This window comes from Lottia gigantea (assembly GCF_000327385.1).
Source record: "Lottia gigantea unplaced genomic scaffold LOTGIsca_57, whole genome shotgun sequence".
Classification (NCBI taxonomy): domain Eukaryota; kingdom Metazoa; phylum Mollusca; class Gastropoda; family Lottiidae; genus Lottia; species Lottia gigantea.
In genome coordinates this window covers 729,833-801,921 of record NW_008709945.1, presented here as the reverse complement: position 1 = coordinate 801,921, position 72,089 = coordinate 729,833, and the positions used below count along the sequence as shown (strand labels likewise).

The window sequence follows — 72,089 nt, the reverse complement described above, 5'->3', positions numbered from 1 at the left end:
AAGTCACAAAATCAGCATGAAAATTAGAAATCAATATAAAGAATATATGAATAAATGACGGACAAAGAAAATAGGCTGCTCTACATCATTTAGAGCGTAACTGCATACACATTGTAAAATCATTTTCCGCAGATTGAACTTTGTGTATCTTTCTAGAAGGGTTCTTTTTTCTTGTGTTTCACACTATTTGACTATGAAAATCGACTAACAGTAATCCAATAGTGAAGACTTTATAATTCAACTTTTAAATAATATACAAGAAATATCTATCTTGATTGTCGTCAGCAAACCCAATTTTAACGACAATTTTTTTTTATGGGAAATACACATTGAATATATACTTCACAGGTCTTTAATACTTTTAGAACTTATATAATCAACAAAAATAATTCTAATTCTATATAGATATAAGAAAGTGGCACAGCAATACTTACCAAAAGCGACGAGCACTGCAAAGTAAAACCAAAATTGGAAAGAACCCATTATAACCTATTCCACAATCCAAGAGTTTAAATGTTGAAAGTTTGTAAAAAATCAATTGTTAAGGAACAAGAATTCAAATTTTAGTTCAAAGAATGAATAGGAGATACTCTGCTACTCCTGATATACTTCAATTGAATATGGAATGTAATCACGAGCAGTTTTACTATTCCAGCACGTGAAGTAATATTTATCAATAGACTATAATAAAAGACACTGGAATGCTTCTGTAACGAGTCCAATAGTTCCTGGCAATTAACTGAGTGTGTTCGAGGCTTGGCGTGCAGTAAAACACATTGAACGGGAGTCACGGCGTATAAGCACAGGACGGTTGGTGTGATTCAATCTTACACAACTGCACCATTGACCACGTGTTAAAATTCCTCTTGATATACACTTTGATAGTCTTCAAACTTTTCCTTTGTATATTACATTCAAACTAAAGTTTATACGGGAATTTTTTCAAAAACCTGGCATAGATTGAAAAAATACTTTGGTATTGTGATGAATAGGTCATTCCACACCAGCCGATAGCCGATAGCCGATATAAAAGTTCCTCACTCCACAATGGCAATTAATCCAGATATTCTAATTAGTATAATTATCACCTTTAATGTATAACTAAACTTGTGAAACATCTAATGAACGTCTGTCATTTCATCTGGACATTATCAACTTTAAGAATAAGCGTCCTTTGAACTGGATTCACGGAAAATTAGAACTTTAGAGTAGTAAATAATGTGCTCAAGAAGAAGCGATGAAATATAGCATGAGCTGTATCATAGAACTGTCCCTATGGCTGTATTCACAGATAACCAGAACGTCGGACGATAACTTCCAAAAAGTCATCTTTGCCTTCACAGGTATACAGGTCACAAGCTGAGAGAATTTGAGAGGACCTCGTAATACAAAGGCAACATAATTATACCTATGCAGCACATTTTGGTATTTCATTTTTTGGCACATCTATAGGCTAAGCAGAAACTTGGATGGTTTGAAAGCGCATTTGTAAAATTTGGCTTATTTTTTGTTGCCTGTCATAGTCTGTAACGATTGGATTAATGGGCCCAATTTTGATTCAGAAAAGCAACTTTGCAAATTCTATTCACGAATCCGACACCCCCAAAAAGGCTCTACTTTCTGTGATTAGGAGAACGAAAACATTTATTGAAGTTCTGCCTTCTGCGCTTGACAGGAAGAAAACAGCTGTTTTGAGTTGTATAAGATTTGATATGCATATTGATTAAATGGCAACTGAAATAAACAAAGGTTTATTACAGTGTTTAATTAATTACCTGTACTATACAATCTCATTATAAATAAATCTTTAACCAATACAACATTATTCTAATCAAAATATGTTGCTATGGAAAATAATCAGTCGTTGTATGTCAGTCGTGACATAATCCATAACGCTAATATGATTTGTATGTGGTAAAAATAACAAACGTTAATTCGAGACCGACTAAATCTAGAACCTGAGTTTTAAAATCCGAAAAAAAGTTAATCTCGGGTTTAATATTGCATTATATTGATCGTCTCTATGATTCTACAAAATTTTCCAATTATGTAATATATCACGTTGCAGTAACAATTGGTATGTTAATATATCACTCAATTCAAACGATTTCTGTCCCATATTCCATATCATCTTCACAATGTCAAGCTATTAAGAACTATGTCTTTTGTAAATGCGGTGATTTGATTTGATTGCACGTTAGAGAATAAGGCCAGAGTCCTGTGGCTTACAGTGGAATATGATTGGCTGTATTCACTGGCCAACCATATCGCTGCATTCCGCTATTCCGCTATTGCAGTCAAGGTATAAGACGAAGTTCGTAATAGCTTGACATTGTGAGGACGATTCCATATAAACTTATATAGGTTAACATCGATCCCTTACAAAAATACCGAAACGTATAGTCATGAATGATCAATTGGATATCGTAAATAATCAATCACAAATTGTGATTCTACATGTTCATGATAATATGACATTTCATGAAACACCTATTAAACAAGCATATCATTAATTGTATTACATGAAGAATTGGTTGTATTGCCATGAAGAATTGGTGGTATTGTCATGAAGACTTGGTGGTATTGTTATGAAGAATTAATGATATTGTCATGAAGAATTGGTGGTATTGTCATGAAGAATTGGTGGTATCGCCATGAAGAATTTTTGGTATTGTCATGAAGAATTGGTGGTATTGTCATGAAGAATTGGTGGTATTGTCATGAAGAATTGGTGGTATTGCGAAGAAGAATAGATGGTATTGTCATGAAGAATTGGTTGTATTGTCATGAAGAATTGGTAGTATTGTCATGAAGAATTAGTGGTATTGTCATGAAGAATTAGTGGTATTGTCATGAAGAGTTTTTGGTATTGTCATGAAGAATTCGTTGTATTATCATGAGCTTGGAGAACTGGTGGTATTACAATTGGCGGTATTATCATTGTCGTGGACAATTGGTGGTTTTGTCATGAAGAATTCGTTGTATTGTCATGAAGAATTTGTTGTATTGTCGTGAAGAATTGGTGGTATTGTCATGAAGAATTGGTGGTATTGTCATGAAGACTTGGTGGTATTGTCATGAAGAATTAATGATATTGTCATGAAGAATTGGTGGTATTGTCATGAAGAAGTGGTGGTATTGTCATGAAGAATTTTTGGTATTGTCATGAAGAATTCGTGGTATTGTCATGAAGAATTGGTGGTATTACAATTGGCGGTATTATCATTGTCATGAAGAATTGGTGGTTTTGTCATGAAGAATTGGTTGTATTGCCATGAAGAATTTGTGGTTTTGTCACGAAGAATAAAGAATAAAGAGTATTGCTATGAAGAATTGGTAGTTTTGTCACGAAGAATAAAGAATAAAGAGTATTGCTATGAAGAATTTGTAGTTTTGTCACGAAGAATAAAGAATAAAGAGTATTGCTATGAAGAATTGGTAGTTTTGTAACGAAGAATAAAGAATAAAGAGTATTGCTATGAAGAATTGGTAGTTTTGTCACGAAGAATAAAGAATAAAGAGTATTGCTATGAAGAATTTGTAGTTTTGTCACGAAGAATAAAGAGTATTGCTATGAAGAATTGGTAGTTTTGTCACGAAGAATAAAGAATAAAGAGTATTGCTATGAAGAATTGGTAGTTTTGTAACGAAGAATAAAGAATAAAGAGTATTGCTATGAAGAATTGGTAGTTTTGTAACGAAGAATAAAGAATAAAGAGTATTGCTATGAAGAATTGGTAGTTTTGTAACGAAGAATAAAGAATAAAGAGTATTGCTATGAAGAATTGGTAGTTTTGTAACGAAGAATAAAGAATAAAGAGTATTGCTATGAAGAATTGGTAGTTTTGTAACGAAGAATAAAGAATAAAGAGTATTGCTATGAAGAATTTGTAGTTTTATAATGAAGAATAAAGAGTATTGCTATGAAGAATTGGTGGTATTGCTATGAAGAATTGGTGGTATTAAGAAGGATTGGTGGTATTGCTGTGAATAATAAAGAATATGAAGAATTGGTGGTATTGTCGTGAAGAATTAGTGGTATTGTCATGAAGAATTGGTGGTATTGTCATGAAGAATTGGTGGTATTAAGAAGAATTGGTGGTATTGCTATGAAGAATAAAGAATATGAAGAATTGGTGGTATCATCGTGAAGAATTGGTGGTATTGTCATGAAGAAGTGATGGTACTGTCATGAAGAATTGGTTGTATTGCGAAGAAGAATAGATGGTATTATCATGAGCTTGGAGAACTGGTGGTATTACCATTGGCGGTATTATCATGGTCGTGAAGAATGTTGGTTTTGTCACGAAGAATAAAGAATAAGGATTATTGCTATGAAGAATTTGTGATATTGTCACGAAGAATAAAGAATATGAAGAATTGGTGGTATTGTCGTGAAAAATTGGTGGAATAAAGAATAAGGATTATTGCTGTAAAGAATTGTTAAAACAATATTAATGTTTTTATCGTGTATTACACTGCCTGCAATTGATGTAGGTACTTACTTATTTTATCAAGTGAAGTATCTTGAATGATGAAGTTTCTCTCCATTTTCAGCTGCAATAATTCATTACAATTAGTAAGAACAAAGCAGCCATTTTTTTATATAACAACTGAATCTCACAGGGATCCTGTCTTCCACAAGATGCATGTTTTATTTTATCACAAGTGGCCAGAAGCTTTCTAATTGAATTTTACAGTGAATAATGTTGTAGTAAAGGATAATAAACAAATACAAATAAATGACTAGCAAGAGTCTATTCTATGGAACGGTGCAGTTAACACAATGCCAAGTCCACTGCATTATGACAGCTCACATCAAATATACATGCATACTAATTAATGCATTAGATTGAGGTAGAACATACGTGACAAGCTATTCCTATAATGCATATTGCTACCTGGTGGTAAATTGTAATCAGTGGAAGAGAATAATATATTTCATTCAGGCCCGTAATTATTACATCATTCTACACGTGCTACTAAACTCATGCTCCCTATCGCACCTGTTACACCTATCACACCTGGTATGGGTTGTTCATTTCTTATCTCAGACCAACTGGTAGTCGCTGGACCATGAATGAGCTGGGATGGGGATCACCCTGGATTTGGTCTAGATGACCTAGAGCTGGTCAGTGGTGTACCTTAGACCAGCTGGTAGTCGCGAGTTGAAATTATTACATCATTCTACACGTGCTATTAAACTCATGTACAGCTGGCTCCCTATCACACCTGTCAAACCCAGGCCCGTAGCAAAGGGGAGGCGTGGGGGGACTTTGCCGACGTTTAATCGTTTGTCAGGAGTACTGGTCAGGCTACGGGCCTGATTTCATTCCATATTTAATAAGACAAAGCTTTGAATATTGATCCCGTAATAATGGGACCTTTTCTGGATACATGCACGGTCAAGGTAATTGGGCACTGAAAAAGTACAATCCAAAGACTGCATACTATGTCTTCATTAGGTCAATGTGTGTTACCATTGTGAAGATGGCATGACACTAAAGAGGTGACATATGACATTGAGTATTGAATGTGACATTGAATATTCGTATTCATTGGATATCAGTTGTGACATAAATATGACTTATGTCATCCAGTGATCAACCTATAGAGTGCAGGACTTATAACTGAATGTTATGGTGAGATAATCTCAATCCCCCAATCTAATAAGTTGAAAAATAAAAGAATGAAAACAACTCAGGATTGTATAACCAAATATATTTTTTTTTTGTCATAATACAAATATTTGAGTAGTAATAATAATAATAATAACTATGAATGGAATAATAACATAAAACACAGTCACATAATATCATAGCATAATAATAATAATAATAATAATAATAATAATGTTTAGAAATTCAAATTTAATTTTGAGATGAAGTCAATTCATCTATTTGTAATTTTTAATCTATCCAGATTCTATCTTGAACATAAGATCGATCTGTTTGTCAATCAAATCCCATGCAACTTTTCAGCAACAAAGCAACAGTCTGGATAGATCAAAACTATATATAAATAACGTCCAGTCATCTATGGAATGAAATTTCAATTTTCTATTCAAATAAAGAAGTTATTTAAAATGAAAACTAACACAACCTGGTTAACGATGTCATAAACCACTACCCAAGAGTTACGGTTCCTTTATATATTACCTGTAAAGTGGACTTCTAATTTTATCTGAATATTTTCAATATGATTCTGAATGCCTTGACTAAAACAGAAATGAATTTCTCACCAACTTAAATATACAATCCAAAATATCAATCATTACTTTTTGTTGTTTATGACAAGAGTCCACTAAGGGAAAGTTTCTTTCCATAATTGTTGATAAATGTAATAAAATAAAATCATATAAGATAAGGCACCACCTTTGACAAGGTAAATATAAAAATTTTGAAAAATAAAACCAATATCATAGAAGTGAAAGGCCAAAAGGCAACTGGCTGTTTTTAATTCAGTATTTTTTGATGATCAGGATTGAATATTCACTTTGTACTTTCAATAAACTAAAGGAAATGTTTTGTTCTCCTAGGTAGTGTTGTGTCTATTCTAAGATACAAAAAATAAAATCAAACAAATGTGCAGAAACACAAAATTATGCAGAAGAGATTCAAATTCACAGATCATAAATAAAGAGTTGCAGGGGTCCGATCTGTTACATTCAACAGAGTTACTTCCCATACTACAATTTTCCTTCATTTCATTGACTTAGTATCGAGTCACTAGCTTCCTTAATCAAAATGGAGCAAGGATGCTAAGAAGGCTAGCTACAACATACATGAAGTAAAGCTGATGATATAACAGAGTTTCCCCCTTGAAAAAAAAAAAAAGCAAACCAAGGAACTCCTTTAGAACGAAAAACAACAACTTAAAAAATAACGAAAAACTAAAAATAACCACAAATCAAAATAGAATAAGAATATTGTGTAGTATTTTTAAATAAAAAACAGAAATAAGGAGTTCCTCAAAAATACCCAACCCCTGGCTCTCGTTATGAGTGACCAATCAAAACCTTGTAATAATACCTCATGGTGAACACAGGGACAAGATACTCTAAATCAAGATCAAGTCCCTGTAATAAAACAATACAATAATAAAAGGCTTTACAAAATCTTTGGCACTTTGAAAATGAAAATAAATTCAAAATAATAAAATGTCTATTTACACATTTATTTACAATTACAAGTTTAGGTGAAAAAATTCTGACTAATTTGAACACTGAAATTAAGAACCAAATTTTAATTTGTGGTGGATTATCTGATTTTGCTTAAAGTTCTTTGGTAACAATTAAAGCTTCTAAATCTATCAGTTGAAAGTTTTATAAAAATAAATGCAATATAAACATAGGGTTATATACAAAACTCTATGAATATAAATATCATCATTAGGTGATTGAATAAGAGTGAGCAGTATATGACTATAATATCATATTGGTTAGGAAATGACTAGATTATAGGCAATATATAGTAATTTAAAAGTTCCTATGGAAGCATGAAGTAGAAGATTTTATTGACCTCTATAGACATGTTGAAACAGTTTAACATTTTTTCTCCAAGACACAGAAAATAAACTTTTTTGTTTAACAATACCTTTCTATTGAGCAGAATGATAAAAAAAAATTGAAGTAAAAATTAGGTCAGATAAAGCTTTCATTGCTTTTCAGATTTCCATTTTACAATTTTTATTGAAAAACATTACCAGTTTTCATCCAAATTTCTTGAAAATAATTTATGTATAAATTTTGGGATTTCATTTAGAACCTGGGATATTTGTAAAGCCCGAAATTAAAGCTATGTTACCATGGATACAATATTACATAATAACTTTACAAATACTTCCTCATCTAAAAATCAATCTCCTTTTAAATTGTTTGTTTCTAAAATAAAGAAATATTTGTAACGTCATTGACTTTCAAAACTTAAAACACTATTTGTTGGGCAGGCAAAATAAATAACACAGTGCAATAAAACCAAGATAGATCAGTAAAAAACACTTTGATATCAACTGTTTCAGAAAATCTGCATTGAAGGATCTTACAGGGATACCCCCTGACATATTTGAATTTACGATCAACTTGAAAAAGATCATCTTCCAACCACAGATTATCTGAGTAGGTCAACCTTACACATATCTCATTACAAACTATGTATCCTCAATCATTGATATTCACACACATCCAGCAACATTCAAAATTACTTTATATGAAATCAAATAAGTTGTAAAGCACTCAATATGAGTTTGGCTTTTTAAATATTCCAATGCAACTTGATCTAAGATGTTTAAAATGATTCAGGATGTGAATAAATATCACTGACTGACTATACACCATTTGTATGATTGAGAAATTCAGGATGTATAGGGATCCTACGGATCATCTAACTGAGCTAGAGCATATATAAACATCGTTGTTCAAATGATTTGATAGGTTCAAAACTCTGATTGACAAATAGTTTAACCGATCAAAACAATTGTACCAATAATTTTTATAGAACAGTCTCATGACCCTTCAGTGAGTTGTAACCCAACAGTTGTCAAACAGTAAAATAGGATAGGATAAATAAAATAGAAATATAAAGTTACAAAGATGATAAAATATAGAATATTATTAAAATAGAAATATTAATTATTTAGAAATATTGTCAACTATTTTATTATGATCAGAGGGGTGTCATTTCTTCATTGAAATTGATATTGACATATTTGATCCTGAGCTTTGAATTTTAGAACCAAAAAAACTTTTAAACTTAAAATAGACACCCCTCTATTATGATAAAAACTATTAAATTTAATACAAGTTCACAAGAATTTTCATTATCATCAATAAATATTCATTATGCAATATTGCTCATAACATCCAAAATACGCCTAAAAAAAGTATTAAAAATAAATTCAATATATTTTCTTAATTTGTATGAAATATATAACAGTTTCAATTTTGGATAACACACACAAATATTTATTTTTTAAAGAAATTTGTTCATAACATTCCATGTTATCATAATATTTTGATCTAAAAAAATATTAGAAATAAACTTATAATTATAATAATATAATAACTTTAAATATAATTTCTTCAATCCTTACCCTTGAAAAATAAACATAATACACCTAATTATTATTCACAAGTTATGCAAATTATACACAAGTTATGCAATTTTTATGCAAATTATCAAAAATGTAGTGAAAAATGATAACAAAATTTCATACCATGAAATTAAAGAAATGATTTTTTCAACATAAACATGAAAACACTTGATCAAATGGGTAAAGAAATTAAGTGATATATGCCTAATTTTGACAAACAAGAATAACAATTTTTACTTGCAATAACAATAATTGCGTCTGGAAAAGCAAAGACATTTTCTAAGTTATTGCACAATATCATAAAATTTAACAATAAATTCAAAAGAAATATTGCGATATGTTTTCTTTTTTCTCTTAAGATCACTAATTTATTGCTGTTTTTACTATAGATCTACTATAATTTCAGTTTTCAAAATTGAAAATTCATTTCTTCACTGATTTTTCTTAAATTCAAAGCTAACAACTACTGAGTGTCTAGTTATAGGAATAACATTTCTTCTTTCAAAATGGAAGCAGAAAATTAATAAATGATATAATACATAATGCATGAAGAATTATTTCCTATATGTATGAGTCACAGTGTAAATAACAAAATTCTAAGTCCTGATATAACTATTATGTAAGTTAACAGGTATATTTCAAACTTAACAAATTTAATACAAGTTTATACTCATATACATATATCAATCAGAAATTATGACCTTGATAAACCAAATACAAATTCTTAACCATTAGAAAAACTTCCAAAAGTTTAATTCAAACCTCAAATTTGAAAAGATTTGACTCTTCACTGCCTTAAAAAGGTAAGTAAATTAACAATTACAAATAACTATCATAACTGCAAAGAAAAAGAAATTAGGCAAAACCAGATTTTGATACAAGAAAATTACAAAAATATAAAGACATAATTTGGTTTCGAAATTATTACACAAAAGTTCAAATATTAAATTATATTATGTATAAGACTCAATATATAAGTGTTCATCAAATATTTGAGAAGCCTAATAGAAAAGCAGTTTTTCTCAAATTACCTTTGTTTGTCGAAAGCAGGAACTTTACAAAGCAATTCATCAAAAGATTATTTCAGAATAGAGAACCAAAGAACTATGATTTTTAAGAAGAAATTGAAATAATTGAGGTATTGCACTGGTATTTCAGATTTGACAAGTTTCAATATGACATGAGTTATTTCAATAAACATACTGATAAAGGTAGGAACTGGAATATATTCATTTAAGAGAATGACTCTTTACTGTCAAGTTTTGCTGTTTGAAATTCAATGCTACAGCGACAGAAAATTTCTCTCAAAACCATGAAAATTCAGTAGTGAATGCATTAAATTAAAAAAAAAAATGAGGTATTTATTGCGGATTATTTTGACCAGAAACACATATGATGGAACTGACTGCAATTTTTGGTATAATAAATGTACATTATGAAGTAGAAATTTGGGACAATTAAAGAAAATGTTAACAATCGTTAAATTTTGAGCGATTGATTGCTATGAATTCTGAGATATTTACAAGAAATATTATGCTTTACTTTAAATCTCATTTTTAACAACAATGGAAAACAAATATCACAGGAACATTTCCTTCTTTTAAAAAAATCTATCATATTATCTTTACTCAAAATCAACATTTCTTTCAGAACAGAATATCTCAATATTCACAATTCTACCTTCTATAATATATTCATTAAAACACACACATTAAAGATCAAAACTTTTTCGATAAAATTTCAATTTCTGTTTTAAAATGCAGAATCAAAATCTAATAAATACAATATTCCTCAACATTTCAATTAATTCATAGATATTGTAGCATATTTTCATAGAAATTTTAGCCATAAATTCGAAAGATATCAAGAAAATATAACACTGGCTTAGAGTTAAAAAATTTCAATGTACACTAGACTTAACTAATCCAAAACGTAATCTTCATTACACATCTAATATCCTACTTGAAATCGAATTTTTCTTCCTTTCTCTATAAATCTGTATGTCTGTTAGCACTAAATTCATCAGGAGTACGAAATTCCACCATTTTATCCAAAATATATGAATCTTGAGACACGAAACATTTCACATAAAAATATAAACACTTTAAATCACAATATCATAATATGGAATAAACCTTGTCAAATCTGCATCAAATCAGTTAATTTGACAACAAAATATCTTTGACAAACACGATACATATCAACATATATGAGAGTTATTTGCCCTTTACAATATATTAATATCATTATGTAATTATGTTAGTTTCTATGGCGATATTTTCACCAATATTTAAATTTGTTCAATTATATACAATCTTAACACCAAACACAAGTTAACTTCCAGTGGACTAATAAACTAATTTTCACTGGCCTATTTTGGCCAAAACACTTTACTTCAAGCATGTTCATGAATATGTTTAGATGCTTAAAGCAAAAGTTCAATCCATGAAAGAAAATTGAAAATCTCAAACTCACATCACTTAGCAATAACTGCATCATAGATACGATGTTGAGCTGTGTCCAAAAATGAAATGATACATGAATTTTGATTATCTGAACACATTTCAAAAGTCTTTTAATTTGATTTTAATTCTTATTTTTTCTATCTTCAAGTCATGCCATACCAAACGTTTCCTTTAGAGTTTTTATGTTAACATCATCTGCCTTGTTATGACCTCCACTATTCAATTTTGCTGGTATCATATGCTGATTGGTTAAAATATCGGAAGGATATTTCTCTGTAGATCCTTTGAAGTCAGTGCTAGATGTCACTGCATTAGTCCAAGTTGGGGGTGGGGGACTTGATTGCCCGTAAAGATTTTGAGGGACACTTTGATGATTTTGGAAATTATTTGAGAATAAGTAACCATGGTTGGCTTGTATCTGAGAGTCTAAATCGAAATGCTCGCTATGCCAACTTTTGGGTCTGATTGAAGGTATGGTTACCATGGTACCAGAGTCACAAGCTGACCATCGCCGGGAATCTAAATCAACGGAACTTCCAGAGAGTCGGGAGTTATTCGACCTCATTGTGGATGTATCGTAAGATCCTGTGGATGAGCTATTGGTATGCATGAGAGTTGTGTCGTTGCATAAGGCAGTAATTAAAGGAAATGATTGGGCGTGGCTACGAATATTCAATAATTCAGGATGTAATTTTTCAGTTACGTGGTTCTTCTTGCTGATATGATGATGTTGACTGGGCTGTTTCTTCTTGATATATGTTCCATCTTTCTCTTCTTTTTTCCTCTACAACAAAAGTCAAGAATAATGCAGTCAAAAATTATTCTACATAAGGTATGCAATAACATAGTCATGGTGCTCTGTTGAATGTTTCTTTTCAACCACTCCAATCTCTACATAATAAGGTAAGCAGTCAAAATTTGGTTGTGAACACATATTCTTCCTTGGTCTAAAACAATGCACTTCCATTTTGTCATAAAAAAAGAGCTACAAATTGGTGAAAGCTACCAGCCGATAAATTATAGCAAGTATTTGTGTTGTGTAAATCCTTCAGGAGTTGAAAACTTCATCTGGCAAATGTTTTCCCTTTGGCAATACTGTTAACTTGTAAATAAGCCGAGCAATACAACCACTTAATTGTTTAAGATTTTCATTTACTTACCTCCTTTTTTGTTCCATCTTCTCTTTGTCCGTCTGCTCCATCAGTCACCATGACACTCTGGGCTGTCTGAATTCTATTATTAGGTATTTCAGTCACTACTCCAGGATCAGCAAATGCTAAGGGAGGGGAGTAAATTTCCTGGGGGTCAGTTTTCACCGGTTGATAGCTTGAGTCAGATAGAGGTGTAATACCAGGGCTGAACTTCGGAGGGTTGGGATTCTTAGGAACCAAGTTGAATCCTTCCAAGTTGGTTCCTGGTGAAGGCATTTTCTCCGAAGCTAATTGAGACATTGCTGTACTGTAAGGTGGGGGATCAGGAAGATTGATATAGGTAGGTGTAGGGTTCTGTGTTACAAAGCCAACATTATGATAGATAGGTGTGGCCTCCACTGTGGGTATATTTGTACTTGTTGTGGGGAAACTCAGATGGTAAGGAGGGGGAGACTGGGGAGGTATTGGGTTTGTGTAGTTCGGGTTGTATGCTCCATTGGTTGAATCAACCGATGCCATGCCAGAACTTGGGGCTGAAAAACTTAAGTTGTACACAGCATGAGCTTCTTGGGGTGTCAATCCAGTTGGGTGTTGGTAACCAATGGCATAAGGTGATGCGTCTTTTGGTGAGATTCCACCAGTGGCAATGGGTAATCCATGAATATTGTTGATCGGTATTGGCTCAGTGGGAGACTTTCCAGAGATGGTTTTCGGAAGTCCTAAATTGTATCCAGGAAGCACTGAGTCTGGCAGTCCATGGCTTTGTCTTGTATTTTGATTTCCAATATTGTAAACAGCTTTTGTTTCTGATCCAGGCAGTACAGGGATATTGGAACTGGAATATCCTATTGGATAAGATGGTAAACTGGAATCGATACCTGGTGCTCCGATTGGATAAGATTGTAAACTAGAATCGACAACAGGTGTTCCAATTGGGTAAAGATTCAAACTAGCTTCACTATTTGGTGTTCCAACAGAATACATAGGTAAACTTATTTCACTGCCTGGAGTCAATCCTATTCCAGAGCTGGAACTGGGAGATGGCGTTGTGTCTGATGCTTTATGGGTAGCTATTGGTAAAAAGGGTTGAGTGAATGATGTAGGTGCTGAAGAAACGAATGGTGGACATGTTGGCTTGTTGGGTAATACACTAATACCCAGACTCAAGGCTTTAGATTCAGCAGATGGTGAAGCAGGAGTTGCATCTGTACGATTCTCAACATTTTGGGATGCTAATTGATTCTTTAAACTTTCTTTACGACTAACATTGCGACTGACGGGACGTGATTTTGATTCTCGGTCGGACTTAATGAGTGGTGGTGAGTGTAACGAAAAACCTGGATTACGGGAACCATATACTGGTACTGATCTGTATGATCCGGGACTGGTAACAGGTGACATTGGCTGTGTTGGGGTGATACCAGGTGATCGAGGCTTGTACAGCTCTAGTGATCTTGGTGAAGATGCTGGACTTTGACCGCTTGATTTCTTATAATCTGGAAATAAGGTTCAGAATTTGTTTAACCATTCGGAGCTTGGTCTCAGAAATTTGGCTTACCTATACCTTTAATACACATACACCACAGTAGCGTTAGCAAATCTAATTTGTAATTAATTAAAGAGTAACAGACACACACAAACTGATATCCTTCATATGTCCATAGGAAAAAAATTGATAACATTAAGTTATTGGTCAAACAACAGGCAAAGCAATATACAATGCATTCCATGACGATTTCACTAAATTCACCTATTAACTGACAATGTACAGTCTGTCTAGAGTGTTTTACATCATCAACATGCTGTTTGTAACAAAAGCTTGCTATCTTTTTATTTTACATATCAAGATAAGAAAAAAATCCTTGAAAAAAAAAACTTACTATGAAAACTGTTAATAATATGTGAGAGTTTTGATCGTGGGGTACTAGGTGTTGTTGAACTGCCTGAACCTGGTGGGGTATCTATTAATATCTCTTTGTGGTCTACAAATAATAAGAAAGTTTTCAGACAAGAAATACAAGCTAGACCTGCAGCTTTACATCAATAAACTTCTTGAATTTTGTTCTTTTGAAGCCATTAGATCTTGATATCTTAGTTTTATATTTCAACAACAAAATCAGTGAAATATCAGTCAGTATATGATCATCTCTGCAAATCAAATTTGAAAGGATGTGTTCCATTGGTATGTAATAATTCAAAAGCCTTATGTTTATAAATATCTAGAAACTACGACTTCAGTCACCGTGACACTCTGGGCAGTTTGAATTCTATCTTAAGGTATTTCAGTAACTTCTCAACTCTTATGACCTCATGGGTAGTAAGAGAGTTAAGTCATATATTGGAAATCTGTGATATTATTAATTACCACCAAGGTAAGGTCATGAGGTAATAAGGTTTAGCAATAAAACAGAAGACCACTACTTACCATCACTTTCATCAAAACTAATAGTCATTTTATCACTGACTATACCAGACGTTGTATTAGAACTGACGTCACTGACAACAGAGTACCGCTGATTACCTCCTCCACTAGATCCTGATTTACTTGGTGATAGTTTGACGGGACGATGTTGGATCCAGTTACCATTAGTAACTAGGTCTCTAGCATCACTATATATATACGACTCACGATATCGCCTTTTATCTGTAATAAAATGGAATGATAATTATGTTAATGTTCGGGGTTGAAAGCTGACAAACTGGACTCAAGGAAGCTCTGTCAATCGCAACAATCCAACTCACTATAGACTAAGCTATTCCACTGCTGACTCTGTAGGACTATATAACCTTTTAGGCTGATCCTCAATGAATTGCATGGTTTCATAGCTATATTGGCAAGAAATATATATAATCAAGTTATACACTATCAAACTTACTGCCATCTGAACTTTGTGAAATGACTAAATGATCTATCTGGCATGAAAGTATAATTTCATATATCTCTAGAGCAAAAACTTCATGATGATTTTGAATATTCACTAAAAAGGGCATAAATATTGGGGCTGGTTTTAATTCACCTCAGACAACAATCAATAGAGAAGATATCAGGACTAGTTAGAAAACCAAACCCTACCTTCAGCATCAAGATGTCGTATTTCTCTCAGTTTAGGTTCTATTTCCAGTTGAAACATGTGAGTGGCGCGACAGATTGTCAAGAGGTATTTAGATGTAACATCACTATCAGTATAATAGGTAAACTTTCTTCCATCAGGACAACCTTCAGATCGTATCTCAAACTTCTTTTTCTGTGTTAGAAGTAAAGAAATTGTGAACAATTGAACTGTTTAATTTTCATTAAATGGATAGTTAAGCTGCTCTTATACAATCGTATGAGTTGTCTTTCTAAGATATTGAATATCGGATCCGAAATTGCAAAGGTGCAAATCAACACTATCAGAGTCCACCTGACACATAAAAAGTTTAGAAATGCTTGTTGCAATCGCTTTTACGTGTTTAGGATGCAATAATTATACATGAGTGATTTAAATATCTTCAGGAAAATAGAATGTACACTAATACTAATATTACTTACATCAAAATAAAGTCTTCCAATGTCAAGCCACAGAAATGTTGAGATTAAATTTTTAAAACCATTTGTTTCTTCCTGTAAGATAATCAAGACAAAATTATGCATTGATATTTTGGCTATAACTCACAGAACAAGATTTCTTCAATGAAAAGATAATGCGAAAAAGCCATATTAGGTCTAGGTTATACACTTCTAGTTCACTGTATATGTTGAAGGATAAGGGGGAATGGAAGAAACTCGGGTGATGGTCAACCTTACCCTTAGCTATACTGTATTAAATAGCTATTAAAATACAAAAAACAACTTCCAAACCTACCTCATAAACTTCAATTCCTCTGGGACAAATTCCTAACCATGTGTTTAAAACTTTATCTGTTTTTTTCTTACGGACTCGATAAAAATGAAGATTATGAGCTGAGGGTGATATTGATGCTTCTTTTATATATTTTAATTCTGCGTCAGGTCGTGTCAAATTTCGATTTTCTTGATGAATTTTGGGTGCATTTTGTAATATATAGTCCATTCCTCTTTTAGCAACAATCTAAAACACAAACAATACAATTATGTTGTTAAATTTATTTGTCTGAATTCAATAAAATATTTCATCAAATTATTTGATAATTGCTAATTGACAAATGCCAAATTTTACAAAGTTATACTTTGCTTCAAAAATGTCAATAAAAAAATCCATTAATCAATAAATAATTTATTGAATCCTATACTTATGTATCAAAAATATCATGCCTGACAAAGAATAAAGATCAGCATTGTCTTACCCAGGCAGGGAAATATACTCTGGGATCAAAATAGCCATCCTGGTGTTTATCTGGTGTATAGGAACCGAAATCTGCCTGCAGAGCATTACCAACCATCTGAAAACATTTCTCTTCACTTGTTATATTATTATATTGTAACACATTCTCTTTTAGTTGTAGATAGAATAGATGACGTGTCACTTTTTCTCTGTAAAATACAACATATTTTCAATAAATATACTTCATTTATATGATATACATCAATGACACACATCACAAAGGCAAAGACAAAATAACAATCATAATCATCAGACTTTTATTAACAAGAAAAGAAAAGTATGATGTAAGATAGTCAAAGCATGAGAGCCAATAGTTGACACACTGCAGTATATTCCATTTTAACGCAGATCTCTTACATATTCATAGGTCCTATTTAATATTCATGATATTGGATTAAGAAAAATACCATAATCTAATACCTACCTCAAGAGAACAACCTGATCAACATAAAATTGTACACGAAACCAAACTTTTACTATTGCTTCATTTTGACTATCATAACCCTGGAAAAAAAATTTGAATAAAAAAGATGGCAAAAATTCATAATGCATAATGACAAAATATTTCATCATTTATTGCTGTTTATAAATTTAAAATTCTCACCTCAAAATGTAATAAGAAATCTGATGCATTACATAAAAAAAATTCTAATTCAAATATATCTAACTTACCTCCCCTTGGCCGTTTTTCCACTTTTTCGGAACTTGTTTGTGAATTTTTTCATCGAGTGCAACAAATTGATACTCATTTTCTGTAATATAAAAATCAATGAAATTCATCAAAATAAACCAAGCTACACATGATATGCCCTTTTAAAAGCATGTGTCTGATATTCCGTAGCTCATTTTTCATAAATGAAGGATTTCCGTCAGATACCTGTAAAAGATACCTGTCAATTTTCATGAGGATATAAATGAATCGACTCATTTAGCTACGCCAATATTGTGATGATATAATCCAAAGCTGCTTATGCCATTTTCTGAAAATCAATTATGGCAATTAGTCCACTTTTAAATGTTTGCAATTCCTTAAATTTTGGTAGATTCTCCGAAATATAACAAATCGGGATCAATGAATACCAGAATAAGTGGTATAGGGGGTATATTACGTACCTTTCTTAAAAGCAAGACCGAAATATTCAACTTCTCGTAAACTTAAATTCCCAGCTACTTGATTAAATACTTCTTGAAATTTAGATTTAATCTGAAAATATATGACAGATAGAATGGGTATATTTTTCATTCCTTACTCTTAAAAGAAAAAGTAATTTTTCTGACCCTTGCGACAATGTGCACAACCAAAAAATCCAATGTGTTTCAGATTTTATCAGTAATATTGTTTTAGAAAAAACAGAACATGGAAATTCTGACTTATAACAATGTTATGTTAATGTTCTATCATCTGATAATGCAACAAAACAAACTAGTAATTGAATTAGATATGGAGAATTAAAGAGATATTTTTTGTTATCGAAGGGAGATAACTCATCTGTAAGGAATGTTAAGAATTCACAAATAAAATATTGATGGAACTCTATCATGATTCATTCAGTCTCACATTTGGTATATTTTACAACAAAACAAAGATAAGAATAGAAAATAATTAATTTCATAGAGAAGAATAACTAATCAATATTCCAACAATCAAAAATAACTTCTGACATTCTTTAGATATCATCAACATTCACTAATTGCTTTTTCATTGTACTATCTGTTTAGAAATCTAAGAAAAAATCCTAGAGGTATTTGATGTATCTCTGCCAAATTGACAACATATTAACCATGTATTTGTTTACAACACTGTAGCATATTTGTCTTGCATAAATGTTATTAATGTGAATGTTATTAAACTACAGAGGCATTTACTGTATTTGAATCATTTTTGATATTTTTTCCCCAGTAAATGTGGAGCACTTTTTCTAAATGCAAGACAGCATAGAAATTCCACATTTAATTATCAATAAGCCATTATGTGCAAAGTGCATGCATCTTAATTTTCCAAGATGTGTAGGCCCTGCCGAGTACAGACAGGCCAAGTGGTAATTACTCCTTCTCAGAAGGAAACTTCCCACTTCCCAAATAACCAGTAATACAGTAATACTTACATCAACATGGACAATTGTATCTTCTCCCGTCAATAAAATAACTTGAACAACTTTTCGCTTTTTACCACTGGTTGTAACTTGTGTTGACGAGTTAGATTTAAACATATTTTAATACAAACAACAGCGATAAGAAATCTCACTCCTAGGCTGTTACTTTTAACCCCCTACATTGCAACCCACTTTTGTTTATTTTCGCTTTACGTTTCCATACCATTCTGAAAGATAAGAATTCAAACATTTAAATGATTTATCACAATTTAAATAGTAACACATCATGATGGCTCTACTGGCATGGATTAAAGGGATTGCAAAGGGGTTCTATTTCCAATCAGGCATCTGTGCTTCCTGTAATTCCACTTAAACTAAGTGTTAAATGAGATCACTAATCAAAAGAATCACAGACATATGACTGAAAATTAAAATTCCACATAATACAAGAAATGAACTTTATATTATGTAATGCATTCTTGGTATGGCAAGCCCATTGGGACAAGCATTAGTTTTAATCATCTGTAAAGGAATGTGTGACATGAAGAAGAGCATCAACACTGAAAAAGTGATGTTTGCAAATACAGTGTATCCTGCTCACGCGACCACCTTTATTAAGCAATCACCTTCAATATGCGACCACAATAAAATGTAATTAACGACTGATAAGCGACCACCTTCATTACGCGACCAGCGACCAAGTATTTACACTCCCATGTAATCATATTGAGTCAATTAAGCGACCATGACAATTATTAACTCCCTCAATTTAACATCCCGTTGTTTAATTTTATAGCTTGTTAATGATTAATGTCAGTCTATTATGGATATAAAAAGGCAGCTAAGCAAGAGCCATTCATTTTCAAAATGTCGAAGCCTACACGTAAAGTTTTAACATTAAATGAAAAGGTCAAGGTGTTGGTAAGACCCAAATTCAGGGAATTCTGAAGCGTAAAGCAGAAATTATGGAGGATTTTGAAAGCAATGTTTCTCCCGATCGGAAACGTGTGAAGCGGTTCACCGGCAATGAAGAAATCAACAAAATAACTTGGGAGTTTCTTAAAGATTTACTTAAAGAAAGTAAATGGACCATTGTTAAAGGCCAAGGCTAATTATGGATTTAAAAGATATGACAGTTAATAATAAAAAATGTAAAATATTTCTATAATGTTATATTGTTATTTTGTATTGTCTAATATCTAGAATAAAATAAAGGAAATTAATGAAACTGTTTCAGCCTACTCAATTCTCTCATAAGAGACCACCTCCAGTAAGAGACCATTTTTGAATTTTTCCCTGCGTGGTCTCTTAATACAGTTTTTACTGTATTTTATGAGAAATACCATTCATAACAGTCAATTTCATATTAAATCTGAGATTAATCAAAGGGAATATCTAATTGGCAAAATATTCAACAACAGTAAACAGACAATACAATACAGTGGAAGCTTCTGATAAATAGCTAGCGAAAGACATGCAGTTAGCCTAATTAATAGCTCTTTCGAAAAACAGAAAAAAAATCAAATCTTATATTATTATAGATATCATGGCAAAGCAACATAAATTCTTCTTACAATCATTAAAGACTACAATCCTAAAGCTAACCTACATGTATTGAAAGTCAATATGATTCAGTACTGTGCTAGAGTAGGTAGACCTAATTGGTTGTTTGTTAATGAAACTCATCTCATAAACATTCACAAGGATGACACAAATTGATCATAATCCAATTAAAATACTGTATCGTCTTGTTAATTAGACTCTTGATGTATCAGTTAATGAGAGCAATTAGTCAGCCATTGTAATAATTTGTTGCAAAAACTACACAAATCTGATGTGCAGTCAAGCGAAAGATAACAAAATCTTGGATAATTCATTTTGCCCTTCCCTCACCATCAACAAAAATGACCAATTTTTTTCAAAGTTTGTGAAAACAACAGAAATGTCAGAGGCACCAACCTTTCTAGAAACCATTCAGAAGTAAATCCTTAAAACTGCTACACATTCCATTATGCTTATTTTTGAGTAATTTTTAGTTGAAAAGGAGAAATTCTTCACATTCCTTCTTTCTTTTGTAGATTATTGGCAGCCTTCATTGAGAATAGTCTCCAACACAAATTGGCCCGGTTCGACCTACATTTCATAATAAGTTCAAAAATGATTTTATTCATTCTTATTTGAAAATATTACCTTACAATTTAATATTTAGTTGCAATTTAGCCATTTAAGTAATTTTCTCTATTTGTATGGAATTGTTTTTATTTTCAAGATTTTAGTTTAGAGATCAAAAATATTTAGTTTTGATTTTCAAGCCGCGTCGTTGATTCAGATTAATGAAATTACGTCTGGTTAATCGAAGTAGCTAACTGCGGGAATTATTGAGCTGATATTGCGCTCACGACTGACATAGTTACATAGCGAACACGTGAATTGCAGAGTGTCAGCTTTATTGGAGTTCAGAGGGTGAGCTCCAGACCCCGGTATATTAAATATCAGTGACATAATATGTTATATTTAAACAGTTTCTTTTGCCAAGTACCTTAAAACGACCTAAAGACGTAATAGTCCGAAACATCAGCCTTTATTCCAACCCCAGATTCCAGATATCTATTTGAAAGTAACGTTATTATCTGCTGTAGTAGGGTCAGAAAAAGTAGCCAATGTATTAAGAAATTTTCCGCACCTCTGAAGTTGCAGGATTTCTTAAACACAATTTTATATAAAAATCATCCACTAATTTGGATATCAGCCCTATTTTTGTTTTGTATCATATGACCCTTAATCCTTTAAATATGCGCACTCCGTCTTTGAAGGTAGGCCTTACTTATGGCCGAGGATATTTGCCACCCGGGTGGCAAACAATTATTCGCCACCCTCAATTTTTATTTGCCACCCGTTTTTAAAACTTTAATTTCTCTAGAGACTGACATTATTAGCTGTGAAGGCTATAGCCTTACTTACTTTGAACTGTGAACAAAATTAAACCTAGTTTATTGCATTAAACAAAAGAATGACATAAATAGTATAGAGAATAATGGTTTGATTGAACTAGTGAATTAAAAAAAATATCAATCTTTTCAAATATATCTAGCTTTGTGAACAGGTACATTTAAAAATGCCACAACTAAGACTAAGAAGGTGGATACTCCAGCTGACAAATGTCAAAATAATTATCAGAGGCCAGAATAGAGGCAGATGTTTCAGACCCACCAAATTTAAGGCTGATTAGCATTTCATATATACTTTGTAGCAATTTAAAATGTTCCAGTTGAAAGATCTGAAGGTATTTACCCTAGACTTTCAGCTTAGAAAGCAATTGGGTGATCCTTTAAAACATTTATCAAGGAAAATAAGACTAGATTTTGACTAATATTTTTCTTTCTTTTTTTTGGATACTAAGGATTAATAGACAATTTAGATCAAAATGTCAGATATTAAGAAGAGGAGAATTATTTCTAAAACGTTTTCTGTGGAAGAAGATGACCTACTGGTTAAAATAATGACCAACACATGTGATATGTAAGTATGAAAATATCTATATAATTATATAAGTTTATAATTATATAAGAATTATTCGCAGAATGTTAGACAGGACCATAAGACTTCGATGACATTTTAGTAAGTCATAAGAAAGTAAAATTCTTTGTAAATGTAGAAATTTACATTGAGAAATATTATACTATCGAAATTTACAATAAGATATTTAGAGAAAGTTCAAGATCCATACTTGTATTATTACTGACTGATGTTTAACTTTCAGTCTAGCCATAGTAAGTAAAATAGAAAGATTAATTAAAGGTCAACCATGGAAAAAGATAGATTCAATGGAAGATTTAATGGTCTTGATAAAATATTTTGTTAATTGTTATATTGCCGGTTCATACGATGTTAAACTTCTTAGAATTTTGTCCAAGGTATGTTACTACTTTTCCTATCATTCAAAATTGATTTTTTCAAACAGAAAATAAAAGGAATAAAAGATGCTTGATCATGGAATAAGGTATCTGTTGATTTTGCGTGCTGTTTGAATAGCTATTATCCGGTACCTTCCTTTGTATGACCCAATAATCTTATTTGAATTTTGATGTTGAATTCTTATTAAATACAATCTTTCGCTTCATTGACCATCAACGATCAATTAGAAAATGGCAGATTCTCAATATTCATAAGAACCTCTAATGAAAACCTCAGAATTGTTTGTCATTGTAAATAATGGGCACCTCCAGTTTGGCAAGCAGTTTCTATAAAAAAAAAACTATGCACACAAATACACAGTTAATATATTTTATAATTTGTTGTATTTCAGTTATTGAATTTGTTAAGAAAAGAGAAAGAGAATGTAGTTGATGAAGAATTGCTCAATGCTGTAGTTATACTGATTAAACAAACAACAAAATCAAGAGATATTCAAGACATCAGAAAAGGTAAATAACTGAAGAAATATAGCACAGGGATAGTTTGTTTGAATCATGTATTAGTTTAAAGTAATGAATTTCAAATTATAAAAACAAAATTGATGATAAGTAGTCACATCACCTCTGGCATGATGCTCACTAAACTTGGGGTAGGGGGTTGATTGCAACCTACAGATATTGTTACCAATGTCCTTTTTCCAACCTCTATTTCTTACCTGGGGGTCTGAAATCTCAATCTTAACTTCTTTCCTGACAAGATTTTCAACATTACAAAAACTCAACTTCAGCATCTTAAGTGACTTTTTAGCACAAAAAAGTCAAAATACTAAATGATGTAATAATGAACTTGTAATTATAGTGAGTAATATCATAGATATTGATATAAAGATACGAACTCTGCTACAGACTGATGTTATGCCGTATTTTAACATGCTTGTGTCTCTATTAGCCAGTACTGAACAAGATATAGATTATACACATCTTATAACTAAGGTAGGTTGATAGTTAACTCAAAATCATATTAGATTTTTTTATACTTGCAAAAGACGTTCATGATGGAAAATGTGTGAAATTTACGACCTGTTAAACTGTAAACCCTGTTTCTTCTTTTTGACTCCTTGTACAGTTCTCTATGTTTAGACCAAGGGTCTTTGATGGGAACCAGGGCACTAATCAATCAAAACAAAACATAAATCAAACAGTTGACTTTCTTTTGATTTAGCATGTTTATCTTGCTTCGATTATGAATGAAAGTCCTGTTTGAAATAGCAGCTAGTTTACTTGAATCTAAATATTGTGTTACATTTCAGTTATATCTACAAGGTTTTCTACTCACCCCAAACTTTCCTGATTTGATATGTCAAACACTATCTGTACAGAATCATGAAAACAGCAAGGATCTGAAACTAATTCTTCAAAGATTGATAGATGTATTGTTTTTAAAGGTATTATTCTAATTCTTATTTAAATTTTTGTTTTCTTGAATTTTGCCAAAAATATAGTTATTTTGAGTGATGTTAATACATCATTGTTTATAAATACAAAATGCCTCATGATTCTTGTATTTCCTTATCCCTTACATTCTGGAATGTTTTTGTTATAGACAATAATAGAATAGTCCAGCAAGAGCTCCTGGGTAATTCTATTTTTATGCAGCTGGTAGATGACAAGATAATTTCAGCTTCAAGCTAACTGATATATATGTAATCCATTTTTGTTATTCCTTTTACATTGTAGGACATATCTATAGAAACAGCATCTCTGGCAGGAACTTGTGTTGTCATGGTAATTAATACAATAACTAATCCTGAATTAGTTACAAGGATATTGACATCTCTTCTTACAGCACTTGATTCAGGTATAGTTATTGTTTTCTTATGTAATTTTGAATACATACATTGTTTATAACTCAAAACCACTTTTGGCTAACCTTCAGTTTGGGGTCAGTTTTAGCAAATCTTATTAATATTTAATATCAGTGTATTTTCATGATTTTCATTTCATAATATACATCATTGTTTAACATGTTGTACTTTATGATGCATATATGGCCGATTTTACTCCCTAATTGAAGTCTTTTATTAGGAATTGTTTTCATTTTCAGACAGTATTAGTAGAGTGGAAATAGGAGAGACATCTATAGATATGCCAGAAATAAAGCCAAATGGTACAGTTGTGAAGTTAGTCTTTCTGAAAGCAATAGTTACCAGTTCCAGAACTGAAGTGTTATCAAATACTTCACAACTCAGGGGAGATAACCCGGAAGCCTTTATTCTAGAGTTAATTTCCTTTATACATAAATTGTGTGGGTGCAATGAACAACTGTATTTAAGCTTTCAACTCTATTCTCTGTGGTTTAAAAAACTTAATCAATTGTGGTCTGAAATAATAATCCAAGAAAAATCAGATTTCATTTCTACTTTGGTTTGTGACACTATTGATTGCGTCTGGATTAATCTTGAAAATCCAGTAGACGATGTCTCCAAGTATTGTGTTGATATTCTCCAGTCATTATTAGTGCTGAATTTAGACAGTGTAAAGCAGCAAGAACTACAGAATGAACTGCTATCAAGATGTCTGAATATACAGTGGAATGTGAGATCCAGATATAAACCATTACAGATTGTTTTACCTTATTTACAACAACACAAGGTAGACATTTTAGTAATGAATTACAATTACTTTTTTTGAGTCCATATAAATTTCTTGATTTGACAAAACTGAAAAGCAAATTAATTCGTCAGACAACATTTGTTATACCTGTGATATGGTCTATTTGTGAAGCAGTTCAAACCCAATTTTACCAATGTTTGTTAAATAAGCATATTTACAGGGAGTAATCTCTTCCTTATTAACATATTTAAAGCGTAATATAATTATGTTCTTTATATTTTTTGAACATCATAATTGTTTGACACCATATTACTGTTTGGCAATAATATGCTTGCCGTTAATTTATTTTAAGGGGACAAAATTCAGACATGTCAAAAGATATGTTGTAAGGTTAAGTTGTCAAAAGATAATTCCTATTCTGAGTTTATTTATGTTGTAGATTGATGAAATTCTTCCAGGATTACAGACTGATTTATTAAAATGTATGAATATAAATCATTTGATACCACATTCTTCTGATGTTTATAAAACTTGTCTTCAAATTATTGTGTATGTATTCAATTTGTAATTAAATTTCACCCATACATGACAAATTCTGGCCATCGTTTTGCAGATATCTATTGTTAATATTAAAAAAGTTTGCTTGTTGATATCAGTCATTGCTATTGATTGTGCTTTATGTAGTATACTGTGTTTTATGGATTTTCAGAAATTCAACCACTGATAAAGAAAAACAGTTGAATATTTGGATTGAAACATGGAAAGATTTACTGATTAGAGGTGTAACTCATTCTGACAGGTCAGTAAAGATTTTAGAGTAAATTTGATTAAGATACTGGAAAAACAGCTGATATTTGCTGATAGCTACGTACAATCATTGAGCTATCTACTGAGCTCCCAAATTTGAGCTTATAGATTGTGGCATATTTAGAAGTTCATCAGAAAAAAAGCCTGTCTGATATAAAGTCATTTGCAATAAGTAAACCTCATTCCCATTTATTCAATAAAAAGAGTGCATGATTTATGCTAGCCAATTGTTTGCAAGATTTGAACATATTTTTATTGTTTTTCAGTTTAACATGTACTAAGATAAATACATACTGGATACCGATTACTTTAAAACTACTGCCCTCCAGTGGTGAATATTTACAGACATATTTAAATGAATTGTTAACCAAGGGCAATAATCGAGAGGAGATTCTATTAACTTGGTGCATCATAGTTAAAACTATTAGAATTACTAGTGGCATCGATGTTGATTTGTTGGTAAGAAAAAAGATTCTTAAGACAAGAGTTCTCTTCCATGTGAGAGATATAGTTAGATCTAAATAGAGAAGTTTGGTGAACATTCTGCAGTGTTTTTTTAAGATCTGAAACTGAATCTGTTGAAACATCACAATGCTAAAGTAATTGTAATGATATTTAATGTCTAATTTTCTTTAGTTGACATCTTTTTTTAAGTATTTACAAAACCAATGATTCATCTTGTTATTTAAAAAAGCTGTGTTTATATCTCTATAACAATAACATGATGCATATTCATTCCTTAATTGAATAATAGTCTTGGTATATAGTTGAAATTAATCCTGACTAAAATTGTAATAAAATGTATCTATAATATAAGTTCTCTATGTTTTCAGGATAAAGAATTGTTAAAGGAGGTATTAGTTAGTGAAAATGAAGATATCAGAATAGAAGGGTTAGCTTTAATCACAAATTCAAATAAAAAATCAGGTATAATTTGGTATTGTAAATAAGCTTAATAATTTGACAAATATCACGTTATATTGCCTTAAAAATAAAGTCTCCGACTCAGTAATTTACTTGTCCATTTGAACAAATCTAGAAGGTTATAAGCAATTTGAATCACATTTAAATAACTATAAAAAAGTACCTCTTTACTTTTATTTTGAAATAGTGTTAACTTTTAACTGTGATGGTCACTGCAAGACAACATCATTCTATTACAGAGGCTCTGTCAGAAATTGAAATCAGATTATTCAAAGACTTTTTACCATTAAATCTAAGAGTTGACTCAGCACCATTTCGACAGTTACTAACAACTAATATACAGAGACTCTTAGTACGTATCAGAGATAGCTGTGTTAGTTTAGTTAAGAAAAATAAAGAGTCCCAACAACTAGGTAGGCTTGTGTATATTCATAGTAAACCTCATCATGTCTTTTGTGATTGGGTTCATCAACTCTATATCCCTGTCAGAAAGTATAGTACTTCTTCATTGCTTTAGTCAATTTCAAAGTTCATAACATTTAAATTAGTTATGTGTAGTTTCTTAAAGTATTAACTGTTTTTTAAAATCAAATTTCAATCGGTTTGGCTAAACATGTTATACTGACTATTTGTCTGTTGGTATTTGGCATGAATTCTAGTTTATATTAATTTAGATTTGTACAACCTTAGCAAATGCATTGTTATTTAGCTCATTACTTATTACAATTGTATTTTCTAGTCGAAAGCATCCAGTTTGTAGATTGGCTACATAACTTATTTATGCATAATTTAGTACCAGGTGTCAGTTATCAACGAAGAAAATCTTGTCTCGATAACCTTGACTCAATGTATCAGGTGTTCTCGTCTACTGACAAACAGAAGAAGGGATCTTCAGGTGGGTCACAATGTTTCAAAATTACTGATTTGACTTAATGAATCACTGAAGCTATCATGGAAATTAAGGAAAAATCTTATCAGAAGAACTGAATGTTTTGTTTTTTTATTGCAGATTCTAATGATGTTTTGATGGATTATGCCAGGAATAAAGGATTGTTGGATTTCTATAACCATGACAACGCTAACAGTTTAATGCACTGTATACTAGATGGAGCAGATGAGGTAAACACATCAGTTTTTTTAACTTTGATGATAAATCTTTGATGGAAAACTCTAATTTTTTACTTTATTTAAAGCGAAATTTGTAGATTTTATTTACGTCTTTAATCTTATTTTGCTCGTCAGGAATGTTTTACAACATGTGACAGCAAATTCATACCTCAAATTTCCAAATAAGATCTGTTTTATAACATAAATGTGAAATAAACAGGAAACATGTTGATTTCTGGTTTAGTTCCGTTACCAGTCATACATTTATTAGCAATGCCTGGAGATTATCTACTTTGTTGTAGTTGAAGACCTTTAGCTTATAGAATCAAGAAATAAAGATTGTTGACTATATGTTTTATCTTTGTCTTATAGATTCGTGAATTATCCTATATAGTACTAAATACAAGGTTTATATGGGATACAAAAGATGATAGGCGATTGGATGATATTAAGAAGTTATCTTGTCATCTATTGGTTAAATCTATAACACTATGTAATAAACCTAAAGCAAGTGATAGTCATGGTGGAGCTTTGTTAACTAGATTGGTATACAATAAGTAAGTGCAAACTGGGAGTAAATCTATCTGATTGAAATGAGATGACAAGTTCGTTTCTTATTATTTCTGTATTTGTTTATCTTCATGGAAACAACCACAGTCCAGTTTTAATGACATTATTTTTAACCAAACAAAACGTCTCATGTAGTTATATTTCTTGATGAAAATGATGGCTAGTGAAAACCCAGAGTAATTCACAAATATAACGTGCCAGCACTAGTTCTAGCTTGGATTTATTTCAATATTTTAGGTTTGCATGTATTGGTTTAGAATTCAATATCATGACAGTAGCTAATAAACTGAAGGTAAACTGCATGAAAGGGTCACCAGACAGCAGCAAAATAAAGTTTTTAGAATTATTATTGGTGGAATTAGAGATATCTATAAAAACAGCTGAAACGAATCCAGTTTTAGCATCTCAATCAGCTCCCATACATGGTTAGTGGATTAAATTTAATCTAAATAGATTGTTAAGACCTTTTTGATTCTTGTTGGTGTTGTAGCGTTTAAAAACATTTAAATAAAACTTCATATTACAATGCTCATCTTTAATAAGATTTAATAGGTCAGAGAAATCAAATCTTATATTATTTGAAATAGGGCATCATCCATAACAATTTCATATCTGAATGAAATTGGTTTCCACTTTCAGGAATTCTTCAAGCCATTACATTCTGTGTAAACGATATAAGCTCACTCGATCAGAAAGCTGATAATTCATTGGTTGATATAATTAAACAAGTGGTGACCTCTAGTGTTAAGATAGTTAATCTTATGTTATTGGTGATGTCAGGTGGAAAAAAATCAGGTGAGCATAAGTATTTCTGTACCTTTTTTTATAAGCAGTCTGTTAGATATCCATGGAACCCTATAATAACTGTAATGATGTTGGATTGTTGTCAGCTAGGCATTCGAAGAGACTTACTATATTTTAACATGCTTATATCATGTTTTTAGAAACTTGTCTATCATTTGCTGAACTGGGTTCTGCTATAGAAACCATGGTAACAGATGGACAGTGTGAGAATGTTGCTTTGTCTCCAGAATTCCAATGTCTCCTATCGTGGTGTTGGGTCAATTTAAAGGTATGATTTAATGGATTTTAAAGATCTGATATTATTAAATTACTTAATAACATACTTTCACACAAGTTTTGTTTTAGATAAACATTCTTAATAAGAAATTTTCATAGACAAGTGGTCGTTTCCTGTATATATCTAATTCCTTGAAAGCTTATCTCTTGATGCCGACATTTTTTTGGATTGACAATCCTCAAGACAGCTAGTATTGGTAACAGGGGTGACTTTAGACATGAGCATGGTATAATTTATCTCTAAACTATAGGTCTTTTAATTGTCGAATATTGTATTGAAGCTTGTAATAATCACTTTTCACTCTAGGTTTGTTGTACAAGTTTAAGTGAATTGATGTCAGCTATATTAGTCTCTAGTTCATCAGATGTTTGTATTATAGCTGAGAAAATAAAACATGTCTTTCTTCAAGTGTTAACTCACTGTCGCCATAGGGTAAGATCTTAGTTTAATTTCTTTAACAAAAAACCATGGTGGTGCTCAATCTGTTGGTTCTGAAAAGGTTCTGGCTTCAATTGAATGGTATGAAAACAGTTTATGTGTGTTTACAGGGAGCTATTGAAGGCTGTAGAAATGGTTTGATGAAGTTTGCCTTGTCTTTGATGAGTTGTAATGATGCTGAATTAAGAGAGATTCCATTTTCACTGATGGATCAGGTATTTATATTGAAGATTATCCAGTGATATAAAACAGTAATTCTTCATATTTAAGAAGCTGAAAAAAGTCAGAAATGAGTAAGAGGAGGTAGTTTGGTGGGTGAAATTAGAAAACAGCTTCCACTTCTGTTTGTTAACACTATCAGAAATGCAGAAGATTCTGAACTTCAGAACAATGTGTTTGACTTGAGAAATTTAGGTTAGACAACTTAATATGTTCACCAGTGTTGAAGAATAAAACATAGGCCTACATGGGCTGTAAATGTGATACCAAAGGCAAATCATTCTTACACATGTACAGACTATACTTTCATTGCGATGTTATTGTTATATGTTGTAATTTGCTATCTATATCAAAGGTCTTCACAAGTCTGGAATGTAAAAATAAAATGGCATCAGTTACCAGAAGATCAGCAGGACTACCAATTATTGTACATGTACTGACTGTAGCTGCTTTTAAACTTAAAATGGTAAATATTATTTTTATAATCAAAATGCTTTGTGTCAGATCATGTTACTTGAATAAAAATTCATTGTTATCGGCTAATGAAATTATTTCCAAATCGTTGATCCTTTTCATAGAATATTCTTCATTTTTATGAAATAACTACCTTTTTTTTTCAGCACAGAATGGTTGATGATGTTTTGAACAAATTCTACGTCTTGGCATCCAAGCCTATACTGGATGATTGGGATGAAAGACAAGATTTACCAGCCGTTCATGGCTTGAATATATTGAAGGCTGTGTTTGGGGATAGTTCTCTTTCATCTAGTCTTAAACCCTACTATAGTAAAATGGTGATTCTTGTTATTAATAGTTTTCAATCTCCATGCTGGGCTGTAAGAAACGCTGCCTCACAAGTATTTAGTAAGTGTTAAATGTTCTTAGCTGGTCTGACGTTGAATTTGGAAATGATCTAAAGATCTAAAGATTAAAATAGTTGTTGAATACATCTTTGATTCTTGCCTTCAAGTTTTTAAATCTTTGTCAAAACCAATTGATATTTCATTCTTAATTTAGAAAGAATGTACACATGTTGTATTGAACCAAATGTAATTCCTTGAAGTTCCATGAAACTGATTCAGTTAAATTGTTTCCATTTCAGGTACATTAATGCTAAGGATGTTTGGACCAAAAGGTGGTAGTGGATCAGTCACATTAAAAGAGTTATCTGCTCATTATCCTGAATTACCAGTCTTTTTATTGAGCAAATTAGATGAGAATATTAGTGGTCTATGTCCGTCTTTGTTCCTGGTTTTGGCAATCTTATCCAGCCTTTCACCATCACCAACAGACAGTCAGCAGTAAGTCATAAAAGTTTGTCAACTATGTTTCCTGTTGTCAGTGCAGGTTGGAGGAGCTGACAATTGTAATAGCATCCAGTAGCTCAAATGAGACGATAAACCGAGACCTTGTGTGCTATAGGCTGTGCATGGTAAGGGTCCCTTGGTAGTTAGAAATATAAAAAGAAGCTGCTTATGGGGCTGTCCTTGCATTGTCTTCATTAGCTGAAACTGGAGCAAGTAAGTAAAGGCACAAAACTTAAACCCATTTCATTAGATCTTTGTGTATCATCATCAGTTTTGGTTGCAAAAAATGTGAAGTTAAAGGATGTAAAATGTCAAAAAATGTGAAAGTCCATATTCTTTATCAATTGTGAAATTGTTTACTTACATGGAAATTAGAAATCAATTTCAGATTATCAGAATTTCGTAATAGAGTGCTGAAAATTACATCAAACAGTATTTATTCCATTCGAGAATTATCTGCATTGTCTATGGTGGCATTAATACCATTAGATAAAACCTCTGGTTGGTTGATAGATTTGATTGACAGATTACCAACAACCAGTGATGAATATTTCTCAACAAACCTGTTTCATGGCTATCTTCTATGTACAGAGAAACTACTGCTCAACAGAGATTTAAGGTGAGGCCTTTATCTATGTTGATTTGTTCCTTAAAAAAATATATATATGTTTGTGAACTAGACTTTACTGACAAGAAATTGCAATAACTTGACAGACAACTCTACTGTTCTCCATCTAATTTTATAATGTTCATAGAGTGCTGAACTATTGTATCACAATTATTTGAAATATGTATTTATCAAGATGTATTGAGTCTCACTGAAAGCACTGGCCCAGTCTCACAGAAAGCACTGGATTTATTGTCACCTGTGTTTGTAGTTCAATAAGTGTTTTCTTGATCTTGATGTGTCTAAGGCATCATCTTGCAAAACTAACGATACTAACGTTGTCTTTTGATTCTTTGATTTTATTTCAGTCCTGAGTCATCAAGTGCTATATTAAAGAAAATTTTACAATGTTCCTGGATCATCTCAAATCCACCATTATGTCGTCTGCTGTCACAAAAATACTGTCATATTGTGAGCCATCTTGTTACTGAATATGATTTGTGTATCCCAGAAATGGATCAGCTAAATTCCAGAATTGAAACTGCCATATTTACAAAGCCATCTTCACTTACGGTAATACCAAGCTTTCTCTTCTGAGAAATATTCAAAGGCATGATATACAGAGATTTGTGCCTAACATTTTAGGGTGCAGGCCTGAAAAAATAAGAAATTACTGATTGAGAGATTTAAAAATATTTTCTCTTAATCTTCTTTAAAACTTGAACTTTTAATGTAAACTTTGAATGCAATTGTTTAGCAAGCAGCAAATGATGTGATCAAAGTCAGAGGATCCTTCTTATAGCACTTTATTTGTTTTCTTAGGTAGGAGATGGTGTATTTAAGAGTGCTCTAGTTAACCTATCTATCAGTATATCTGGTGATGTTACTGGATTATATTGTCAATGTTTATTACATGGTGATGTTGACGTCCAGTCGGCCTGTTTGAATAGAATACAGACCACTATTAAATCACATGATAAACTTATAAATTGGAATTATATACAGGTATAACAGATTCAATTCACAACTTCCAAGTATTGATATTTATCTTGATTATAAACTGAAACAAGTCAAAATAGGCCTTCATCTCAGGCTCATTTGATATTTTGATATCATGTGATTTTTTTTTACATGGATTTTTTGTGTCATAATATTTAAAGAGTTAAAATGCTAGAAGAGTTTAAGGAGGATTTTAAAATGTGTTTCCTTTTTCTCTTATCAATCAACCTTTTTCCTTTTTTGCCTTTGATTTTAATTGTTATGTTGTAAAAGAAGTCAGAATGGATATAATCCTCTATTTATTTACAGGAAAGTTTATGGAAGATTTTACAAAATAAATCATCTTTATCCAATCTGAAACTCATCACCTCTATATTAGTTGATATTACATTGCAAGGATTAACACCAAGGGATAAAAACCTACAGAGTATAGATTTTAATATGATTGAAACACAGTTTGAATCTAAACCAGGGTTAAAATATTGCCTGATACCTCTAGAAGCTATTCTGATAACAGACCAATATGATTGGTATGTTTATAGAATACAATTTATATTCATATTCAAAGGGATTGTGAGGAGGTTTTCTAGTACATGTACTTGTATTAATTCCCAGTCCTAGTAAAATTATACCTTCCATTTGCATAATTCAGATGTCCGTGCTTCCTGTAATTATAGAAATGCTCAATGGTATATGATGTCACTATAGCAAAATCCGCTAATGATATTTAGGGGTCTTTTCAATACCTACGTCATCAATGGATTAGTTTAAGTGAAATTGAACAAAATGTCTGACTGAAAAATAAAATGGTGCAAATTGATGCTATCAGTGACCATGAAACTGTATCCTACACTATTATTAATCTTGAAAATTGAAATGAAGTAGAAGTATTTTATTTTCAATTTTCTTGCATGGAACCTAAATATTGCATACATAACTAGTTTGTTTTGTCTGAGAATTTTGACCCCACTAGTTTTCATTTTATTTTAGGAGTAAAATAGAAAAATGGTGTGAGAGGGTTAAATCTGCTAGTAATGGTGATAATAATGAAGATATTAGAATCTCTGCAGTTCAAGGGTTAATCCTAGCTGGTGATAGAATATTTGATATGGTCACTAAAAAACACCAGAATGAATCATCAGCTTCTCCTATAAGGTAAGTTTATGTCTAAAATTGTTACTATTCCACAAACAGGAGGTCAGTGATGCAGGTCACTGACATGGAAAAAATGTCTGATTGTTTTGATTTGACAATAAACCAAGATCCAATTTGCTACCCTACCAGCTGTGCACATTAAAGATTCTTCAATCAAAAATGAGAAGACTTATGATGCTGTCCTGGCAAATTTCCCTTGTTGCATTGTGTTGTCGGTCTATTTTATCTTTAATATTTTGAATTTTTCTGTTATTTGACTTTCAATATGTTATTTAGTTTGATAGAAGCCACTCTACAACTTATTGATGAAGAAGATACAGATATAAGAAAAATGGCAGCTACTTTCATTTCACAACTTCTGTATTCTAAAACAAACGTAAGTTTCCTTTTGCTTTTAAATGGTGTTTTTTTATATCAAAAGATCATATCAGAGTGTGTCAATGATGAGAACTTTGTTGAATGTTTTGGGAATATAAGAAGAAGACAGGAAAAGTCTTAACCTAGAATGTTTACTGATGCCCAAGACCAGTAGAACTAGGAAACACAGTAAAGTAATATGATTATAGGGGCCAATATGAAAAAGTTATATCATGCGACCTGTTTTCCAGCTTTCTGATTTTTTTTTCAGGGTCATGCTACTAATAGTAATGTCTGTATTAAAGTGAGTTAAAATTTGATTTATGCAGACTTATTCTATTTTCTAATCAGAAAGGTCATGATTGTGCCAAATCAATGTCAAATTCTCTAAAATAGGCCTACTTTCATATTATATAACTTCCTAAAGGATGGTTAGTCATTTAGTAAATTCTGTTTACTTTAAGATCTCTATTGATGTCGGAATTTAATTCTTTTACAGATTTTCATAGAGCATATTGCTGAGACGTTTGGAAATCGGAGAGAAATTGTTCATTATTTACTGGAAAAACTTTTTCAAACTGGTTCAGTGTTACGTCTTATAAACCAATCACTTGATAATCAAAGCTTTCAGGCTCTCTTTGATCATGATGATGATTCATTTTTTTCTGAGAAGATTTTGCGTCTGGTTGATTTACACTACTGTATATTGTCCTGTATATCAAATATACAATGGTCAGAGTTTTATGATAATTTAGTTCAAGATCTCCAGCAAGATTTATCTCTGAGTGTAAAGTTGATACAACAAAATATTAAAGGTAGGGATATTTATCTTAGTCTTTATGATTGCGCCCCTACAAAATGCATGCAGAATATACACTTATCAGACAAAATTTACTGTAGCAGTGGGTGAGATGGTGTCTTCAGATATATGTACAAATATAGGTTGGTCAAAGACCAAAGATCCTCATGAACTTCAGTTTTAATCCTTGTAAAAAATGGTTGTTTTTTTCTTTCTTTTAACAAATAAATTACTTTTCAGATTTGTAATTTACATGACATACATTTCAGAGAATGGAGTAATGAATATGACCAGTACAACGTTTATTATGATATCATTAACCGGGCTGATATTATGTAGTGATATTGTCAGGAGGATAGCCAGTGAGACAAAGAATTTAGATATTGTATCATCTCTTCAATCTTCTGTACAAAGTTTCTATAAGGTAAAATATAATTCTAAACAAATTTTCAATGAAACGGTCTTGTCGTTCTGATCTAGTTAGTCAGCAGAGTACATCGATCATTTAACTTTTTCATAATATTAGGTCTTTGCTCTATATTTGATCTAATCAAACACTGAGTTTTGTTATTCTATTCATTATAATTTATGCATGAATAATTAAGATTTAAATATGTATTTATTTGGATATTTCAGTTGGAAGATGTTCATCCTTGGTACCAACAGTTACAAAATATTACTGAAAATATTCAAGACTCCAGCCAGCAATTATTGAACTGAAACTGAACCAAATAATTATAATCCTGAGAAGTAGAAGTTATTGGAGGTTTTATTAACATTTTAAGTTGATTGTTAAACACTGTGATAAAATTTTATAATACTGTGATACAACATTAAAGAACCAATAAATGAAGTCTTCAAACAATGGCTCTTCATCTTGCAGTCCATTATAATAGTATTCGCCACATAATTATCTCTGTTAATTTGATATGCTTATCCACAACTGTACCTTATTATTCAAGGTTGATTTTTCTTCCATTTAGGCTCTACCCTTTTTGATCACTGATAAATATCAAATCATAGCTTTCAAATTATTTGAATTCAAGATTTTCAAAGTCTGACAGAATCCTTCTCGATGAATAATTTTCATTTCCAATGAAAGAACATTGGAATTTAGAATCAAATGGCAAAAAAAAGAAGGATTTACAATAGTAGAAATGTTTTATTGATTACAAAAGGGCATCAACATAATATGACTGCATAACAAACAGCTAATTAATATGCACATAAATTAACATACCATAATTGACTAGATAATCACAATCTTAAAGCTAAACACATCACATATTAAAATATTTCATTGCACACATTAAAAACCTATTACCAGTTTATTTGGAATTATCTTTCTGCTATTTGAAAATATTCAATCCGGAATACAAAAAACTACAGAAAAAGTTTTATGCAAATCAGTTACTTTCATCACAATTAGAAAACAAAATGCATCTTAAAGAAAGTTGGAACTTGCTGAAACTGAAACTGGAATTAACAGTTTTGAATCAGCAAAGTAAAACAACAAACTTCATCAAAAAAATATGATATGACAAATGACTAGAAAATTGTATTGCATGAAGTACCAAAAATTAAATAAAAGCCAAACAAAAAATGGAAATTAACAAAAACAATCGCTTATGTAACAAAATATGAAAAAAAAAAAAGAATAATCATAGGCTTATATTACTTGATTATTCATGATATTATTTTATATTTGATTTTCTTGCCCTGTTGATTTTGTTTCAAACACAACATGTAATCTGATTATATATTGCCCTATTAATATTATTGAAGCATGTCACATAATGGACTGCATAGGTATTGACAAACAATATGTTTCTAGCTCAACAATTGATGTATTGAGTATTATTTTTTCAGTGAAAATATTTGGTTAAATTGAGTGAAAACACCTGATAACAAACGAAACAATTAACTAGATATAATTAATTCAATTAAAATAAATCAAGGTTGCAAATCTTGTCGAAAATAACTGCCTCATGGATGTTTCCCAGAATATATTGTAAAGCTGCATTAAATCAAAGTCAAAATTCAAAACCTATATCTAAATCATAATCATAGTCATAAATATCTTCATCATATTCAAAATCATTTTCTGAGTCTTGTTCTTCACATTGAGACCCTCCACTATCACTTGTATCACCGTCAGAATATTGCATAGCAACGTGTAGAGCGCTAGCATACGCTTCATCATAATGATCACATTGATCAAGGACAGCGAGTGTGGATTTTGGCAAATTACCGAATGTAACCACGGAAATATTATCAATAGGAGGAGGTATATGAGACAAGGCATAAGGATAACGTTCAGATATTTCACTCATTTTAGTTGTATAAGGAAGTTCGTTATTTAATACAAAAATACTGTCAACTGTAGGGACTAGAAGTTGATAACCGTACGCCTGCGTACCAGACGATTCACAGTCTTCAATCGTGGCAGTTTTACGTAAAGATGTCACCCAACGACTACGAACTTCATCAAGTACAAGGGCTGGGTGACCTGGATGATGTATAAATACTGTGTCGTCACGGATACACATAACATAAGGTTTCACAAAATCATCATAGTTTATATCAGGAGCATTGATCTCCCATGCATTAAATATTTTTGTCTTGGTGTCAAATATTGCAAAACCAACACCCTTTTTAATACAAAATTCTTCTGAGGGTCCTGTTCGATGTCTGTACCAGATATACACATGACGATTGTCCTTAACGGCAGCTCGTGCTAAACTTATAAATCTTGATCCAGGAATTTGAAAGCATGTATATTGATGACTTGTCAGATTACACAGAAACAAATGACCTGTGCCTTCTTTATTGCCAATAACATATAGATGATTGTTACAATGAACCATGACGGGAGGTGCTGTGCGGTAATTTGTTAATGTTGTCCTATAACATGGGTTATAGAAGTCTACTGTGCGGAAAGAGAATAATGTAGGCTGCCCTGTTATTAGATCAACAACTAAGATATTGATCTTCATCATGTCTGTAGGATATGGAAAACTGGAACATAGATATAAGTATAACTTGTTATTTTGGCACACCATATTACATACTGTTTGGCGCATTGGAATCGAATGAAGGATTTTCTCCCCAGGTAGAGAGTAATGATACCAATTATGATCCACAAGGTTATAAACGAGAATTTTCACAAATTTTAAACCCTGATTACAAACTGCTGTAAAAAGAACTGGACTACACACTTCTGATGGACTTAGTTTATCCACCATGGACTGACACATACCACTTTCTGTTAAACATTGTCTTCTCCTCTCCTTGTAGTTAACATTTCCCAATTGGTGATCTTCAAGTGATCGGCGCATCATTTCTCCCCGGGAATGTTCGCGACTCATATGAGGAACATCATTTGGATAATCTGATACCCAAGTTCGTATCAATGAAATTAAATCACTTTGGTACCCTTGCCTTGAATTTCGATCGGCATCAACCCAAGCTTGGATTAGGCGTTTCAGTTCATTGTAACTTACATGCTGAACTATCCTTGCATCGTCTAAAAGTTTAAATAAAGAATTGACAGGAATTTCTAAAATTTCATCATGATGAAGAAAATAATCATGGAAGCGAGATTCAATGATTTTCTGAGCACAAGCTCCAACTTCTGGTAAATTGAAATCTTCGGCTAAAAATCGAACACGCAAACAATTTGACAGATCTAAATTTCCAAGCTCAAGATAAAACTGTTTGCAATAATCCTTGACATCATCAAGCAATAGAAAATCAGAGATTCGGACGATATCTTCGATATTTCCAGTTGAAATATTGATAGAGCCTGTATACATGTAATCCAGCACTGATGAAAACACAGAATCACTGTCGAGTAACATGGATTCACTGAGGTCCACATCTCCGGCAACTTTCTCTCTCATGTCACACGTGAACATTGACAGAAAGTACGGACTCCATAGAGCTAAGATGGCTTTGTGTGCTTGATATGTTTGTCCATTTAGTTTAATAGAAACATCACAAAGTTCTCCAGTCTCTCTCTGCCTTAAAAGAGGTCTTATAATATAGTCATTGATGTTTCTTGAAAACGTTTTTTTGGAAGATTTCATATAATGCGTCATTTTGAGCAGTTATGACCTGCCATTCAACGTGATTCTTTAAAACCCTGAACTCTTACTGAATAAATTATGAAATTATGAACATTCACGATAAGCTGTAATTTTATTGGAGCTGGAATTCGATCAATGAGAAAATATCGATCGTTTTGACAGGCCATTGTTTTTATTGCAAGAGTTATCTTTTCTAAGCGACCTTGACCTGTAATTAAATAAACTCTGGTTTACCAGTCTTATTTTTACTGTTGACATTTTCAATAAAAATAAAGACTGGTTAATATGATTTCAATGCTTGATTATCACTGAAGGCAAATAGATAATAGATGGAAAAGTCTGGTATGATCAAGTCAACAACATATAAAACAGATGGCGTCCAGTGTTGGAATCTAAAAATAGCGACAGTGAAAAGAGAAATAAAAGGATTGAAAACTTGTTGATGGCTTTCTATTTTGTGTGAATTTGGTGGAGGATTTGTGTTGAAATGGTTTCGACTGGTTGATTTCATTTATCTAATCCTGTTACAAAATGGCAGGTGAAATCATCCATCTGAATGTTGGAGGAACAAGGTAGCCTATATTTTTTTCTTTCAGCTTCGGAGTCTGACTATATTATAGCTATATGAAGTGAAGGCACAACTGAACGAGAAGCCCATGCTCAGGCTGGGTGCACAGGAGGAAATGGTCCTTTACACAGCCATGTAGGTCTACAGTTTCCTCTTTTTGACTGTGGTACCATTATTTTGTACAATTATAATGTGTATGGCGTCCCGTCATGATATAACACAATAATATAGCAAAGTTGAAAAATTTCTGAAGTCAAGGTACCGGTAAAATTTTTTATTATTTATGTTTTTGACCCAATCATTTATTGTTCCTCCGCTTGTTTTTACAGGTTCTCTACCTCCAGACAGACTCTAACATGGATACCAGATTCATTCTTTACCAGGTTAGTTTCATTTCTAGTCAAGCCATCGACTCTGTATAACAAGCCTACTACATGTCAATTCGTCAGTTAACTTGTCTACAAACTGATATCTACCATCTACATACTGGGACTAGCTTCATTTGGTTCATCTTGGCCTCCACTAAAGCATGATGAGCTAAAAGCTATTTAATACTATTTATTCAACACTGTACCGGTATCTATTATTTTTATTTTTTCAGCATGTTAAGTGGAAGAATATCATCACTGCAAGATGAAACTGGGGCTGTAAGTTAGAAAAATTGATAGCATATTATTTATTAATTATCATATGTCTGGTTGAATTGACTCAAATAGACAACCCACATAAGGGTTCATGTTTACGGGTGTGGATTCCAAATTGGTGATAAAGGATTAAGTTGGTTTTTTTTAATATTTTATTAAGAATATTGAACTAAATACCATGAATTCAATAATATGACATATGTTCGAAAAACTAAATATGTTGCAATTATTATTAATTGGATGTAGATCTGAAAGGATTGGGTGCTCGTTAAACAATATAATTGATATTGTAGTAATTGCTAATCAAATAGTTTAATTAAGCCATCTGCCAATTTAACATTATGTATGACAATCTTTTCTGTTTCTTGTAGATATTTATTGATCGGGATCCTAAAATTTTTGCTGTAGTTTTGAATTTTCTGAGAACCAAAGAAATTGATTTAAAGTAAGTAATGATTTTTCTATTCAGTCTAATTAAAACATTACACCTTGCTCTCATGAAGGGTAGTGGCCAAGGTGGGCCACAGTTGGCCAGTTTGTCAAGCTTGAATGGTAATATGAAACTAATTTGTAAAGAAAATGTCTTTCACATGTACATTATTATTTAAATATGCTACAAAAAATGTGTTTTGTTTCTTTTGCAGAAATGTTGAAGTTTCATCTTTAAGGCATGAAGCTGAGTTCTATGGTATAAGCCCACTGGGTATGTATTTGCTAATATATTTTTTTTGGCATTTCAGCTGTAAAATATTTTCGAATGATTTCTATTCCACTCCTTAGGCTTAGAAATTAAATTCTTTTATTTTGTTTTTCCTCCAAGCAATTTTCTAATTTCTATTTTCAGTACGGAGACTTGTGTTATGTGAGGATTTAGATGATGCTTCGTGTGGTGATGTTTTATTCCATGGTTACCTGCAACCACCAAGTAAGTCTGTTCTTCATCATTTCACACCTTATACAACTTCAGTAATGTACTTTTGATGTCAAACTTTTAACTAGAAATGCAATTGAGTTTTGTTTTTGACTAATTCAAAATGAAGTAAAGTACATTTTCTTTTTTCTTGATTATGTCAGCTTGCAGACTTATGAATTGCCATTTGGATAACTTCCTTTGTATTTTTCTTCCTATGAACATATTCTCTTTTCTCCTTCACAGATCCACCAATCCCAGAAGGCCTAGACAGACAACGTTCAATTTCTTCTGCTAGTTTAGATATGATTGATGCTGTGAATAGAATAGGGGCAGTGGGTGGAAATATCAGAGCTAATGATACATCATCAAATAGACCATCTCACTCTAGGTAACAGGCTTTATATTTCTGAAATGTTTGATTTCTTGAAATCACATTGTCTTTGATATCACATATTACTGGTAGTTAATTTAGCTCTAAATATTAAGAGAAAGGTGCTTTTGAGCCTAATTTCAAAATTAAGGATTTAAGGAAAAATCAAGCCAAACTATTGAAGGTTTTGTGAAGTATATTTAGACTGAATTAAATTATACTATACATAAGATAACTCTTCTGATATCAACATTGGGAAACCATCTAGAGTAAACTATTAAAATTATCTCAAAGTTTCCCTTATCATTTCAGAAATAGTTCAGTGGATACCAGAGCTAGTCATTCTCATCAGGGTTCTGTTGATCTTCGTTCTAGAGGGAGCCACTCTGGTAATTCATCTGCGATTTACGACATTCTCGCAACTCTTCTTTAGATTTCAGTCGTGTTAAAGGTTTAGATTGCCCTTCTACTTCCCCAGGTGGGATTTCTTTTTTTATCATTTATTTGTAAAAAGACGTAATCTATTGATCAAAATATTGTTTTATCAGCTTTCATTGAGAAGAATTAAAATAGACTATTTTAAAGAGTCAATTTCTTTTGATAGGCTAAGAACCATTCTAAAAAAGCTTGTCCTCTTTATTACAGGGGGATTTGTTGAACCGTTAAGAGTCACTATGGTTAGGGGACACCATAACTGGATCTGTATGGCTTATCCTCATTTTGTTTGTTGTTATAGGTATGTACATTATAAAATTCTACTCTCATTTTCCTCATTCTTAATAATTCATTATTATTATGGGTATGAGTAATCTGGGAAAGATCAATGCTAAGGTTTGACCACGGACAACCTGATAGACAGGATCTTCATGAGCTTAAGTTGAGCCCCACTTGTCTAATATTTTATCTGGTTTACATGTATTTTTTTAAAAGTATCTATTTTTGTTAATTGTCACAGCATATGATTAAAGTATTGTCTTATTACAGAATGAAAGACTCAACAGGATGGCATCTAATTTGGTTATCACCATATATGGAAACACAAATTGAACGTATTGCTATTAATGCTAAGGTTTTGAATCCTAATCAAGATCATTCTAATAAAATGGTTGCTGCATCATTTAGCAATATGATCAGACTCTGGAATATTACTGATGATGGTGAATACAGAGAAATAGGTAGGAATTTATCATAAAAATTAAAAAATTTTGAACAGATTAATGCATTAACTGTAATAATACTGACATTAAAGTTACAGGTTTTCCATTGATAATATAGGGCATTACAGAATTTTTTTCACCAGATTTACAGGAGGGTTAGAAAGAGTGTGAATTATATACGCAATTATATTGTTACCTTATTTCTTCATTCATTCCTAACTTCACTGACTACACTTTAAATGTTGTTGACTGTATTTTGATGGTAGTTACTAGATTTTGCGGAAATTTTATGTGTTCCGAACCTAATTTTTTTCAGGAATATTTAATCTAAATGTGTCAGTAGATTCGTTATTTTTTATTGGAAGTCAACTAGTTGCTTTAAGTCAAACAGGAAAAGTTGGTGTATGGCATTCTATGACTCAACATTGGCAGGTAATGTTCTATTAGATATATTTCACTTTGTATACTGTATTAGCTTCTAAATGAAGATTTCCTTACTATATGTGTGGAATTCTGGAATATTCAAAGTGAATTATATGTATTTTATACTGTTTAGACAAAACTCTGTAAAAACAAGATTTAAGAAGAACCTTATAAGCACATGGATCAAAAAGGTACCAACATGTAGAAAAATACGCAACATTTATATCAGCATTTTGATCATATTGCAAACAAAGAACGCTTTTTTTACAATCCATTCTATTTATAGATACAAGATGTTGTACCCATTACCAGTTATGATACAGCTGGTTCATTTTTACTTCTTGGTTGTAATAATGGTTCCATATATTATATAGGTTAGTTATTTTCACAATAATTATATATTAGTCCATCTTTTAACAAAGCAAAATATTTTGAAAAGTTTTGTTGTACTGAACAGGTCAAGTCATATTAATAGTTATATGAAGGAAAGATTGATATTTTGTTGTACTTGTAGCTAGGAGAAAACTAAGACAAAAAAGGAAATAGATAGCAGATAGCGTTGGTTTTTTTACACATCAAGCACTGTTGATGTTGCAGAGTTCAGAAATTGCGAAAAATATTGTACACAAGTTGTCCAAATAAATATAATAACCTTTCCAATTTCAAGATATATATTATTCCGATGTGATCAGAAAAACATGGAAATTATAAGGTTATATTGTGTGTTTGATTATTTTGTAGATATGCAGAAATTTCCATTACGAATGAAAGATAATGATTTATTAGTGACAGAACTTTATAAAGATCCTTCTAATGATATGGTAACAGCTCTGAGTGTGTATTTAACACCTAAAACAAGTAAGCCGTCATTGCCTTTCATAATAGAGCGGTGCACCTGGGCACCTGTTTATGTGTTTATATTTACAAAACAAACCATAATAATGGTTATATGGAAGCATTCGCATTGGCTGGTTGAAAATCATGAAAATCTTGAATTTTATTATTGTTAATTATTAACAATACAAGGTTAACCTGCAACAAACTACATTACCATATTTTGTTGTTCTAAAATCTTCTGCTAATTGTTGACTAATTCATTACCAGCATATTAACAAATGTCCAAGCTGCAGTCTTGACAACTTGAGGAAGACTAATTGGTATTTTAAATCATCTGCAAAATTTCAAGTTAGATTATATCTCTTGACAGGTTTAAGTGGTAACTGGATAGAAATAGCTTATGGTACAAGTTCTGGTACAGTAAGAGTAATTGTACAACATCCTGAAACTGTGGGACATGGACCACAACTATTTCAGACTTTCACTGTACATCGTAGTCCTGTTACCAAAGTGATGTTATCAGAGAAGCATCTTGTATCAGGTGAGAATGGTTTAGTTTTAAAAGCAAATCATGAGATAGTCTTTCTGTATTGATGAGTTGACTTTATTGAAGAAAGTTGAACTATCGAACTCATTTTTAGATTTTTGCTCTGTGGGGGGAAAAAGCATTATAACATTGCTTATGTTACATTGCAAGATAAAAGCCAAAGGTTACTTTGAAAACCCAGATGTCTGACAACTCATAATACTATCAAGAAAGTTTAGGCCAAGCTCACATACCCTGTTGTTGGCTAATAACCCAACACTTAATGAATTTTGCTCATTCGTCTGATTTTTTTGGAAATGTGTATGTTTTTTGTTAATTTCAGTATGTTCTGAATATAATCATGTACGTACTTGGAGTGTGACAAGATTCCGAGGAATGATATCAACACAACCTGGATCTACTCCTCTAGCATCATTTAAAGTTATCTCCCTGGAAGATCAAGATCCACAAGCTAGTTATTCTGCTGGCAATGACTTTGGTAAGCATGGTTACTGTTGTATATCTGACCTTGCAAAATAATATATATGCTTAATTTTTTATTGATGATATTTTTAATACAGCAAATGCTTTGGGACTCCATATTGTCACATGCTCAATATAAATGTTTTAACTCGGTGATGCAAAAATAAGACCTATCCAAAACTCATAAGAATTCATATATCAAAATTGTAAATTCATTGGATGAGCATTTGTATACTAATGTAACATAACATTGTCTTTAAAAGTCATTTCACAGGTTCCATGTTATTGTTTATTTTGCTTCTCTAATGAATTGTCCTCAAGATTTATTGATATATTTATGATTTTAGGTCCATTTGGAGAACAAGATGATCAACAAGTCTTTGTGCAGAAAGTTGTTCCAGAAACTGATCAGCTATTTATTAGATTCTCATCTTCAGGACAAAGGTAAACAGTTTCTTTTCCAAAATATATGCTTCTACACCTACATTTACAAATCCTGGTAAAATTCCTTGCTTATTCCGTTATGTAAACCCCCTTATCAATAAATAGATGGGATCATAGTTCACTTTTAAGTATGAGGAAGTGAATTGGAACCAAATAAATTACCTTTTTCTTTGAAGGGGGGGTTGTCTGTATCTTATAAAAATGACTGCAAAGGACAATGATTGATGTGTTGATGACTATTCAGTCAATTCAGAACTATACGTGCACATGCACAACATGAAAGAACGTCTATCTAACATAGCATTTATGGAAAAAGATTTTGTACAAAGGGTTTACTGTAAGCTGATTCACAATCGCCAAACTAGAAAAATACACTGTGATTTGAGAAGACTTCTAAATGTTCTTAATTTGCTTATTCCCCTGTATTTTCTATTTCTATTTAGAGTATGTGTGATCAAGTCTGTAGATTCCAGTACTATCAGTGCATTCTGTGTACACGAGTGTGAAGGGTCAAATAGAATGGGGTCACGACCTCGTCGATATTTATTTACTGGTCATGCCAATGGCAGTATACAGGTTGGTCAGATTTGATTCTTTTTTGAAAATCTTTGCATAGTGAGAAATTCCAAAGGGCTAGAGCAGTTCATATCAAATTTTTGTGGCTGTTTTATTTGAAATTTCTCTTGTTGTGCAATTTGCATTAGTTCAGTGATGTCAGAATTGAAGACTCTATAAACTCCATTTATAGTATATTATTAAATATATTGTTTTTTTCCAGATGTGGGATTTAACTACCGCCATGGATCAACTGAATAAAGAACAAAGTAAGTCAAAATAACAATAATTGTTTTTATGTTTTCTTTTTGAAATAATCTTTATTGTATATTTATTAGTCATGGCTAACTTCTTGAATTATTATGGAATAGTGCAAGTATCTTGTTGGGACTATATTTGTTTGCAGAATTAATAGAGGGAACTATATTTTTCTATTTCAGAATTAACAAAAGGAGGACCATCTCCTGAAGAATTAGTGCATTTACTTGATCAATGTGATTTGAGCTCATCTCGGTCCTCAACACCTTGTATCAGCCCAGCACCTTCTCTTATTGGTGGATTACCATATTCCTCGTTTTATACCAAATTTCGTACTAATCACTATAACCAATATAGTCAGAATGGGAATTCCCCTTCTAATAGTGACTCATCTGAAGATGTGACAGATAGCAGTGTCATACAGGTTACTGGATTTTAGAAACTTTATATTAGGATTCTGTCTCTAGTAGGCTTGGTAGGTCTAATAATATTCATTGGTGCAAGCTTTTTATTAATACCTTGCCTTAGTGTTGTGATAATTAGCGTTTTGCTTTCCATGTTAGTTTTGTAGATGTCGAGGCCCTAGAAATTAATATCAGCTTTCAGCTTTTCTGTTTTCACAGTTTCGCCTTTCAGTTACCAGTGCAATATATTAAAACTCTTCATTGTGATAACACCTTTTCTTGTTTTTAAGAGAATTATTTATTTCATGCTTATATTATTATTAGCATGTTGTTTTCTGGGACTAGCTTGATATTTCTCCAATTCTACATTTTTGATTATTAACTAATAGGTTTTAACAGTCTCACCTCTTTCTTAACAACTCGTTTCATTCATTTATGTCCACATTATAACAACAGACAAATCCTACCCTAACCTAACCCAAATTTTGTTGATCCTCCAAATATTGTAGATTACCAAAAGCAAAACACATGTTTCAAAAGTCCAAAAATATAATCCGCTATAGAAAAACCAATGCAGTCCTAATGTCCAACATGTTTCAATTGCACAAAGGCACACTTCCTAGGGATAGACATGCATGAAATATTTTGAAATATCTTTTAAAGGAGCGCCTTCACTATCCGTTCGACCAATCATACCTTAGTTTCAGAAACATTACATAATCAGTAATAGTGTTCACAACTCATCATCGAAATTTCAGCCTACAAATCCATGTGTATCCATAATTATTCACGTTAGAAAGTTAAAAATTTGATTCAAATTTTAGCGAGACTATGCCATATAAAGAAAACACAAGTATAAGAATAGACAGTTAAATTTCTAGTTTGAGGTATATTTGAAGGGATTATGCGATTTACATGCGTTTTAGTACTTCTTAAGACTATTAAAGCTCCCCTTTAAATACTTTTGAAATTAATTTTTTTCAGAATGCTGGTGAAAATTCAAGCCTGTTAGGAGCTGTTGGTGGCTATCCGACATCCAATCAAATTCCTGGTAACATCAATATAGATTCAATTTCAACCAATCAAAGTGCCAGAAATCTCAACTCTATAGTAGAGGTTATCCAGGACCAAAATCCTAGTGCATCAAACATTCATAGTGCTAGCAACTCCGAAAAAAATATTTCAGCCAATCTGGACACAAGGAACAGTTTTGCATCAAACATTCAGGGCTCCAATGGAGATCAGAAAGGTAGTTACTGGGTTTGATGTAGTGGAAAATAAGACAGAGTAGTCAAATTTGTTCAGTCTTATGCTATGTGATAATAGAAAATGTTTGTTGTTCTTGCATACAAAGATATTCCAAGCAAAATGACAAGGCCATTTCGGATCAAAGAGTAAAGGATTATATTATTTAACCTTGATGTAGATTAATGAATAATCAGATAGTCTTTTTTCAATACTCATATCAAACTATTCTGATAAAGTTTTTTTTTTCCGATATTCTAATTTATTTATGGAGATAAGTACTATACTGTTTTTAATAAGTCGTATGTTTAGAGAAAACATTATTTTGTAATTGTAGATAAATGTTTTCTAATCTACATCCAGTTTTATTATGGTCTTTGAAAGCAATATACACTGTACATGTAATGTTTGTTTTCTTTATTATGATGTAGAAATCGTGTAGATTTCTCTTTTCAATAGGTGAAAGATATTTAATGTTAATTGTTGTTTTAAATCAGAAAATAAAATGTAATTTTTGTAATTGCTCGTTTTATTTGCATTGTCTTGATATGGAATTGTTATAACTCAGGGAGCATTTACTTCCAGGTTCTCTTCAGCAGTAGTAGATTATGAGGCTCAACATTGATGTGTAAGAAAAGTTCAAAAGTAAACACTGGACCTGCAAGAGGTGCAGATTAATTCAAGATGGACATTGCTTGGTCACCAAGATAAAACTACCAAGTGGCCTTATTATCCACTAATTAAACAAAATTTTGAAAATACCTCATTTTATTTACAATTTTTACAATGAGTATAAAATAAATACATCTCCCTATTTACATTTCTGGAAACAATATTATAATTGACATTTATCTATAACCAAAAACATTAGTATAGGGCCTAATGTGAAAGTTAAGCTAGCCCTTTGCAACGTATTCAGATCTATGGAAACTGCCAAGAATTGTCAAATGAAACATTAGAGTAATTTATTGTATATGAGTGATAAACAAAAAATAACAATCAACATTGAGCTGACCCTTAAAACAATTGGGAATCCTATCAAATTTTTCTAACTGTTGAAATGAATAATGATAAAGACATCATATTTTGGTTTCAGAATTAATCAGATTCAAGTTTCCTTGCTCAAAATTTCCATGTAATATTGAACTGCCATTCTTATATTTTCAAACACATGAATTTTAGTGCAAATCCAGGATTGGGGGTCATAATGTAAGTAAATCAGGCGCCAGTGTACAACGATAAAAAGTATATATACAATAAGAATACTGGATACAGCAACAAAGGCTTTTTATGTTGTAATTCTTGAACACAGAGTAATGAACCTGCACTATATGCTGCCCAAACCACACCCAATAACTGAAAGAGAATAAACAACATTCTTGTATGCTAACACAAAAGGAACTCAAACAGCGCCAAATTCCATTACTGCTGAAATGTGCAACATTGACTTACAATGAAATAGAGTTTTAAGTCCTTTTTTTTTTATCCTGAAGAAGACAGCAAATTATGGCGAAGTCTGGGACTGGTTACTAATCCTTTTCATAATCTATGGCCATATGAAAGAATTAAAAATTTACCTTGAAAGCAAAGCTTATTACTGCAACGGATCTAACAAGAGGTAAAAACAAGGCCATTAACAATAAAGGTAGGAGAGAATACCCAATTACACCAATACACTGTCCATAGGATACCTAGGATAAGAAAAAAAAAACAAATGGTTAGCATGAATACATTGCAGTAATAATTATTTATAACAAATTATCTAAGTCGACACAAGAAAACATTACTGAACCATGCTTCATCAAGCATTCATTATGAACAAGGCTGAAGCAAACTACTAAAAAAGTCTGAAAGTACTACATATTCTAAAATGTTATGGACTCACAGTTTCTAAATAGAAAATAAACTGTACATACCTCTCCACCAAGAACTCTAGCTAATAAAAATACAATAAACGATCCACCTAACCAAATAGTCAAAATCCATGACACAACCTGAAGATAAATAATACCAAAACTTAAAAATGAAAATCTTCTCTATCATATGTATATCAATTGAATAATTATTTAAAAAGCTTCTATAGGCTTACAAAAAAAAGGTACTCACCCTAAATTGTCCATATAAAGAAAAGACAGAAAACAGTAAAACAACAACCAAAGGACCCCAAAAATCAGGGCTTTCTCGTAAAATATGTCGATTAAAACCAAGTTGTGGGAGAGGGAACATAACGCATCTTATTTTATAATAAATATCTTTCAGATCAATATCTAATTCTTCACTGAAATATAGAAACAAGTATTTAAGTTTGATAGTAATTAATAAAGTTCATTAAAAGATATATCTATGTCTATATAATCCAAGACAATGACATAATGTAATTAGTCAGTCACTAATAGCAAAATATGCTTTATCACATAAGACCCTTCGCAATTAGTTTTAGTTGAATTTCAGAAACCACAGACATCTGATTGAAAATTGTAATGGTGCAAATTGATGCTATCAGTGTCTCCAACATACATCAAAAGCATCTTAAAGCCCCTGATAGCAATAGGCCTACTTACAGGCCACATTACAGCCAACATGTGGGCCTAATAACAGTATAATTATATATTTTACAGTAACAACAATTATGAAGTATTACTAACAGAAGTGGTTTCAATTCAACATCATCATTTTCCTCTTCTTCTAACAACCAACCAAATCCACGATTTTCAAGTAGTCTGGAGGCTAGCCCACGATGTTTAACACCATATGCTGTTCCACCTGCACTTGTGGTTGTATCTGCATAAATACTTCCTTCAATTTGTTGAACTACAGAAAAATAATGTAATATTATGCATTTATATTATTCATGTATGTCTTCAGAAACCTCCTGACATCACATACTTGAAACATGTTTAGGATAAGCCTTTAAAGCTTGCTTGACTCCCTGCTATTTGCTTAGTTATTAGGATAAAAAAAAAAAGGCAAACGAACAACTTCTAAGAAAGCTATCATAATACAAGAACATGTAAATATTTCTAAAGAGTGGGGGGGGGGGGGGGGTTAATGTAAACACACCTGATTGTGAAGGACCCTGAACAAATTGAAATTCGTCTTGCGTTGGCATATATTTACTCGGGCTTTCTACGTGTTTATAGGATTGTTTCGTCGAACTGAAATCTTCAGAACCACCCAAATCAATGCTAATGTTATCAGAAAGATTTTTTTCTCGTTGAAAGTCGGCCATGTTGACAGGTAGTAATGGAGTTACTATTAAAATTTTGGAATCTTTACCCTTCGAATAATTTTTATCAAATACGCTTTTATTTTAGAGTCTTGACTCTTAAATGATAATTTTTCTTTTTTTGAAAGGTTGCTTTTAATTTTTTCTTGCCATTAGTCCTAAAGTTAAATTTCTATCTAATACGAAAATAAATATCTCTAAATACCGCGGGAAATTTTATACTATGATTTCTTAGTGAACTGCATAGATGCATAAAGAAACGATCAAATGCATAGATGTCCCAAAAGATATTTATACATGTCTATGATCAAATGTAACAAGCTTTAAGAACCATATTTGAGATTAGGCCTAGAGAAGGCTCAGCCTATTTATGAAATTATAAATAAAAATAGGTAGTAAGTTAGCACATAATGCCAAGATCATGACCATAGCCTACGTTACGGCTACAGACCATAATCCATGCATTGCATGCAGATGCAGTCATTGCAGAATTTTGCTGGCCTAGTTGGCTAATACTGACTGTTGAAAAGTTTTCAACAATGAAAACTCAGTCAGTGGCAGTGGGCCCAGTCGTCTCCCACTTCATCTGTGTTCCGTAGTCATTTAGACAAGTAAATTATAAAAGCACTTAGAATTGGTGAAGTCTTAGAGTGCTAAGTGAGTAATAGTAATGCACTTATAAGTTACATAAGTGATATCAGTGTATTGGTTCAAACTAAATGAAGGGTATCAATATTGAAAGATTGTACAATAGAAGAATTTAATCTTGAATTTTTATTTTCAGAGTACCGGTACCGTAACACAAATACAAGATGGGTATTCAAGGGCTGTTACCATTTTTAAAGAAAATTCATAAACCAATGAATATATCTCAGTTTAAAGGTTGCACTGTAGCTATTGATGCTTATTGTTGGTTACATAAAGGAGCTTTTTCTTGTGCCGATAAACTTGCTCTTGGTGAAAAGACAGAAATGTGAGTAAGATATGATATTTTGCAGAATAATGTATGAATGTTATATGAACTTTATACAACATTGTTACGGTTCTGCTTAAATATTTCTATATACTTCTATAAAATTGTTTATCTAGTCTGGAGATGAAAGATGATTTTATTCCTAAATTCCCAACAATTATAGTGATGTTCTCTGTTTAGGTATGTGTATTATTGTATGAAATATGTGGACTACCTACTTAAAGCTGATATTAAACCAATCCTAGTTTTTGATGGATGTCATTTACCTTCAAAAAAAGATGTGGAAAAATCTCGGAGAGAGTGAGTCAGATTTATTTTTTAATCCAAAACATGAACTTATTCGGATAAAAAAAATTCGAGTTGACAGGAATTTATTGCATCAAGGTGTTCACTTAAAGTTAATTTTGCACACCAAAAAATTAAACCAAGTAAATATATATTGGAATTATCAGATTTTATCCATAGAAATGAAGATTGCATTTTGAAAAAATCATCAACTTATCGTATACTTTTCAGACGTAGAGAGTTGTATCGAAAGAAAGCTGCAGAATATTTACGAGCTGGACAGAGAGCAGAAGCTAGAGATTGTTTACAGAAATGTATTGATATTACCCCTCAGATGGCATTGGAACTTATGAATGTAAGTCATATTAGTCCAGGCACATTACCAGAGGCCCTTTTCTCGAAACCTGAAAGGGAAACACAGTAGTGTTATATAAAAAAAATAAATTTAAGATGGAGCTCAGGCTCTGGCATCATAATTTTTCTTAACTTGAGAAGGCACCTACTTGCCTAGCAGACAACAATCCAACTCTCTGCTGACTAAGCTTTAGTGTTTAAATAAATCGATGATCCAAACTGCATGGCTACCGACTGAGTTTAGGCTTATATAATGATAAGAGTATTGTAGCCACAGAAAAGCTTTTCGTTAATTGTACTTTTGGGTTGTTTATTAATGAGTTTGTATTATAATTTTCAGACCTGTAGAAATAAAGGAGTAGATTGTATTGTTGCTCCTTATGAAGCAGATGCTCAGTTAGCCTACCTCAATAAAACTGGTATAGCTCAAGTTATAATCACTGAGGATTCAGATCTCTTATTGTTTGGCTGTGATAAGGTAAGATTTCTTGTTTTGCACAAGATTGTTCATTTTTGCATTGCAAAAACATTCAAAATTTTGTTTAAAAGCTCTTGAAGCTGTAAATTTTGTTAAGATATTGGTGAGTTTTTTTGATAAATCAATTATTGAATTGTTCATTATTTTATAGTAAGTAAGTAATTTATACATCAGTAATTCACACCCCAACAGGCCTATATCATTTTTAGATTGGTTGCTCACAGCAGTAAGCATTTGCTTATTTTGCTTTTCGTGATTTGTAGTCACCTTCTGAGAAATTCATTTTGTCCTTCTATTTATAGGTTATGTTTAAAATGGATTTCCATGGTAATGGAATGTTGATAGAACAAAAAGATCTAAATCAAGTTTTAGAAATAAATCAGGGATTTTATACGTTTGATAAATTCCGTCAGATGTGTGTTTTATCAGGATGTGATTATCTCCCTTCCTTACCTGGTATTGGCCTGGCTACGGCATGTAAAGTTTTCAAAAAGACGCGACTAACTGACATGAGAATGGTGAGTGATTTGATCTACACCCTAATTATTTATTTTGAGAAGTGCTGTTTGGTGTGTCATATGTATACTTTGTAAAAGTGACAAGTGAAAAAGATTTATCTTTCAATGTTGAAATTGCATTATAGATTCCTTTAATAATCGTCAGAAGTTGGGAACTGCAAAATAGTAGACTAATGTCATCTCTCGACATTAGGAAATCAAAAATGAGTAGACTAATGCCATCCCTCAACAGTTACAAGAAATTAGCCTAATATCACTGTACTGTCCTCTGTTCTCTAATTGCACTATGCATGGTGTTGCCGCTCTTCATTAGCCCAATCTGGAGCAAAATTACAAAAAGTTAACTTTTTGTCTCCTGTGACAAATGAATACCATCTTTGTTGATATTTTCAGTTATTAAAGAAACTGTCAAGTTATTTAAAGAAGAACGTGGTTGTTACTGATGATTATATAGACAAGTTTATCCAGGCAGAAAACACTTTCCTTTATCAACTATGTTTTGATCCTATAAAACGTAGACTTGTTCCTCTTAATCCATATGAACCTGATGTTGATCAAAACAACATCAAATATGCTGGATCGTATCCTTAACAACACAATTTTATTTATTTTACTATCTAATGTCTTTTGTCCTTCAATGACAGGGTATTGACTCGATAATTTCTAGACATATTTCTAGAATCAATTGTATACTTGGTTAAAAGTTCATGTAATGCCATTTACTTGGAAATATGTTTTATGGGATTCAGTTAGATAAGTAATTTAAAGGTAAAGGTTATATCTCCTCAAGTTAAAATTCTTAACCACTAATAAGATATTGTAGTGATGAGCGAGCCTTAGAAATTGCGCTTGGAAATATAGATATTTATACAGGGGGGACAATTCATGACTATAACCCAGACACATTTCAGGTATGTGATTTCTTTATAATACATATATTATATATTTTTTCCAAAAATCACAACAATTGAATTAGCATTTCTAATATATGTCGCACCCATGTCATTTGCTTATGGAATTAAGTCCTTTGTTTCCTTTTTTTGTCAGCCCAAATATGCCAAGAAGAAAATAGAAGTGTCTCTACATAAATTAAGTATATGGAATAGAAATTATCGTATTAAATCAAAGATGTGTTTATCAGAGATCCAACAACCTATAGAGAAACCAGTTACATCAGGCAAAGAGAAAGTTATTAACCTACCGAAAAAATTACCTCTTAAACGGCCTAGATCAGATGGTAAGATTTCACTAATAGATATCCAAAGATGGCTGCTACCAGTCGTTCTACAATATACCTGCAGTCTTGAGTTGCTTTACTTTCGATATATGTGAGAAAAGATCAAATGATTTTGGTGTGAATATGAAGAAATTCAATATAACGAGAAATTATGCTACATCAGTTTATAGAGCTCAATTTTAGGAGCCATCGAACTTTATTGCAAACCAACATTTCTATGTTTATCTCATACATATAAAAACTTTTCCTTTATTTATGTCTTGCATATTAAGACTAGGTCTATGCTATACACTTCTGTGAGTTAATTCAAAGAAAATATCATTCTAGATTCTATAGATATACCTCGTAATGAAGATTTGGCTGATATATACGATGAATCACCTGCTAAGAAATTATGTACAGAAGAGGTGACCTCACGGATTGAAAATGACCAATCAGATTTGGATGATTTTGAATCAGAAAATAAGTGTACATCTCATATAAAATCTAAAAGGTATGATTTTACTTTTTTTTATTACACTGTAACTTTACTTCTTCAGTTCTGGAGTCCATACAATTAGATATTTTGAACAGGGTAGCTATAATGTGTGATCATTAATACTACTTATTATAAAGGAGAGTAGCCTTCATCACATACATATTCTGGATTTAATCTCTTTATCTATCAAACTTAGTGCAGCAATTCAAAATCTAATTATGCTGTAGCGAATTTGTTTGCTTCCGCTCTCGCTTTGGCATTCCGGTCGTATAAAAACAGTTGATTTTTTGTGGATTTCAGTCATTCACCGAGTAAGAAGCTGACAGCAGCTGATGTTTGTAATATTTCAATGGAAGACGACACGAGTGAAAAATCTGACACAGACAAAGAAAATGAAATCAAACCTAAAATTTCACCTCATAGAAATAGATTTGCTGTATCAAGCGGGAATCAGAAACATAAGTTTAATTTGAATGAAAAGAAAAATGTTGTCATTAAGAGCAGGTATAAAATTTTTCTGTTATTTATTATGCTTACTATTTTAATATCATAAATTATTTTATAAATTCCTCAGCTCTAGTTAATAGAATTGTATTTTACTCTTTATTATATTCTAGGACAGGCAAGCAAATGCATTATTTCCAACATTGAATCTCCATTCGTATAAATTTAATCTGAGACCTATTTAACAGCTTGTTTTCTTATCATATGATGTAATAATTTAACTCTAGTACCTTTACTTTCAGGTTCTTTGCTAAAAATGAAATAAAGTCAGAGCCAGAATCTCTAAGCTCTGAACTTGGCAACTCTACAGTGATTCCAGCTAATATTAAATCAGAGCCAAATGAATCAAAAGACACTGATAAAACAACTCCAGTTTTACCAAAGTTATTTTCTCCAGAGAAATTGAAATTCCCAACCAATAAACCAATCAAAACAAACTCTAAATCATCCAAAAAGACAAACCTGAAAAAATCAAATTCATTGTCAGCATTCAGTTGGTCAAAATTCAAATTTACTAAAAATTCAAATGCAGATACAGAAACTTCAAAATCTGTGAACTCTGCTTTTCAGTCTGTGATAAAACAGGAAGATAGAGATTCTGGATTAAATGAAAATTCCAAAACAAACCAAGAGTTGGAAAATTCTGCATCTAACACTGAATTCAGTTTAGCTGATCAATCTGAAACCAGTTTAAAGGAATCTCAATCCAGTTTGTGTTCTCTGATCAGCTTGGAGGGGAGTTCGAAATCAAACATTTGTAGTCTTGATACTGAATGTTTACCATCCACTCAAGACTTAGAAGAGTTCGATTTTGAACAAAAGAAAACCATGAAAACAGAATCTGATTTTGAATTGATATCAACTGTCTCTGAGACCAAAAGAGAACTAGTTGTTGACAATAACTCAAACACAAAATCTACCTCTATTTCTACATTTTTCAAATCAAACTCTTCAAGTTCACTGGATGCAACTAATTCCGGTTTGAAGAAAAGAAAATTTGATGTATATGGTTCAATGTCAACTGAAAGTGGTTTGAAGAAAGCTAATTCTGGATCCAACTTGTTTGGAGGTGATTCGAGTAGCAGAACGGATTCAGACAGCGATAAATTCAATTCTGTTTTAAAGAAATCTGATTCTAGTTCCAGTATAATAAAATCTAGTTATTTCTCCAAGGGAATTGATAACAGTAACCCAATATTAATTGATGATAACAGCAATGAAGCAACAACAACCCAAAACCAAGGTAGCTAATACTGCTGTCCTGGCAAAATTTCATTGCCAAGGTACTCAACTAATGTATAAATTGCTTGCTCCGAATGATTCTATCATATTATTCATATATTTCAGTGGTAAAGAAAGAGTGCCGAGTTTCTGGACTGACCAAGACTAGTCGTAAGAAATCTGGATCAACCAGTAAAGTTTTAGATATCAATCAAACCAAAATTAAAGATCTTTTCTTTAAAGTTGGAAGAAAACCATCAAGGTAAGCCAAGATCATAATCGTTAAGATTAAATTGATCTTTACTTCTGATTTCCATCGTCGAAATTTCGTAAAAAAGTTACAAATTGATGATTTTGGAGACAAGATCTTTCATTGGTCCAATCAAAATACGATTTTCTCATCAACAATATTTTGTTCATTGGAATGAATAGGTTTGGAATTTTGTATCTGATTCGAAATGCTTGAATTTTCAATATAATAAATAAAAGGCTCTGTAATTTCAAAGTGAAAATTTTGTTTATTCTTTTTAGGCTGGAAGAAGTTAGTGAATTTGGAATGGAAATGACTCCAGAATCTATTAATTCTACCAAAGCATCAAAATTATCTTCAACTGTTCAACGCAAACTATTATCTTGATTCAAACCCTTACAGAACCAACTTTTTTTTTTGTTACACAAAAAAATAAAAATGTATTCATTCTTCATATTATTGAAAAATAAATGCCATTCATCAAGTGCATATTTGAAAGTAATACAAAATATACTCATTAATGTTTATCACAATTTGTTTTTATGAAGATTTTGTTGAGTTTTATTACTCAGGTATTCGTTTTAAATTATTTTTAAAATTGAATCTTTTATCTGATTTTAATAGTGCTTAAAGATGTTTTAATTAAGAGCCTGAATTTTATTTTTAAAAGTGATTTATAATTGTGAATAAAGTATTGTAGTTAAAAAAATTTCTTTTATATGGACTAAATAACTAACTGCAATAGCTTGTTGTTATCATTATAGAACACTCTAAATTTAAATGGCACTGGTATTTTAGGAGAGTCCACATTGCTAACAATTATATTTACATATCAGGCAGACATCAGAGTTTCCTAAAGTGGAAAAATCTGTGCACCAAGTAGGGACATGATTTTTTTTACAGTTCTTGTTACAGTTCATGCTGCTGCATGCTACCCCTTTAAATGAAAATTTCTGAGACAGTTATATATATATGAAAGGAATGTTTAATAACTTGACAGAAGATACAATATGAAATGACTATGATGAATATTTGTCGTGAAACAGATTATATCTAATATCAGGTATGAATAATGTATTACTAGAGTGATGTACATGCTCTGCGAACACAGAAATATCAGAAGCCACTGATGGAAAATTTCAGGAGACTGAAATAAAATAAATCTACATTTTAGAATTACATGGATTTATATTACAGCCCTAAAATCACTTTAGAGCTTGATGTTCAGAGCACCTTAATATTGAAAGGTTTAATTTTCATATAAAAGTCCCACATCACATAAACGGTACTTGATTATAGTCTCCAGAAAGTCCTGTAGCTCTTCTTTCAAAGTTTTTAACTGTAGCAATTCAGAACTTTCATTCAACAAAAGCAACAAATCTCTGTTATTTATCAAACATTCCTTGTAAGTTCTTTTTTAATTTTTCACTCTGTAACCTCTGACCTTCACGAGCTGTTGCTAAGGGATTCCGTAACATACTGTGATCTGAAGAAGAAAAAAATATTCAAACACTGAAAAGGTTGGTAGAAAGTGCCTACTCTTCACTCCCAAGAGAGTAATAAACCACTCTTGACCAAAACAGTAAACCCTTTAGTGGAGAATCACACAGTCACGCACCATGTTGTTTTTTATCCATCACAAATCATTAGAGAAAAAAAAATGTAGTTATAAAACAAGCAAAGTTATTCAAGTAACTGTAATATTTTCACTAAATGTCAAGAAAATTTCTTGAGGAACATTAAGGCACTAGTTTAATTTCATTTATTGACCAGTGACCACAACAGAAACTTTAACATTTACATACTGCAAAGACATGATATCATACATGACAGAGCTGCAAACCTTCTAAATATGATATTTGTGTTAAATATATCTTACCTTTGGCATAATATTCAAGTGTTCTTATAGTATCATCAAACTTTCCTAGCTTATTCAAAGCTGTACTTTTTCTAAATAAAGCTTTTTCATTTGTAGGTTCTCCTTCTAAAACTTGATCACAATACTCAATGATTTTCTCATAATTTGGTGAATCTTGTTTCAATAAACTTGCTGAAATGTAAATAAATATCCAGTTATAAGTTATAAGAATATCATTTATCTATCGTAATAACACTTTGATATGCCAATTTTTCCTATAAATTATGTTGTCGTTAATTGTTGATATTTTCATCTTGAGGCCTTCCTAGATGTGTCTCTGTCTGTGCCATTAGTAGTTTTCTCCTAAATTTTAATCTTTACTGAGTATCATTTCAGAGTGAGTTCTAATATTAATAGCTTTCCTTAGTTTTAATGAGAGTTTTAAGAAAATTATTCTACCTGCTAAATTATTGTGGCAATTCATCTGTATCTGTTTTATATCAGATTTCATTTCATCAGACAGGTTTCCCCCTCCATCACCACTTCCCATTCCAAATAATACATCTTCTTTTCTGATACCAATACCCTTTAACTGTAAAAGGGCTCGGTGGTATTTCCCTATTGCTTGTCTCAAATTCCCCTCTTTGTGAAATTGGTTTCCAGAATCTTTATATTCTTTGGCTTTTTCAATTCTTTCAGTGTCAGTAATCTTGGCAGGCAGAGCAGAGGCACTATTTTCCATTTTATGTAAGATCAGGGCGGGCTTTCTTTCTCGAATTATAATCAACTTTCATTAGGCACCAACCACCTTTTACTTTTTAGATTATGTTTCGGTACCACTTTTTATGGTCTAAGGGAGGTAATTGCAGAAAAAGTAAAACTGGAGCTGCTCCCCTTAGAACAGTCTTCAATTTGTTAATGTCGTAATGAAAATCCCTTTATTCAAAAATTCTATTAGATCTAGATGATTTCAGTCACTTTTATATTAACCTATTTCTAATTTGAAAATAAAAATAAAATTAAACCAGATTAGTGCTAATGGGTTAAAATTAACATGTGAATGTGTTTACGATTACGACAACCATCGATCAATCTGTTCTTTCTGAAGAAAATTTGTCAACATGGCAGAGGCAATGAGAGCATCAGTGGGCCAACTGTTGAAGGGAATTGATAGGTAATATAGCCATGTATTTATTATCTACATGAAAAATAAATGGAACGCTTTGATATGATGAATTGTGAAATGAGTAAAATGCCTGAACACTTAGCCTCATGAAGTAGCCATCTGGTACTGTCCGGCGAGCAACAGTAATGTTAGTGTCCTACCCTAAGGCTACACTCTGGGCATCTATAAGATCTGAGTCAGTCGGTAATAAGTGTGTTTTGGTTGCTTTACCTCTACTCCTCACTACTTCAGCTTGTTGAAGACTCCTTCTGAGTCTGAATACAATTAGACACTACTAATACAACAATCTTCGCGGTTATGGGTGTATCTATAGATGTTTAAAGCCTGTATCACTTCATACTTTATCTCAATTTCACCATCTTGGTCAAAGTTTTTAAGACGTAAATTATTCTTTTTAACTCATTCAGAAATATTTGTTTCCTTAGGTACAATCCTGAAAACCTAGCCACATTAGAGCGTTATGTAGAGATGCAAGTCAGAGAAAACACATATGATTTAGAGGCCAATCTAGCTATATTAAAATTGTAAGTTATATCAGTTGGTGTAGTCTGCTAACATTAAGAATACATTTAATACAACGAATGGTATGCATTTTCTGCAAAAGTTTTTTGTAACTTTTCATGGGACAAGTGCTTAAATGATCAGCAGATATATATTAATCTGGCCAAATCAGACAAAAGCAAGAAGTATCAAATATATTGCATCATTTGAGCACATGATTACAGTTCAAAGGGTATATTACTTAGTTGATCTTCCAAGATATATGTAAATTATTACACCGTTTTTAACTTTTCAGGTATCAATTCAACCCATCATATTTCCAGACCCATATAACATGTTTTATTTTATTAAAAGCCCTGACCAATCTGCCACATACAGATTTTATTCTGTGTAAATGTTTAATTGATACAATACATTTAGAAGATGAACAAATAAAACGAGTCATGAAAGTTGCTGATAATTTAGAAATGTGTCAATTTATTGAACTATGGGTGAGGAGTCATCTTTTTATTTCTGAATATTTATGCTATTTTCTGTCCGGTAGTTTTAAGATTTTTGTAAACTTTAAAAGCGGTTGCTTACATCAACTCATTGAAGCTGCATTCCAGTTTAAATCCAATAGATGTGGGATTAGAAATGGGCTTGCAGGATAATGGTCATCTTGACAATGTCAAGCTATAACAAACTGTGTCTTATATGTTGATCGCCACATTTTGTGTGTCGCAGAAGTGTATAAATACAGCTACTTGATTTGAATTGTACACTAGCGAATTTTTAGACAAGATATGCTCTGTCCTGGATGAAGACATTATTGAATATGTAATATTAGAAATTGACTGTAGGATTCTGTTTTGATACATCTATATCACACTATAATTGATGCATTGATCACTAGATAACAGTGAGAAACCTTAAAATGTTAATTTTAAAGATAACATGTTTTTTTGTAGAAATATGTGTCTATTGAGTCAGATATTATAACTGGTATAGTAGGGTTTGAAGATTCAATCAGAAAGTTTATTTGTCATGTTGTATCGGCTACCTTTCAAACAGTGGAGAAAAATTATTTACAACAATTACTGGGGGGAGTTAACGGTAAGTTGGTTTGGTATTGGAAAATGATATCTCCAGTTTAGAACTTTTGATCTGTGTAATGGACCAGTGTCTTTTTGTGACAGTGAAAATCCTCATCAAGGTCTTACCTAGAGTCGGTATCTATCTTGCTATTCACATTGACTCTGGTATGTGAAAAGTATTTACAAAGAGACTTGATCTTAGGGTGGACAAACGTGTACAATGTCCTTTCAGTTGATCATGAAATTGCTGACCATGTAAAACATTTCATGAATTGTTGTATTGATTTTCTGATCATATAAGCAATAAGCAAATGCTAGACCTATAACTTGTTACGTTACATGCCCTATCTGCCTGTCTTATTTCTTTTTCTTACAAATTCTACTTGGACTAAAATATTAAACACTATTTTCAGATATTCAGTTAAGTCAGTGGATAAATAAATATGGCTGGTCATTACAATCTAATGGTGTTGTTTTTGTCAACTCCCAAGATGATGCAGTAAAAACTAAAAATATACGAGAAAAAATTACTTTTGACAGTAAGTAGCAATAAGCTTAGTTTATGGGTATTCTTTGACGCCATGTCAGTTAAGCAGGCTTGGAAAAGGTGCCTACTGGTTTGGATGGTATGATTAACCGAAGCCCTGTGTTCTTTGGCTCTGCACATTAAAGATACTTCAACAGTCAAAGAAGTGCTGGCTAATTTCGCTGTCCTGACGAAATTTCTCTTTCTATTTTCCAGGTGTAGCAGCAATCATGGCCACATCACGATAATGAAATAAAAAGAAGAAAAATCAAAATTGAAAAACAAGGGAAATAATAAAATAAAAGAAATCTCAAACATATTTATTGTTAGTTTTACAATCACACGTACCATTCATTTCTGCAAAGGGTTTCCATCTGTAAAATACTCCTCATGTACTGTTTGATGCATACTTTTAAATTGTATCTGTCTGAAATGCATACGGATACAATAAGACAGAAGCTTTGCCATAATGTATCAAAAGATACAGTGTAGGTATATCAAGTATTTTCTATGATTTTACAACTTCTAACCACTGTTTTAATATTTAACCATTGTTCTCTTGTTAAATGTTCTTTACCAGCACTGATGTATCCATCATCTTCTGAAATGAAAAAGACAATTTAAAAAAGGACAGTAGAAGGCAAGCGATGATCTTTAAGAATATAGATTAGTTTTCTATGTAAGCAAATTGATCGCAACAATTAAACTTTCCAAATCAACAATGCAAAGTGTTAAATGTTATATGCATTCCTGTCGCATGTCATTTGATATTGGAGAATACTTATACATTTTAACAAATCGACAATTGAACTTTGCAGCATTGACAAGTGCATTTTGTAATGACGGCATAGGTATTTTTAAGCTGTAACACAATCGATTATTTTTGCAACGCTATACCTCCATAATACCCAACCCAAAATGTATCAATGAAATCCCAAAATATAATGGGAATCTATATTAAGATATATTCTCCCCCTGCTGGAATAAGACATGGATATGATTCTCTAAATAAAATTCTGAATGATATGAGTTGTTCCTAGACAGTTTCTGAACCACAGGCTGATAGTTGCTTGTTTTGTACTTACCAGAATCTGCTGTATCTAATTCATCAAATAATATTCGACAAATTACTTTCTGTTCTAAAACATTCTGTGGCGTCCATCTTGAATCTACGCCATTTTTAGTAAAATGATATCCACACCAAATCGATTTTTTACTCTTCCATAAACTTCTGATTTTGTCTTGATTCTTTTTAACTGAACTGAAAGGAAGAACATGAATGTCACATAAAAAAAATGGTGGCCATGTTTCTTAAACTTAAGATACAATCAGAAACATAATATTTCAAAAAAATTATACGAGCACACACGCTATGAAGATCATCAAAACAAAAGATTGGATATAGACCAGAGTCTGTTGCCACACAGCATCCATATAATTTCAAGGGGTGAGAGTTCTGTTCAAATATTTTTTATCAGGCCATGGCTGCAATATTTCTCAACTGGTAGAGCTAATGATGTGATATATTTCAGCTCCTGAATATAAGCACATCAACACTATACTGTTTAATATTGCATGAGAATCTGTTATGAGAGTTTACCTTGACTACTGACTCTCTTAATTATGTTGAGAAGTTTTGTGTCCAGATTGTCAATTATTACCTTGATAAAACCTGAACTATATGAGTAGCTAGGGTTGTCCAGCCCTGTAAACTATTGTGATACGGGTGATAATCCATGACGTGAAATAGAATAGTTGACAGGTAATTTATATCTGGAGACTCTGAAATATGAAAAATAAAATATATACATTAATCTCATGAAAAACAAGATAGATTGATGAGGAATAAATTAACTGTTTTGATCGCTGAACACCAGTATTTACAGATTTCTTTACAATAAGAAAGAAGCGAGTGCTTTAAACATACTTTCTGATAGTGACTTCTGTCATAGATTAATAATTTTTGACAGTAAATTGTACTTTGCTTTCATTAGTGAAATTTCTTTTTAAAGGGACAGGTAGGCAATTTTTTTTGACCAATCATACTTTAGTCTACGTTAATCAGTAATAGTGTCCACAGTTCACCGTCGAAATTTGAGCCTTCAAATCCATGTGTTTCTAGTATTATCTGCGTTTGAATGTTAAAATAATGACTGTCAATTTAAGATATTCTGTGATATATAGAAAAGATATATATAGAAAGAGTGAGTAAAATTCCTATTTTGAAGAATTTTTAAAGAAATAATATGATTTTCATACATTTCTAGTACTCTTGAAGACTATTTACATATATTCAAGACTAAAATCAACCCCCCAAAGTGGCACACCTGTCCCTGTACACAAAATAGCAAAAGAATGAAAAGTACCTGATTCCATCATAAGTTTATATAAATCAAATACACAGGAGGTAGATGGCTCTAATTTCAATGTTTGTTTGAGTGTCTGGATGATATTTGAGGTAGGATAGTTATTACGTTGATAAAACTGGTAAAGTTGATGATATACACTGATGTTAAGTTCATTAGTTTCTAAATATTTCAATAAAATATTCTCAGCATCTTGGATTTTGTCATGATTTTCATAAACCTGAAACATATTGACTTGTTATTTACTTCTAAATATCTATCTCAAGAATTAAAACCAAGACTTTATTTGCTATTTACTTTATGGAAAGCAAGGCTTTACACCCCATGCATAAGGCACAACATTCAAATATAACCAATCTGAATTTCAGGCAAGAAATACCAGGCTTCAAATCTTTTCCCTTGCTTGTAGTTTAACATGATAAATTGGTGTTATTTGCTTACCTCTACAAGTTTGTATAAGAAAATATCCCAAACACCTGTTTTACTAGCTAACTCTTTCCAACTATTTTCCATTCTTTCACATAAAGTTTCCATTTTAGCTCGAACTCCACTTGAAGATTGATTCTCTAAAACAATATTTTAAACAAAAAATAACTATCATACAATGATGATTATTATCTTAAAAGTTATTACACTTCATACAAACAGTTTAACAATAACAGAATTTCTTTTCAGGATTCTTTCTTAGAATAGTGCTTAACATAAATTAACTGTTCAGAGATCCTGTCTTAAGTACATCATGTACAGGCACAAGTAACACTGTTTAGACAAGAAATTTCATTGAGTAGGTTTAGTGGACATAATATATGGATAACAATGATCTTGATTGTTTTCCATTTAATTTTGTTCAGTTACTAATTGTCAGTCAAGGAAGTTTTATTTTGCAAACTGTGTGGATTGTGCCTATACAAGAAAGACTGGAACAGGATTTTTCATTAACACACTTGCCGGAATACATTAATATATAAAAGCTAAATAAGCTTGACAGCTTGGTGGTTGTATAACCCCCTTCTTGAGAAAACTTTATAGCCATTTTCATATAAGACAATATAAAACTTACGTGATAATGCTGACATTGCTGGTAATTCTGTTGACTGTTTATTATACATAGCTTTTAACTTGAGCCATTCGTGGTACCAAACTAATCCTGTATATGCTGAATATAATGTCTTGACTTCTTTCATTCTATCTGTTATTAATACTCTATTCTTTATTGTAACCTGACAGAAAAAAACAACATTTTAAGACATTTTACTATAATACAAATATCTGAATTCACATCCAGAAAATTTGTAGCCTCTATCATCCAGTTCTTTTTTGTCATAAAGATGTATGTCCTCGTCGTAAACAGGAGAAATTTGGCGTCAGATTGGAAAATTTGCCAACATAAGTAACTGCCTACAGGTTACAGTCTTCACATTTTCGTCAGTATGTATCAAATATCGATTATTTTTCATGACTTTGACTATTAGTATATCTTTATTATCATACTGAAGTTATTAAGAGTTACCTGTGGAAGGTCATGAACTTCGTTGAAATGTCCTTGAGACAGTAAATATATTAAATAATCTAACACCACTTCATGTTGATTCACATGAAGTTTACATCCTACTATTTTTCTACAAAGGAAGGAAGAATATACATGTAACATTAAAACTGAAATACACAAAACCATGTTGCTTCCATCTCGTTGTCAATTTACTTCGTAAAGCCTGGTTTGCTCTATGATCTATGTTCTACGCTCTTGATTCAGATTTTCAATCTTGGAATGCTGGAATATACCTTATCTGATATATCATATGGCATATTTAAAAAAAATAATTTACTCTACGCAAGGGCGCTGAGTTGAAAACCCAGTTACTAAATTGTATCAGAAGTTCCTGAAGGATGAGAATGGCGTGCTAGCCACACCTGCTGCAGTATTCATTATAGTGGAGCTCTTGGGACTCTATGAACTCTTGCAAAATATCCATGGTCTTGTGATGATAAAAGAAATGAGTTCAACACACTATGAAATACTAGTTCAAATACTAACCGTACAAGTTTATCTACAACCGTTTTATAATTTTCAGGATCTTTCATCATTATCTCCATACTCAACTGAAATGTTTCCAATAATTTACAGGTAACAATCTGTGTTATCTTTTGAAAGCCCACAAACAAATGATCAAATTATGGTAATGATATATGTCTACTTTATAGAGTTCAGAGAAGCAAAAGGAATAATCCTGAACCAAGTTAAAACAAGTTAGTTAGTTCTGATTTATTAAGATATATTCTGAAGTACCCATTTAATAGTATATAAAGGCAGAGATAAAACTGAGTATATAAGTGAAAAATTTTGACTATTATTTTTTTTCAAGTTATTAGATGTGTTGCTCAAACTAATATTACCTAATCAGAAACAATTTACCTTCCAGACTGTAGAGATATTATCTACGTGTTCCAATGACAAGGGAGGTAATAACTGGACTGCTTTCGACCATCGATGAGTAATTACACATTGACGTAACAAATAAAACATATGTTGATTGATGCCAGTATTCCATGGTGTATTCTTGAAACTTCCCACTAAAATATCAGAAATTTTAATTTTTTAATAGGATGGCATAAAATCAGCTAAATTCCATTTACAAAGTTGTACTTTCAAAATTTATTCAGAAATGAAATGAATGAATGGAGTTTTATGTCCTACTCTTCTGTACCTAATTGGGCAAATAAAAAAAGGGCAATGCCATGCAGAGTGCAATGAGGGAAATTTTGCAAGGAAAGCAGCATTTGCTCTTTTTTGATTTCCAACTGTAGACGGAGCTTTTACATGCACAGCCTGTCACACACAGGTCCTCATTTTATTGTCTCATCCAAACGACTACACACTTTTTCTATATCAGCCCCTTCCAACCTGCATCACTAACTGCATCACTATGCCGGGATTGAGCCAAGGACCTTCAGGTTAGCAAGCAAGTGTTTAACTCACTAAGAATACAATTCAGAAGGATTTTCAAGATATCACAGCATCTGTTGTTCTGTATCATTTCACTTACAACTATCAATTTTTTCCTTCACTTCATCAAACCATTCCTGTAAATCAGTTTCACTCTGAGTATCCTCTAATCGACATTTATCAATCCCAGACTGCTTTGATAATTCACTGACTTTATCGTAATCTGCATCTGATACATAGGTACACAGCGCAATGAACTCTTTCTGAAAATTAACAAAAAATACCCAATATCAATATGTAGACACAGGTAATTCATGCTTCATTAATCCTTTCATAATTTGAAAAATATTCTCTATTCAATGGGGTTTGACACCAACAATAGCTTTTTCCAGCATGAAAATCTAAAATTGCCAAATCTTGTTGGTGTTTTCATCACCATTAGGAGATATACAGTAGTGCATATAAGGATTCAACACCGAGTTTGTCAAAATCAATTTACTGAAACAACATAGGAATATGGCTTACATTGTGTTCCAATTTTTCTGCGGACATGGAATCCGCTAGTTTGTCATGTGACTTTGTTCACTGGAATATATTCTAGCAGATGACACTTTGAATTCCAAGTACAGCAGCTGGGGATTATAAGGCAATTTGGCCGATAAAAAATTGTGACATTTAGTAATAACTGTATATGTTGATAGATAATAAATTTGATATTGCTTTGAAATGCTAGGAAAAATTCTGCAGGTTGATGTAGAAATAACCCATGTTTATCAAAACAAGCAAATACTTGTAAATTATTTATCATTTCCGGAAATACAAGAAATTAGGTTCGCACGAAATTAGGTTACGTGACTGTATACTAGAAGGTAGAATTAATTGACTAGAAGAGAGATGCATGCTGTTTTGTATATGAAAATGAAACACAACTATTTCGGTCATGATAGTGACTGTTTTATCTTACCACTCGGTTTCTAAGGTCTGTGTCATCAAATTCATCGATTTCCATAATAGAGAAATTGAAATGCTTTCAATTAAAACAATTGGAGAGTAAAGTCCTCAAAAACTGTAAACAAACCAACGTGACTTTCGTGCAAGGAAGACAACTCTAATGATGACATAATCAAGAGTTATCTCCCTTCCATCGTTGAAAATTATAACTTGTCTAATAATAAATAATTGTCAACTTTTTATTTCATTAGGCCTACATTTACCGTAGACTATTTGATCTACTAATTAATTCTGACATTGGATATCAAAGACATATGACAAATTATGATATTTAGAATGGAAAATATTCATTATTTTTAGATAATCGAGATTGAAATTCGTGCCTTTTTAATCTTCTTTACAGAAAACCTGACATCCGGTTACAACGTGCCACTCGAAAACGACACGTTGACCAAAGAAATTATTGCTATTAAACCATTATTCCACAAAAAACATTATCCTCAATCATAATATTTTAAAGGTATATTTCAAAGCTTTTCTGTCCTGTTTCTTTGAATTATTTTATGCATATTTATTTCGTAAAACGACTCAAATTGTGCAAATTTTTGGATGTAAAATTTCTATTGCTTTGTTTACATTTTGAAAAGCAACATATGGCCATGTATGTATTGAATTTAAAGCTCCATGTTCATCTGAAATAAGTTTATTCATGCTTGTGGGACTTGCTTTGCCAAGATGTAACTTTATGGCATGTTAGCCATTGCTGCTTTGAAGTTTCCAACGTCTCATGTCCTTTTAATTTGAGTTAGGGTCAGGCTGATGGGGCCGTTAATCAGTGGCGGAGCAAAATATTTGAGGACGCCTGAATTACTGCAATCAGGGCTGCGAGCTGCCCCCTGTGCCGCCCCACCCCCTTTGGCCACTGCCATTAATGAGAACTACCCAGGTCTAAATCTATATATTGGAGTTTAATTTGATACAGTAAATACGTTATTGCACATTACTGATATCTATCTATTTGTAATGCAGAGTAAAAATATGTTATTTGAATGGGAGTTAACTCCTTCTGTGATGCTGCTGTGATATCGAGAGTTAATCCTAGATCTCAGACTCAATAACTCCATTATTTTCTCCTTCTTATATAGATTCAAGATGAAGTCATTGTTGATATCTGTCATAGCTACGGCCTTATTCCATGTCACAATTTCACAGAATCCACCAGGTGTCCCACCACATCATCAAAATGTTGTACCACCTCAACAGCAACAACAACAACAATATCAGCAACAGCAAGTCAACCATCAACAACAGCAAGTAAATCAACAACAACAGCAGCCAGTTAACCCACATCAGGATCCTCCCCATGCTCATGTGACTGAAGGACGAGGAGGTGATACCCTTAGATTCAAAAGTGATGTCCATAATGCTGCGTAAGTTTATTGATGTAGACTTTTATTTCCTGTTCTCCCTATAATAACCTTTAGGTGAACCTAATTCTTATATCTGCTTTCTATATTACAGATAAGTTAGCGATATATAATGATTTAGTCTATACCCAAAAAAAATAACAGTCTGGCTCTGAAGGACCGTTACTGTTCATTTTCATATATTATACATTTGTGTGAAACACTGAGCAGGTTTTTTGAAAAGTAAACAGCAAACTTGCTATAAATTTTTGTCTTCTGTTATTAATTGTAGTCATGTAATGGAACATTTACAAGAAGTGATAGAAACTAAACCTAAAGAACAGATGACTGAAGAAGAACTCGAGTTTCATTATTTTAAAATGCATGATTATGATGGTGATAATAAATTAGATGGAGTTGAAATTGGCAAAGCTTTGACACATTTCCATGGTGGTGAGTTAATTTGTATATAATCGTATTAGCTTTTATTTAGTTCACAGATTTTAGGTAAATTCTTTATGCTTTCTTAAAAATTCTGTGGGATTTTTCCATGCTTTTGTCTGTTGTTTTAGAATTCATTTTTGGCTCAAAAATTCTCAAAAATACTGTGCATGCTATATATTACTATCTAGTTTTACTTCACATTCATAATATAACATGAAAACGAAATTGCATGTGATTTTCGAAGGGTTTTACCTGCATCTCTGTAAAATCAATTTCTATCAAATTTGACGCCTTTAAAAGTCATATCACTTTCAGTTTCATTTCCCCCCCTAAAAAAAAATCTGCCCCCTCCC

At 31.9% G+C, this 72,089-nt stretch overlaps 10 protein-coding genes across 10 annotated transcripts in view; 6 read left to right on the top strand and 4 right to left on the bottom strand.

The window, feature by feature from the left end:
• Positions 1-15,756: 15,756 nt before the first annotated feature.
• Positions 15,757-17,829, bottom strand: LOTGIDRAFT_127244 (hypothetical protein; the record flags this gene model as incomplete). Its single annotated transcript, XM_009063355.1, has 6 exons — positions 15,757-15,951; positions 16,239-16,310; positions 16,552-16,776; positions 17,012-17,198; positions 17,474-17,553; positions 17,722-17,829. 6 exons carry the CDS (start codon positions 17,827-17,829, stop codon positions 15,757-15,759), a joined length of 867 nt encoding a protein of 288 aa, XP_009061603.1.
• Positions 17,830-22,566: 4,737 nt separating this feature from the next.
• LOTGIDRAFT_234949 (hypothetical protein) lies at positions 22,567-36,759 on the top strand (the record flags this gene model as incomplete). Its single annotated transcript, XM_009063354.1, has 33 exons — positions 22,567-22,661; positions 22,903-23,056; positions 23,449-23,566; positions 23,916-24,049; positions 24,367-24,501; positions 24,794-24,914; positions 25,161-25,708; positions 26,109-26,218; positions 26,379-26,468; positions 26,743-26,935; positions 27,310-27,403; positions 27,640-27,813; positions 28,140-28,295; positions 28,410-28,519; positions 28,880-29,064; positions 29,315-29,502; positions 29,717-29,872; positions 30,022-30,149; positions 30,465-30,590; positions 30,707-30,811; positions 31,171-31,281; positions 31,436-31,679; positions 31,918-32,116; positions 32,511-32,741; positions 33,098-33,302; positions 33,552-33,734; positions 34,038-34,258; positions 34,719-34,883; positions 35,160-35,259; positions 35,512-35,544; positions 35,740-36,055; positions 36,309-36,463; positions 36,676-36,759. The coding sequence occupies 33 exons, from the start codon at positions 22,567-22,569 to the stop codon at positions 36,757-36,759; spliced, it is 5,367 nt and encodes a 1,788-aa protein (XP_009061602.1).
• Positions 36,760-39,737: 2,978 nt separating this feature from the next.
• LOTGIDRAFT_127223 (hypothetical protein) lies at positions 39,738-40,127 on the bottom strand (the record flags this gene model as incomplete). The annotated part of the gene is made up of 1 exon (XM_009063353.1): positions 39,738-40,127. A coding segment is annotated over one exon (390 nt), but the record flags the coding sequence as incomplete, so codon positions are not given.
• A 531-nt stretch (positions 40,128-40,658) lies between these two features.
• LOTGIDRAFT_179235 (hypothetical protein) lies at positions 40,659-48,410 on the top strand (the record flags this gene model as incomplete). The annotated part of the gene is made up of 21 exons (XM_009063352.1): positions 40,659-40,699; positions 41,025-41,078; positions 41,297-41,342; positions 41,711-41,784; positions 41,984-42,042; positions 42,184-42,264; positions 42,580-42,640; positions 42,935-43,011; positions 43,056-43,100; positions 43,268-43,358; positions 43,607-43,797; positions 44,096-44,211; positions 44,489-44,576; positions 44,944-45,060; positions 45,410-45,580; positions 45,909-46,064; positions 46,396-46,492; positions 46,936-47,068; positions 47,271-47,316; positions 47,488-47,601; positions 48,373-48,410. 21 exons carry the CDS (start codon positions 40,659-40,661, stop codon positions 48,408-48,410), a joined length of 1,896 nt encoding a protein of 631 aa, XP_009061600.1.
• Positions 48,411-49,708: 1,298 nt separating this feature from the next.
• On the bottom strand, positions 49,709-52,193 carry LOTGIDRAFT_219889 (hypothetical protein). The gene is made up of 6 exons (XM_009063351.1): positions 52,015-52,193; positions 51,600-51,765; positions 51,061-51,232; positions 50,871-50,948; positions 50,532-50,645; positions 49,709-50,310 (listed from the first exon to the last, which is right to left on the bottom strand). Exons 1-6 carry the CDS (start codon positions 52,181-52,183, stop codon positions 50,173-50,175), a joined length of 837 nt encoding a protein of 278 aa, XP_009061599.1. The 5' UTR covers positions 52,184-52,193; the 3' UTR covers positions 49,709-50,172.
• A 799-nt stretch (positions 52,194-52,992) lies between these two features.
• On the top strand, positions 52,993-55,759 carry LOTGIDRAFT_127400 (hypothetical protein; the record flags this gene model as incomplete). Its single annotated transcript, XM_009063350.1, has 7 exons — positions 52,993-53,153; positions 53,334-53,453; positions 53,670-53,793; positions 54,133-54,270; positions 54,573-54,788; positions 55,182-55,369; positions 55,603-55,759. 7 exons carry the CDS (start codon positions 52,993-52,995, stop codon positions 55,757-55,759), a joined length of 1,104 nt encoding a protein of 367 aa, XP_009061598.1.
• A 28-nt stretch (positions 55,760-55,787) lies between these two features.
• LOTGIDRAFT_166285 (hypothetical protein) lies at positions 55,788-58,865 on the top strand (the record flags this gene model as incomplete). Its single annotated transcript, XM_009063349.1, has 6 exons — positions 55,788-56,025; positions 56,353-56,518; positions 56,804-57,007; positions 57,250-58,250; positions 58,355-58,490; positions 58,760-58,865. The coding sequence occupies 6 exons, from the start codon at positions 55,788-55,790 to the stop codon at positions 58,863-58,865; spliced, it is 1,851 nt and encodes a 616-aa protein (XP_009061597.1).
• A 1,505-nt stretch (positions 58,866-60,370) lies between these two features.
• On the bottom strand, positions 60,371-61,030 carry LOTGIDRAFT_68631 (hypothetical protein; the record flags this gene model as incomplete). The annotated part of the gene is made up of 2 exons (XM_009063288.1): positions 60,371-60,528; positions 60,796-61,030. Coding segments are annotated over 2 exons (393 nt in total), but the record flags the coding sequence as incomplete, so codon positions are not given.
• Positions 61,031-61,432: 402 nt separating this feature from the next.
• On the top strand, positions 61,433-64,339 carry LOTGIDRAFT_194136 (hypothetical protein). The gene is made up of 6 exons (XM_009063348.1): positions 61,433-61,510; positions 61,948-62,046; positions 62,319-62,514; positions 62,974-63,118; positions 63,513-63,638; positions 63,842-64,339. Exons 1-6 carry the CDS (start codon positions 61,458-61,460, stop codon positions 63,871-63,873), a joined length of 651 nt encoding a protein of 216 aa, XP_009061596.1. The 5' UTR covers positions 61,433-61,457; the 3' UTR covers positions 63,874-64,339.
• Positions 64,340-71,591: 7,252 nt separating this feature from the next.
• The window catches only part of LOTGIDRAFT_127350 (hypothetical protein), a gene marked incomplete at both ends in the record, with an annotated part of 3,387 nt that continues 2,889 nt past the window's right edge, over positions 71,592-72,089 (top strand). Inside the window, one exon of the mRNA XM_009063347.1 lies at positions 71,592-71,742. Within this exon, the coding sequence (XP_009061595.1) occupies positions 71,592-71,742 (151 nt within the window). The remainder of the gene's footprint in view (positions 71,743-72,089) is intronic.

Excerpts from the sequence above, each read along its gene's own strand:
- LOTGIDRAFT_219889 (XM_009063351.1), bottom strand. The coding sequence starts at position 52,183 with ATGGCCGACTTTCAACGAGAAAAAAATCTTTCTGATAACATTAGCATT. Across the intron at positions 51,233-51,599 it reads GTTGAATTGAAACCACTTCT|TGAAGAATTAGATATTGATC; the intron begins GTTAGTAATACT and ends TCTATATTTCAG. Across the intron at positions 50,311-50,531 it reads TAATAAGCTTTGCTTTCAAG|TTATTGGGTGTGGTTTGGGC; the intron begins GTAAATTTTTAA and ends ATTCTCTTTCAG.
- LOTGIDRAFT_194136 (XM_009063348.1), top strand. The coding sequence starts at position 61,458 with ATGGCAGAGGCAATGAGAGCATCAGTGGGCCAACTGTTGAAGGGAATT. Across the intron at positions 62,515-62,973 it reads GTCAATTTATTGAACTATGG|AAATATGTGTCTATTGAGTC; the intron begins GTGAGGAGTCAT and ends GTTTTTTTGTAG. Across the intron at positions 63,639-63,841 it reads AGAAAAAATTACTTTTGACA|GTGTAGCAGCAATCATGGCC; the intron begins GTAAGTAGCAAT and ends TCTATTTTCCAG.